The following is a 62,195-nucleotide window of genomic DNA, read 5'->3' as shown; positions in this document are numbered from 1 at the left end:
TCAAAATGTAAGAGGGTTAAGGTCTAAAACGTCTGCCGTCTTTAATAACTCCCAAAACCTTCATTCTGACTTCTTTGCCCTTACCGAAACCAACCTCACACGTGATATTCTTAGTATTGAACTAAGAACATCTTTCGAAAGGATGTCGTGAAATAAGCGAGTAGTACACACGGTCGTGGTTTGCTTTTAGCTATCACTAGTAATTTTGAAAGTTTATTACAACGTATTCCCACTTCAATCGAATTTGAAGGTGTGTCAGCTAAGGTTACACTCCCTAAGTTTTGTCTTTTTGTCCTTTGTTGTTATATTCGTCCTGTGTGATACCCGTGGCATGATGGTTAGTGCGTTGGACTGTCATGCTAGAGGTCTTGGGTTCGATCCCTGCCTATGCCATCTAAAGTCTTTTCACGGGTACTGCCTCTTGCGAGGAATTGACAAATTCTCCAAGAGTAACTATTGTCATGAAAAAGTGCTTTCTCAAAATTAGCCGTTCGGAGTCGGCATATAAACTGTAGGTCCCCTCCATTCCTGACAACATTACTCGCACACAGGAATGGTTGAGAGTTGTAAGTCACTAGGCCTTGGTTCTCAACGGACTGTCGCGCCACCCAATTTATTTATTTTATGTTATATTCGTCCAGCCTAACAAATTAAAACATACCAAGCTGCTGTTAATTCTATTGGTTATCTGCTTGAACTAGTACAACCTAATGATTTGATCTTCGTCTTCGAGACTTTAATCTTCCCCATCTCAATTGGTCCACCTCAGATGATCAGACATCCTTCTTTCCAAGTTCCAACTAACATCTCTTCTGAATCTAAATCGCTGTTTATTGATCGTCTGTCTGATTGTGGTTTTTTTTCAACTAAATGGAGTAGCAAACTTTATGGGGAGACATCTCGATCTCATATTCTCATCTGATTGCGATAACTGTGTTGTCTCCGCGCGCCCTCACCTTCTCTCAACCTTGGACCGCTATCATCCTATCCTTAATCTCTTCTTCCCCATTGAATTCGAAAACAACTTTTTAAAATGGAGAATTACTGTTATGATTTTCGTAGGGCTGATTTCCCCAAACTTAAGAATCTTCTTAGCTCAGCTGACTTCGAATTAAGTTCCCCCCACTCAACAGTAGAGTACCTTGCAAATTGATTCTCTCATACCGTATTGAAGAATCAGTACCGTTCTCTCGTAAAAAAAATTCAATTCTGCCTCTTGGTACAACAGAGAGCTCCGTAGCCTGTAACATGCTTTGGAAGATCTTTTTACAGTCCAAATCTGATACTGATCACAACAACTATCTTCACGCCTATAATTCTTTCTCTGAATTAAGGGAATCCTTTATAACCAAAACCTTAACCAAATGGAAAATAACCTTGTTTCTGATGCAAGGACATTTTTCAAGTTTATAAATGTCAAACGAAAATCTGATGGGTTTCCACCTTCAATGAGTTTCTCCAACATAATTTCCTCTAATACAACAACCTTATCAAAACTATTTGCTAATTACTTTACATCTGCATGATCCTGATCCACTCTATTTAAGTTATTTAGATGGTTGCACCCAAACTTCTCTTTTATCGTTTACAATAACTGAACAAATGGTACTGGCCAAAATCGTAAGCCTCAAAGAAGTTGTTCTGAAAAAATGTATGCATTCTCTGTCAAAGCCTTTAACAGTACTCTTTGAACACCTTCTTTCCCAAGGTGTGTTTCCTCATATATGGAAAGATTCATTTATATTTCCCATTCATTAACAAGGTAATAAAACTGAAATTAACAATTATAGACCTAATGCTAAACTTTCATGCATTCCAAAACCTTTTGAAAGCTTAGTTTATGATTCCGTTTATTTCTATTGCAAGCCTTTATTCGCCCCTGATCAACATGGTTTTCTTAAAGGTAGATCCACTACGATCAATGAATTTATATCCAAAGTTTTGTCAGCCCTTGAGAATGGCAAAGAAGTTGATGTTGTATACACTGATTACAGCAAAGCCTTTGATAAAATATCCCATAAGATAATTTATCTTAAACTAAGGGCCCTAGGCTTTCCATCTATATTTATAAACTGGATAAGCTCCTATCCTGCGAATAGAGTCCTTTTCCGTAACTCAGTCTCCAGTCCTATACATGCAACTTCTGGAGTCCCACAAGGTAGTCACCTTGCCCCCCTTCTCTTCGTCTTATCTATTAACGATGTCTGTCTTAAATTAAAAAACTCAAATATATTAATGTTTGCGGATGATAAGAAAATGTTTAAGATTATCTTTACTACATCTGATTCCTTACTTTTAAAGAATGATGTTAATATCTTTTTTGTTTGGTGCAGGCATAATTTTCTAGAGTTAAATGTAGGTAGATGTAAACAAATGACCTTTTCACGCAAACAAATCCCATCTCATAGAGTATACTACTTCTTTAATGACGCCGTCAACGAAGTCGATTCTAAATATTAGAGATTATGGTATTATGTGTGACAAACACCTGAATTTCCATTCCCATTTTGACCAAATTATTAATAAAGCTAATAGACCTCTCGGTTTTATTAAGAGATGGTCAAAGAAATTTCCAACCCCTATGTAACTAAAGCGCTTTACATTTCCCTAGTCCGTCCTCATCTTGAATATGCATGCCAAGTATGGTCTCCCTTTTATGAAAACCATTCACTAAGAATTGAAAATGTTCAAAGACGTTTCGTTCGATTTGCCTTACGTGGCCGCCCCTGGGATGATACTTCCAACTGGCCTCCTAATATCGATCGACTAAAACTGATAGGTTTGCAGCCCTTATACATATATTAGACGCAAAAACGCTGATAAATTATTTGCTCACCAATTGTATCACTTCTGAGTGATATTCATCTTAACACCAACCCTCGAAATCTGCGATCTGACTCCCTTTTCTATAGCCCTCATCACCGCACTAATTATGGACACTTTTAACCAATGTCCAGAATTCTTCGTCAAGTTAAGTTATAGCTTGTATTAAGCTGAATAAATAAATAAAACTCCTTGTCTAAAGCCTTTTTTGACATCAAAAGGTTCTGTTAAGTTGTTTCTAACCTTTAGGAGCAGCGAGAATTCTCCATGGTCATTCAGCAAAAAGGGACGAGTTTGGCAGCGATGTCAAAACTAGATATGGCTTTATACAGCTCACCGCTGTAGATGCTGTTTTATGCGGCTTTGGAATCCATGAAGAGATGGTGGGTGTCAATTTGATGTTATTGGGCTTTCTCCATGATCTGCCGTAATGTGAATATTTGATCGACTGTGGACTTTCCTGGTCTAATATGGCAATCTTTACTTCTTCTAAGTCAACTAAACGAGATTGTTGGCTTTTGTCGATATATGTTGAAGTGATCATCCTGCCTGACAGCGGAATTCGGTTCGTCGTCGCCGTGCTCCTTCCATATCCTCAGCATTGATTTCGGTTCCACTATGATGTTTTCACTTTCTTCCTTGCAGTCATCGGTTCGAGGTTTATGAACTTGTGAATATCGTTTCACCTGCTCATAAAACTTTCGAACTTCATTTCTGCTTTTGAACTTCTAAAATCTTCGAAAGCACGCTTCTCAAGCTCTATCTTTTTCCTTCTAAGAACTCGGTGTTCCTCTCTTCTCTTCTGCTCATAGAGTTTGTAAACAGTTTTTTTCCTTCTTAAATATCAGGGTATTTCCAATAAGTCACGGGAAATGATTTGTACGTAATATTTCTCTGTGCATGATACCAAAACCTTCCCTGTTCATCTCTTGGTATACAAATTTCTCTAAATAATTTTCGCAATGGGTTTTCAAAAAGTACTTAATGCCCTGATTTGAAGATTGATTTAAATTGCTGAATGTCTCCATACTTGTCCTAAATAAACAACTCTATTTTGTTTCTATAACTTAATACATGCATGTATGTGGAATATAAACCACCCAAGTTATGAGGCTTTGAAACTCTGACATGCATTTTCCTAATACTTATGCTTTGAGATTTTTTGGTGCAATCAAAGTGAAAAAAGGCCAGATACAAGAGTTAGCTAGGTACATATTATCGTTAAACCGAGACCGAGACCGAACGACCCACTTTCCATATTCACTTTCGCCTACAAAGTGTTGTTGTACCGAAGGTCAAGATTAAGCTGAATTCTCTTTTGCTTCTCAATGTGGGGTAGGGGTAGGAGTAGGGGTGGTTGGCACGTTGGATTTTATATCTCAAAATAAAAACATGTCCCACTTAAAAGAAGAAAATAAAAAACAAACTCATCTAAAAAAGCCTACCCCAAAAGATTGTAGGCACAGTGACAGTATAGTTCTCTCCCTACCTTACGCATTATATTATCCTTTGTCCTCGTTCCACGCACTATTGTTTTTAACCAACAAGATATATGTATATATATGTTTTCACAGACCTGCGGAAGTTCACATCCATAAGACACAATACAAACTGTGTGCGCTGTGCGTTGGTTTTGGTGTTTCTCTCGGGCGCCAGCTGAGCCGCAATATCGATTTGTTGTCGAGGTATTTTCCATTGAAAATATGACAATTTTCCAGCTCACTCACATTTCCCATACAATCAAACACTCATCTCTATTCGTATATCAAATTTGAATGAGTAGTTGTGCATAGACGAGATGGCAAAGAATTTTCTTTTCTCAGTTGAGTTTCAAGTTTTGCATAAGTCGCACGTATATTCCGAAAAAAAGAAAAACCTATAAGAAAAATTATTTTATACCTAATTGCTTCAAAAATCAGAGGAGTCTTTCAAAAAGGAGCTAAAAACAATAAACTGCATTTCAGTCGCACAACACCTTGAGGTTTTTGAAAATTTCTATATAACTTGGAAAATTTTGCAATATCAAAAGAAAAAAGTCAGCAGAAAAGAAAACCAAGAATCGCTTCGAGTTATCTCGTTGCTGATAGTCTCGGCATTTGCAAAGACTCAAATTAAACGCTTTATTTAAAACAAAACTGTGCCAAAATTAATCAAAATAACTTTTTTTTTAAACATATGTGAAATCCTTAAAAACCATAAAGAAATTTTGATACATCACGAAAAAGGCGTTTTATAATAAAGCAAACTTCGCATTGAAGGAAAAATTCGGTCTCGAATTGATTTTTTAACTCACCAGGCACTGCGCAAAGTCATAGCATATAATTCACATCATCATCAGGAGCAAAGTTTTGAGATTTTTCATATATATAAGAGAAAACACAGCAATCCTTTTTGCCATATTTAGTGTGCATTCTGCAACCAAAACGAGGAAGCACCATTACCACCATAAGAAACAACTCCATAGTGTCGGAATCGGAAAAGGATAATCTTTCCTTTCGTCTCTCTTCAGTTCCATGTACTAAATTATTTTCAATTTCATGAAAGAGATTTTGTATTAAAATAAAAACACAAAAATTAAAGACTGACTCACAAGCTTGAAAATATTCAAAAAATATATCTAACAAACTAGGAGACGGTGTCACGGTCATTGCGGTCAAACTGCACACATGAATCAGCTGTAGCTGTTAAGGAACTTTTGAAAGCTGCTGCTGTTGCAATCGGAAACGACAATAAGAAAAAATAACTAAAAGTTTAGAAAAGAACAAACGCTTAATAACAAATAAAATACTCGGATAAATTAATCTTTTGTTTTGTTTTTTTTGTTTATACAAACAAAAATATTAGATTTAAAAAGAGAGACAAAAGAAAAATAATATAACAAGGGAAAATTGTTAGATAGATTTTTACGGTGTTTTTGTTTGTTATATCGAACAGGGTGGTGCGTTGTGGTGGCAGTTGTTGTAATTTTAAATAATTTTAAAGTGTCACTATTTAAGATAAAAACTAAACAAAGAGTTAAACCAATGCATTTAGGTTTTAAACGACAAAAAATACGAAAATTCTCGCACAGTAAAAAATGTCTTTACCCCGAGAATGGAATCTACAGGTAAGTTTTATAATAATTTTTGTTTGTCTTTTAAAATAATACAAATATAAATTTTTAAAACTCATGGGTTAGATGACTTTGATTCTAAATGTTGAAAACGTCAGCTAAATTCAAAATTAATCATCTTTATATTTTGTATTTCATTCTTTCACGCCTTAATTTATTTTGTGAAATGAGTAAGGCTCTCATCAGGGCCGGATTTAGAGGTCCAGAGGTCTCGGCTATTTGTTACCATCAAAACCAAATACAATAAAATATCTCAATGCAATTTCGAGGTTTGGGATTCGGTAGTAAAATAGTTCCTGCGATTTGTCTGTTCCATAGTCCTTTTCCTTTTTGTATGAGTTCACCAATGCCTCTGCTGCAGCGTGCAACATTTTCAGCATCCATCTTCTCGATGTGATTCAGGAGTCCAAATCTCGGACGTACAGCTTCATTTCATAGGCATTCAATCTTTCAGTAAGATAAACGGATAGCTGGTCAATCACTGGAATGAAGGCGGATACTTTCAATTTTTTCTTCTGTGACAGATTTGCGTCTTGTGCGGGCAAGGAAGTAATCGAGCGGATTCAACCTCAAATTTCTCGTTCTTTTGCGGGTGCCTAATTGTACATATTCATCAGTATCGGATATTTTTTTGGCTACTTCCCTGTTTTTATCAAAATCATTTCGTTGGTATTCCACGAATGATTTCAATGATTCCAGTGCACGCATTGCCGATTCAAGAATCATTTTCGGGCCTTGCAACATCTTGTTTGTAGCGTTGATTCGCTCCAAGATATCGTTCCAAAACGTTGCAAACAAAACCGTTTCGAGACCACTCATCTTTCGTAGAAGGTGCATTGCTTCATTCCTCACGATGTCTTATTTGCTCTTAATTGGAAGATATGCTCGATTCAGATTCAGCTCGACAAAACTAACGGATAGCGCTGACCTTTTTCAAGACTAAAAACTGGCCGCTTTTCTTCTCTGAAAATTTTTCAATCAGAATTCGATGCCGCTCTGTAGTGGCTGTGAATAACGTGCACAAATTCTGCAAGAAATCAAAGAATTAAACAGGCGATAGACAAATTACCAATTAGTCAATAATAATTGATTTTTCCCAGCATTGAAGAAAGCCCCATTGCTTTGGCCCCGGTTGTCCCCCCCTAAATGCGGCTCTGGCCCTCATATACTCTTCGTATGACATGAATAGGGACAAGCTTTTTTCGTTATTTATTTGCCGATACTTCTTAAAACCTTAAGTTTTTTGGAAGGTTGATAAATACAAGTTTCATGATGGTTTTACTTAAGAAGGTCATAAAAAGTACCTGTTTTTGTGTGTCACATGATTAGGGTCAAGATCTAAATTTACCTGTAAGTCCCTTTAAAGTAAAGAAATTAACAAAAATCGTATGGTTTACGTAAATACTGGTTTTAAGGAATGGGTTAAAATCAGTTTTAGTAGTGTGTACTGCCTCTTGATTTCTGATTTACTTTAAGTAACCTGTGTTATATGGATTCATAGAGCGCTGTCAGATAGTTGAGCCAAAAGTGGACTTAGAACCGTTTTATGGCTTCAATAATTTCTTCGGTTTTTTGGTATTGTAGAACTCCTTCGTAACTTGTTACTAATTAATTTTGGGCTTCAGATCTTGTTATTTTGATCGCAGCAGTCGAATTGAAATTCATATTTTAAAAAAATCAGCATAGATACATAAATACAAACAAATTTCAAATAATTTTTGTATTGCAAAGGAAAATGACGCAATAACGACAGCGGTGTTAGAAATTTCTAAAGGTTTCGAGTTTGATAGTTTGCCTTGTACTAGTTCCACGGTGATCAATGCTGCAGAAAAAAATCAGTTAAGAGCAAGAACCACGAATCATATTTGAATTTTGGATTTGCTGAGATTTCAATGCATAATTTGCTACAAAGTGTTGCCGAACAGTGCAATGTTTCCAGCTGAAATGAAACGTCATTTTGCAGGGATTCATCCACATTTCCTCAAAAGAAAGTATGCTGAACTTACTAAATCTCAAACCATTATTACTTATCACTCAAAGACAGTAAACGGAAATGGTAAGTTTCCGAACCCATGCAATTGCTGAAAACATAATAAAACTATGTTTTAAAGACATACTTGAATGTTTTTGGGTGGAAAGGCAAAACATTTAGCTGACACCATTCTTTTGTCAAATAACACAATATCAAGACGAATCGGAGACTTAGCGGAGAATGTAAAAGCTACTTTAGTTACTTTTACGAATAAAAGTCTAATAATTTGCGTAGCAAATGGATGCATAATCAGATGTTACAGGGTTGGCTATTTTAATAGTACCTATTTGTGCGCTACCAATATCTAAAGTCCTTTCAAAAAGATCACCTCTTCTCTTTTCGGCTGTAGTGCCCTCTTAAAACCTTAAAATCTTAGTTTCGAGATTGTTAAGCTTCCTCGCTAAGTTGACCAATAGGAAGTAAACAGTTGGTGGCAGTATGATGGCCGTGTATTAAAATTGTATTGGCTGTAGTGCTCATATAATACCAAGGGTATAATGATACAAAATATCTTGCAGTTTCCTCACAAAATGGTTGAAATTTGTATGGGCTGATCCCAAAACCACTTGACAAACATTGTAAAAGATATAAAACTTTACAATCCAAGCTTCATTGATAATTGTTATCGAAGCAGGTACGCTGCTATTTTCAAAAAAAAAAAAAACAAATTCTCCATTTCAAATTCAAATTTTGTTTCGGAAATTATTTTCAAAGGACGACAAAAACGCGCTGGCGAAGGACAAGGATTTTTCCAAATAACTTTTTTATCAGCCTGTGCAATTAGTTAATTGCAAAGGAACGAGACATTTTAAAACCACCCATTTATCGGTTGCAACATGGCTTTTCAAAAATGTTTGATGGTATTGGCTGTGCCTCGAATTGCCATCAAAACTTCACTTTGATATGAGGGTGAATTCCTTTTTTGCTGAGCTTATGGATTCGAGTACATTTGCTTGATAATTGAATATTTTTTCACTCGTGAGATCAAGAAGTTTTTGCAAAAGAAACTCTGCAAAAGTTTCTTGGACTTGAACATTTTGTGGATAACAATTCTTTTTTTCTTTTTGAATTTCTTTGTATGATGGAAATACATTTTTTTCATAGCTTCTAATAACGTTGTAGTACCCGTGGCATGATAGTAAGTGCGTTGGACTGTCATGCCAGAGGTCTTGGGTTCAATTCCTGCCTGTGCCACCTTAATTTAATTAATTTTCGCGGGTACTGCCTCTTGCGAGGAATTGACAAATCCTTCAAGAACAATTCTTATCATGAAAAAGTGCTTTCTCAAACTAGCCGTTCGGATTCGGCCGCAGGAATGGTTGAGAGTTGTAAGTCACTAGGCCCTGGTTCACAACGGACTGTTGCGCCACCCGATTTGATTTTTTCTAATAACGTTGTACTGACGCCGTGATAATTTTGCTTCCATCATCATTGATAATGCATTACGGAATGAAATCATTTGATTACTGTATTTGTCAAGTTTTGGAGAAAATTTGGCGAAGATCCAAAAGCTTTCATTAAATCAGCTCCCAGTGGCTCACCTGCAAATCAAGCTGACCAGTAGAGACTGTGCTTTTAAGGCTTGCAGTACGTTACCGTTTTGTTTGCTCATTCCTTTCTTCGAAATTAGGTAAAGGACGTCGGTTGCTAAAAACTTTGAACTGGTGTTTAAAATCTTTAAGCTTTAGTTTTAAGTGGCTAGTTTGTTCATAGCATAAATTCTAGTTTTTAAGAAATTTTCGACGACCTCAAATTTGTCTTCGAATCTTTTTTTCTTACTATCAAAATACAGTTCAACAAGTTTTCGTCTCAAACACTGAAATACTTGACCACCTATAAATTTCCATATTTGAATTAACACGATTTATTGATTTTTATATTGAAAAACTGTTTTTTTCTTTAACATCTGATGTCAAGGATTTGAGTTACCATAAAAATCTGTATTTTCAACTTAGAAAATTTGCCAACAATATTTTCGGCATTTTTAAGAGGTTTCCGTTTTTGATTTAAATTTAACAAATGTCTGTTTATCTGGCCACATTTACACATCTGCTTGGAAAGTGCCGAAACAGAAGATATTGCCCTGTTATTGATATAAAACATGAAAAAAAGTATTTCTTTTTTCATTTGCCATTAAACATCAAAAACAATTTTTCAATTTTCTTCTTTTGTATCACCCGAGCAAAAGTCGATCTACTAGTAGTTACCAGCTTCTGCCTTGAATTTACTAATGGAAATCCTTGAATTTGAAGCAGCTCTAACTATTGCCCGATTTAACTGAAATGATGTGGCTTTCTTGACTCTTCCTTAATGATTTTTTTTATACCTCTCATGGCCCATGGTATACAACATTTGAACTGGCTATGAAACGGATCATTTTACCGAGATCTCGGAAAGATTGAATTTGGCCTATTTCTTCCTTGGTTAGACCTTTACCATTACCCATACTTCTTGATTCTACCATATTAATAATCATACTTAGCTTCCAAACATTCAGAGTATCCTTTTATCTCATTTGAAACATGCTAAAAGCTAAAATTCAGATCTTGTTCCTATCCATGTGACTCAAAATAATCGGAACTTTGTATGAACTAACTAAATTCAAAACTTTTGTTTGAAATATAAACTTAATATAAACCTCTTTCATTCCGCATTTCTGTTTTTTCAAAAAACCTAACCGGCAAGGTTTTCTTATTCTCATGAAAATTGCACTTTTCCAATGGGTTTTGGTCACTTTTAATCAAGCCTGACTTCAAAATGAATGCATCACGTCAGATTTTTGAGATATCATTTCTTATAATCCGAAAAACATACATTTGTAGGCATAATGCTTTTTGAGGTTATTTCAACGTATGAAGTTAATTGTTAGTGTTAGATTTGACCTCTATTACAAAAATCTCAAAGAAACTGCTGCACTTTGAATGGTTTTCAACAGAAAAGGTAAAACGGTTTGAAAGTAAGTTTTGTTCTTCTAACGAATCTTTTGCCTTACGATTCTATTATATCAAGTTTTTGAAATATATTAAAAAATATAAAAACAATGTTGAAAGCGGGGTTCAAAATCAGCACTATAAATTAAGTCCAAAACGTATTTTCCAAAACTATGAAAGTATCAAATTCAAGTTTTTCTAGGAACTTCATATAGATTCAAAAATATTTTTTAAAATCTGATGTGAAAGAAAAATGTTAGAGGCGAGATTCAAATTAAGGACATCTTAATCTTTTAAATAAAATATTGATTTGTTTGTGGAAAGAATAAAAAAACGTAAATTTGTTGATTAGTATAATTTGTTCGTGAGATTTCCCTCATATAAAGGACATGACCTTATAACACTGCTTCGCACGCGATGTCTAGGAAATATCTTAGAACTGTTTAAATCTTCTACAATCAATCTCATAGTTATACTTCTTCAGTTTTGCCAACCCACTCGATCAAACCACTTGGTCAACCCACTCTCTTAATCTTCTGCGTGGGAATTTTATTGCATCGTCTAGCTTTTTATTTATAATGATTGAAGCTATGACGAATGCAAAAACACTTCCTCACCCATTCCCACATATTTACATAAATACTTATTATACAAAGTTCATTATTAGAGTCAGACATTTCTTAAAATTTCTTTTGAAATTTCCCGAGTTCTATTTGCAAGCGTTTTGAGGTGTAAAATTAATCTAAAATACAAACTTCAAAAGTATGCACAGCCTTTGTTGTATCTTTCCACATTGAAATGTAATTAAAACTTCATTTTTTTTTTAACTTTTAAAAAAAAGTAAAGTCAATTAATAAAAGGATGTCTAATAAATAATTGTACGCAAATATGTGTTCATCCGCAGTTCAAAGTTGAATTTTTAGATATGGATACCAAAAAACCGTGCATATAGGCTTTTAATCAGGGAGGGGTCACAAAATTGTTATAAAGACGAGTTTTTGAAAACCGCTTAAAAATTTTCTTTAATGTCCTGTAGAGAAAGCTGTCAAAACTTGTATCTTAACCTTACATTTAAATATTTCAAGGGCTAAAGTGACAACTTTAATTATTTGATTCCTTTTTAGAACATTGTAGTGCAGCAAGATATGGTCTAATTATTTAATTTGGACCACTCGCTCCCTACATATGAAAGCCTTAAAAGATTCCAGCATTTTTCTAAACATGCCATATTTTTTAAGAGCTACATTACAATAGTTTAGAAGGTTTTTGGTGCATTTAACGCAACATTGTTAGAAATTTTCTTGAAACGTAGCTTTTTTCCAAAAATAATAAATTCTGTTCTCGTTAGCATTTCTAAAGATGCGAAGACCGCTATAAAAATGTACAAGGTTATCCAATTTATGGTTTCTTAAGTAAACGTAAATAAAATAATTTGTTTCATGATATTTCCTTTTAATTATAAAGTTTGAACGTTGACATTATGTCTGAAATACTACATCATTTAAATTAACCCCACGCGAATTGTTTCAAGCATCGACTCTTTTGAGGTAATTCGTTCATATCCATCGTCGTTTTCGAAGAAGTATGGTGTAATCACATCTCCGGACCAAAGAGCGCACCAAACATTGACTTTTTGTGGATGCAATGGCCTCTCGTTAATAATTTGGTGATTCTCAGAACCCCAAATTCGACAATTTAGATTAAGAGGTCCAGAACCCAATATAGGAGCGGGGGCTCCCTCGGCACAAATTATTTTCAAAACAAAGTAAACCATTTTTTTCACTCGAGTTTTTCAATAAATATTTTATTGTTTGGTTGACGACGAATGCCGGCAAGCTCACGCAGCGAAACAAGAGGCATACAAAACGGCGCTGCACAAAAGGACTAGAGCTGCTCGCGAGCTCTACGAGCAGAAGAGGAGAGAGGAACACCGGCTTCTTAGACGGAAAAAAAAGAGCATGAGAAGCGCGCGATCGAGGAGATAGAGGGATGTCACAACAGGAATGAGGTTGGTAAATTTTACCAAAAGGTAAAAAAAACCTCCCAAGGGTACCAGCCACGAACCGAAGCCTGTAAAGACGATCAAGGGAACATCGTAGTAGAACCACAGTCGATGCTGAGAATATGGAAAGATCACTTCTCCAAATTATATAACGGCGATGAAGAACGGAATTTCGCTGTAAGGGATATAGAACCACTCAACCTCGGCGACGCAGATCAACAATTCCGCCTACCCGACCTTGACGAAGTGAAGATAGCTATATCTAAACTTAAGTCAAACAAAGCTGCTGGAGCTGACGGCATCACCGCCGAACTATTCAAAGCAGCAGGCGATGACTTGGTAGGGAGCATGCACCAACTCATCTGCAAAATATGGTCGGAAGAAAGCATGCCCGATGAGTGGAATCTCAGCAACTGCGCCAACTACAGAGGCATCAGTCTCCTTAACATTGCGTATAAGATCAGCATTTATTTAATGTAAGAGCTCTACCGAGCAATATCTAGTTTTGGCATCCCTGTCAAACTTATCCGTTTGTGCAGAATGACGATGGAGAATGCACGCTGCTCTATCAAGGTCGGAAAAGATCTTACCGATGCATTTGATGTCAAAAAAGGTTTTAGACAAGGCGATGCACTGTCATGCGACTTCTTCAACATCGTTCTGGAAAGAATTTTGCAAAACTCAACCGTCAACACTAGAGGCACAATCTTCCAAAAATCCATCCAATTACTCGGATACGCAGATGATATTGACATAATTGGAAGATCAAAGCGTGATGTCAGTGGAGCGTTATTGAGCATTGCGACGGAAGCGAAGAGGATGGGTTTAGTGGTCAATGAGGGCAAGACCAAGTATACGCTATCATCAAAAAAGGACACTGAACAATGACGTCTTGGACAAAACGTCACCATGGACAGCTATAACTTTAAGGTAATTAAGGACTTTGTCCACCTAGGCACCGCTATTAATGCAGACAACGACATCAGCGCTGAAATCAAACGAAGAATAACTCTTGCAAATCGCTGCTTCTTTGGACTTAGAAGGCAATTGAGAAGTCAAGTCCTCTCTCGAGCATGTAAAATCACCATCTATAAGACACTCATCATCCCGGTTCCTATTTATGGCGCTGAGGCCTGGCCCCTGTCAAAGAAAGATGAGAGCGTCTCAGGGTGCTTCGAGAGAAAAATTCTTCGGGCGATTTTTGGTCCCGTACGCATAGATAGAGAATGGAGGAGAAGATATAATGACGAACTGTACGGGCTGTACAGCGACACTGACCTAGTTAGCAGAATTAAAGTCCAACGGCTTAGATGGCTAGGTCATGTAGAGCGGATGGACATAAACGCTCCAGCCCGGAAGGTCTCTGAATCCAATCCCGAGGGACGGCGCAGTATTAGAGGAAGACCGCGACTCAGGTGGCGCACCCACGTGGAAGAGGACCTCAACCAACTTGGCGTGCGAAACTGGAGACAGCTAGCTAGGGACCGAGCTGGCTGGAGACGCTTGTTGGTTGAGGGCCAGGTCCGCCCCGGACTGTAGCGCCACCTTAAGTAAAGTAAGTAAGTATTTTATTGTAAAACCAAGTAGATTCCATTAGTATTGAACAAACACATATAAATATAAACGTTAAAAAGAATTATCTGAAATTAAATTTTAGGCTTAACGAACGGACCATTTTCGAGCTTTTTTCGCCGAAAAATCGTTGATGAAAAATCAGCTTTTTATTGCCATCAAAACCAAATACATTCTAAATGCAATTTCGAGGTTTGGGATTGTAGCGCTGAAATTTTGATTTTCGAGAGTTCGGTAGTAAAATAGTTCCTTCATCTCTTACAATTAAACTTTATTTAAATAATACAAATGATATATCACGGAACGCTGATTTACGATATTAAATTCAGCTTAAAGAAATACTTTTATTATAGAAGAAAAGCTTTAAACATATGTTACGTTCAAAACATACACTATTTTATGTATACAATTATCACTCAATGATAGATCGAATGATATTTAAACTGTTTTCATGTACAGAACTTATAATCTATCGTTTCTTTGTTTTAAGAAAGCTTTATTTTCCAATTATGCTGTTTTTAAATAAAATTAAACATTACATTTGTAGCGTTGAATCGCTCCAAGATATCGTTCCCCCCCGATTGCCCTCCCCTCAATCCGGCCGTGTGTAGGTGTCGAAAGACAGTCTTATGTAAACCCTAATATCCTCTTAAAGCACGATATGTGGCTGTTGCAGAATCACCATTTTTAAAGTAGGTTTCAACAATTTGTATGCTTTGTGCAATAGTTAAGGGATCATTTTTCGTAAATGTCAGACTTTCAACTGAAACGAAAAACAACAACAAACAAACAACATATGTCAATGTTGAATTCCAGCAGTATACTTTTGAAATAGTAAAATGAGTAAACCGTTAAATGCAAAAACAAAGAACATTAGAAAATTTGGTTTAATGTGATCTTTTGTCGTAGGAAAATAAAAAAGATATATGAAGAATTTCCTGGAGATTTTTGAAATATTTTTTTTTCGGACTCAAAAACATATCGTCATCCTCGGTTTCAAGGCTCGTCCATAATATGCCACTCCCTATGTAAGCTCGATTAATAAAGCCAATTTGCAGTTTTCTCTTAATTCGACTTAATTCCAACTTTTTGATGCTATCAGTTTTTTTTTCGAGATTTTAGGTTAACTTCATATTAGATTTTAAAAGTATTCCAAGGTATTTGTATTCTGTCACAATTTAAATGGCCTCACTAAAGAACCACTTTTCATTCGATTTAAGTTTTGATTGTGTATTTCTTACTAGGTATCATTACTTTAGATTTTTCTAGATTAACCGTTAATTTCCAGACTCTACAAAAATCAACTAACTTATTTATTATATATACATAAGTTATAAACTTTGGGTTGATTCTGCTAAAAGCACAATGTCACCTGCATACATGAGTACTTTATGGCTGAATCACAACACGCTTCAGCTTCGGCTTCGTCTGCGTTACGGTGGCCTTGCTTCGAGGTTGCTTTGAATGACATTTCTATTATTTCACCCCTTAAAAGACCAAATATTTTGTTTGTTGAATTTTTTTTTACGGCTAGAGAACTAGAGCTTCCGTTTGGAGTCACCTTTTTGTTAGGAGTTGACATTTTTTTGTTGTTTCTTATATTGGTGGTAGCTTTTATACATTTACAAAGAGTGTCTAATCTTGAAATTGTATCGGAAAATATAGAAGTATCAGTTAGTTTCTGAAGTTCAATCAAAATTTGTATTTGGTTGTTCTCTTTTTGACTTTATTTCTAAATAATTTTGGTTGATTTCTGTGTAATTTGAGTTTGTGGTATTGTTTAGTGTAAATTGTACAACCAAGGGCATGTGATCAGAAAGAATCTGTGAGTCAACGTTAAAAGATAAAGCACAATTCCTCCATTCCACCGATGCAACACAAAAGTCAATCACTGATTTTCCCGCTGTTAGTTGTTTTATCTTGAGAGAACCGAGTTTCACGAAACTCAGGGGGTTTTGAATTCGGGTAGATATTTGCTGGAATAATTTGGTTTGTTCCAAATTTCGCTTTAACGTTTACAAAACATTTTGGGCAAGCAATTTAAAACATCATCTAATGCAACAAAACTTGAAAATATTCCGCATATCTGGGCAGGTACCCCAAAATCAAGCTTAGATCTCTGGGATAAAATTCAAAAAAGGGCTATGAAAATGATAGGCGATAGAACTATAACCGAACCCTTTCGCTGTTTTATCGATATACAGTTGCATCCCCTCCAAAAACTATTCAGGAAAACTCATCAGTTTACCTTGATATAAATTTCGGTATACTAACACGTACAGAGATTTTTTCTTCAACTGCACATAGAGAATGTGGAATGCTTTGTCCAATGTTTTTCCCCTTCTATTTCGATGTTTTAAACTTATTGTACTGACTTGGATTTTAAGAAATTAAAATTATAAATCAAACAATCAATAAATTAAATCAGAACTTTAAGAGCAATGTGCATAGGTATCTTTTCTTAAATCCTTCCTTATTTTCCTAACGCTCGCACTGTGTTTAAATATAAACATGTAAAGGGTACATTTTACCCCTTGAGTTCTTGTAAATTATAAAACGACTCACTGCATTCGTTTATTTTAAAAACGAGTGCGTTATGAGTGATCATTGGCAACAGGGACCCTATTATGTAAGTCGATTCTACAAGGAAATTGCTCGAATTCGAAAAATTGATACTATGTATCTATTTGATGTGATTTTTTAAAAGCTATAGGAAAGTTTTTCAAAAAAAAAATACAATTCAGAAAAATGCATGAAATCTTAATTTGAATCGATAGTACAGACCATATAATTTAATGTTTGAAGATTATTTCATGCAAATGTTTGCCTTGATTGCGCCTAAAATGGCCCATCCGCTTAGTCCGATTTTGGCATATTCTTTCCAACATTTCTGCCGGTATCTTACGAACAAATGCTTTAATGTTGTCTTCCAATGCGTCAATTGAAGCGGGTTTGTCTGTTTAGACATAAGCTTTAACATAGCCCCACAACAATAGTCTAAAGGCGTTAAATCGTCCCAAACGTAAAATAAAATTTTTACCGAACTCGCCTCTCAATAAGTCTACTGTTGCTCGTCTTGTGTGGCATATGTAGCTCCGACCGTCGCGTCTTCTTGAAACCACATGTCGTGTAAATCAAGCTCTTGTATTTTGGGCAAAAAAAAAAGTTGGATATCATCTCACGGTAGCTCTCGCGATTCATAGTTACGTTACGATTCGCATCATCTTTAAAGAAGTATACGGTCCAATAATGCCACCAGCCCATAAACCGCACCAAACTGTGACTTTTTCTGGATGTATTGGTAGCTCTTGCAATGCTTATGGCTGATATTCACTCCAAAATCGATAATTCTGTTTATTTACGTAACCATTGAACCAAAAATGAGCTTCGTCACTGAACAAAATTTTTCGGTAGTAAAGTGGATCTTCGGCCAACTTTCCAAAAACCCATTCCGTCCGGCTTCAATTCTTGCACAAGCAGTATTTTGAAAGGCATTGAGATGTTGAGTAACAGAGACCCAATTGCTGCGAAAGGCGACGAATTGATAATTGATGGTCAACTCATCATTTTCTTCAGTTTGCACTCTACGTAAGCGTTTTGGTAGTTTAGTGTCCAATAATAAAATTCATAATTTGTTCGTTTGTTAGACGATTCATGGTTAAATCACAGACCAAACTGAAGATGTTTGACAGTACCCGTGTTTTGTTGGAAAATCTATCTATAGTATAGTAGTATTTTACACGAATAACAAAAACAATATCCAGAAATTTTGGTACCATTGATATTGCATTTGAATCTCGATGGCTGCGTTCGTTGATAAGTTGTGCATTTGGAATTATGTATGTGTTTTCCAACGGGGAAAAAAATCAATCTGTCACTTTTGATATTATTTAGTTTTGTTAATGAAAATGGACTAACTGAGTTTATTTTGCAAGGGAAAACAATAGAAAAGATAATTAAGTTTTGCTATGTTTCCACCAAAGGTTTATCTCAGATTAAATAAATCTTTTTGGTGTTCTTCTTGATTTTAAAATAAGTAAGCAAGTGAGATACCTAGTTTGATTCGTGTTATAAAATGAAGAACTGATTAGTTCAGCACCATATAAAGCTCGCTTCAACATCACATGTTAATGTAGTAGTCTTTGAACAAACCTCCTCCTTGAAGCAATTTTTAAATATAAACGGTGATTTTTTAAGAGCTTGAGAACTTTTTAAAAAAAAAAAACGCATACAATTTGCAAAATCTCATCGATTCATTATTTGAAACGTTAGATTGGTCCATGACATTTATTTTTTGAAGATAATTTCATTTAAATGTTGACCGCGGCTGCGTCTTAGGTGCCCGAATTTCTTCGGAAATGTTGTCTTCCAAAGCTGGAATAGTTGCTGGCTTATTTGTGTAGACTTTAGACTTGACGTAGCCCCACAAAAAATAGTCTAAAGGCGTCAAATCGCATGATCTTGGTGGCCAACTTACCGGTCCATTCCTTGAGATGAATTGTTCTCCGAAGTTTTCCCTCAAAATAGCTATAGAATCGCGAGCTGTGTGGCATGTAGCGCCATCTTGTTGAAACCACATGTTAACCAAGTTCAGTTCTTCCATTTTTGGCAACAAAAAGTTTGTTAGCATTGAACGATAGCGATCGCCATTCACCGCAACGTTGCGTCCAACAGCATCTTTGAAAAAATACGGTCCAATGATTCCACCAGCGTACAAACCACACCAAACAGTGCATTTTTCGGGATGCATGGGCAGTTCTTGAACGGCTTCTGGTTGCTCTTCACTCCAAATACGGCAATTTTGCTTATTTACGTAGCCATTCAACCAGAAATGAGCCTCATCGCTGAACAAAATTTGTCGATAAAAAACCGGATTTTCTGCCAACTTTTCTATGGCCCATTCACTGAAAATTCGACGTTGTGGCAGATCGTTCGGCTTCAGTTCTTGCACGAGCTGTATTTTATACGGTTTTACACCAAGATCTTTGCGTAAAATCTTCCATGTGGTCGCATAACACAAACCCAATTGCTGCGAATGGCGACGAATCGACATTTCACGGTCTTCAGCAACACTCTCAGAAACAGACGCAATATTCTCTTCTGTAAGCACTGTACGCATTCGTGTGGTTGGTTTAATGTCCAATAAAGTAAACTGAGTGCGAAACTTGGTCACAATCGCATTAATTGTTTGCTCACTTGGTCGATTATGTAGACCATAAATCGGACGTACAGCGCGAAACACATTTCGAACCGAACACTGATTTTGGTAATAAAATTCAATGATTTGCAAGCGTTGCTCGTTAGTAAGTCTATTCATGATGAAATGTCAAAGCATACTGAGCATCTTTCTCTTTGACACCATGTCTGAAATCCCGCGTTATCTGTCAAATACTAATGCATGAAAATCCTAACTTCAAAAAAATCACCCTTTACTTTTTTTCATAGAATCTCAATTTCCAGATGTTTTCTTACCATTTCTTCTTGAACATTGTCCATTTTATTAGTTTTAGTTAGTTTTCTTTGCTAAGTTAATTTTAACATTTGATTTTCACAAAACTTTAGTTTTCTTTGCTAAGTTAATTTTAACATTTGATTTTCACAAAACTTTCTTCTATTTGTGTGTTTTTGTTTATTACTATTCTGACAGATCAGATTTTAAAACTGTCAAACAACTCGATACTCGTTCAAAAGTACAACATTTTTTGAAAAACAGTTGGTATAACCGGCATCCGATTCTACTTTCATGCGTAGTATCATTTGAAAGTAGAATTGGAAATGAGTTTCGAATAGAATCAAAAGTAAAATCGCGTTACATAGTAGGACCGCAGAACAAAAGCTTTTCCCTCAATTTAAATTTAATACTCTAATGGCATTTATATGTATAATATCAAATAGAATGTAATTTGTTTAATCGATTCAAATCATATATCATGATTTAAGTAGATTACAAAACAAAAATCATGGGAACCAAGGTCGATTCAAGAAAGTTGTCCTTTTTATTGAACTATGATGTAGGTAGTCAAGATTGACTGAATGATGACTTTTGTCACGAAACTGTGAAATCGATTGGTAAACTCATTTATGTCTTTTATTAAAAGTCTACAATACAATTTATATTTATGTATAAAGTTATTTATACAAAAATAAATTTGCATAAGTACATAAACTCTTCGTGAAACCTTAACAGGATAATCAACTTATTGTTTCCAATTATTACTCATTTATTGATTTATTAACAACAACACAAATTTTGATGAGTTGGATATTAAAGTTTTATGTTTTATTGGTATTAATTTGAGTTTTTATGATATTTACATTATATAGTATAATTTTCATTAAGCTTCTAAGAAATTGCACAAAATAGACAAGCATCTGGGTTTTTAAAAAATTCATTTAAAACAATTGCATGTCGTATGTATCATAAATTGGGAATACATTTTACTTTAATTCAACATTTCACTTCAGAATGATATGGATATCGTCGAAAATTTGTAGAGACGTAAAAATGAAAGCCCACTAAATTGCTTTGAAGCATAAATAGTTGTTTGGGTTTTTGTCGAAACTTTAAAAATTATTATAATAATGTTTATTTAAATTGCAATGATTGGCTAAGCGATTTCGATGAACTATTGAAATTTATGACAATGTGTTAATCGTCGGCGATTTAAATGCTAGGATTGGTGAATATCAAAATTCTTCCTCTAATATTTTACGTGCACTGGCCGAGAGTAGATGTTCTAGAGATAAAATTTATAACCGCAACGGGCGGAGTTTAACAGATTTTTTTGTAGTTTTCGGTCTATTCGTTTTAAATGGGTCTTCTGATAGTGATGCATGTGGCGAATTCACTTTTGTTAGCGGGCAGGGACAATCCGTGACTGACTTTGCTGCGATTTCAGGGGACTGGCTGAACATTATCGATGACTTTAAAGTTGCACGTGTCAACTATTTGGTTCATTGTCTAATTGTTATTAAAATTCAGCTAACGGAGCCAACCCAGCTAGCTACACCTTCTAGTTTTAATAAGCAAAAGTGGTCACAGAACAATGCAACACTCCATAGAAGCCTCCTCTCTCGGTACTTACTATCTCTACCCCAACAATCCGCAGTCTCGTCTGAAGTGGTGTGTGAAAGTATAGAACAGGTTATAAAGACTGCATCCCCTTTTGCGTTGAAGAGTACACACACTTTTGTAGCTAAAAATGTATGGTTTGATAAGGATTGCAGAAATCTCCGTAAACTTTCGTTTGTTTACTTAAAACTGTTTAGAACGACCAATTCTCAATTTTTCAAAACATCTATCTTCGCGTTAATCAAATTTAATGGGGTGGCGCAACAGTCCGTTGTGAACCAGGGCCTAGTGACTTACAACTCTCAACCATTCCTGTGTGCGAGTACTGTTGTCAGGAATGGAAGGGACCTACGATTTAAGGCCGAATCCGAACGGCTAATTTGAGAAAGCACTTTTTCATGACAAGAATTACTCTTGAAGGAATTGTCAATTCCTCGCAAGAGGCAGTACCCGCGAAAATTAATTTTTTAAATTAAGGTAGCACAAGCAGGGATTGAACCCAAGACCCCTTGCATGACAGTCCAACGCACTAACCATCATGCCACGGGTACTACAGTACCCGTTAATAATGATTTTAAAAAAATGTGCTCAGTTAAGAAAATCATCTATTTAAAAAACGTGGCTAAGAAATTGGAAAACTGCACAAACTCAAAGATATTTTGGGAGACAGTGCGCGAACTTGGTGGGCGCAATCAGGGTATGAGGTTCTCTTAAGAAGCTGACGTTAGCAGCTTATTTTAAAACTCTACTCTCAGCTGATGAAGACCTTCATACCTTTGATTACGCGTTACCTGATACTAGAGTCAACGATTTAGAATTCTTATTGCCCGAATTGGAAGTAACGCTCCAAAAAATGAAAAATAGCAAGGCTCCTGGCCTAGACGGCATACCAGTCGAGTTTTATAAAAACAGCAATATTGATTTCAAAAACTACCTAGTGTCCTTTTATAAAAAGTTGTACAATGATGGATGTGTACCTACAGGTGATTCTAACGCTGCGGAAAATTATAAAGGGATTTAAACTTTAAATTCAATAAGAAGAACTTTTACTGTAATCCTATATGAAAGGCTTACAAAATGAATTAAGGATAACAGTCTTTTGAGCATCTTTCAAGCTGGTTTTCGTCCCAGGTTTTTCAATCATAGATCTTATTTTTGACATTTCAAGCATTGCTTAACAATTTATAGATAGGACAAAAAAACTATACACTTGCTTTGTTGATTTTAAAGCTGCGTTTGATAAAGTCAATTTACAAACTCTCTTGTATTGGTTTGTCACAAAAGTTTCTCCAAGTGTATGCAAGTTTTATTTCATCAACAAATGCAAGGGTATGGGACGGTATAACATTTTCAAATCGATTTGAAAAAACTTCAGGTGTTTTCCAAGGTTGTATCCTTAGCCCATTATTATCTGCCCTGTTCATAGATCATGTCTGCGATCTTCTTCCGAGTGGAGTTAATTTTGCTAACATTTTAGTCAAAGTCCTGTTGATCTAGTTATGCTTGCTGGTAATCCTTTCACGCTACAAATGCAAATAAACCGTCTAAGTTATTTTGCGAGTCTTGGGGCTTGCAAATTAATACCCAAAAAACTAAGATTGTTTTGTATTTGAAAAGAGACAACCAAGAAGAAGAGCGGAAGATAAATGGTCTCTAAATAATACACATATTGAGGTTGTACAGGAGTTTAAATATTTGGGTGTCCTCTTGACCTACAATTTAAGCTATCTAAACCACTCTAAAGAAAAAAGCAACGAAGCTAAATTGGCACTTAACATAATGTGGCAACAGTTTTTTTCGAATTAAAATGTTGATTTAACGTCCAAGTACAAAGTTTTCAACGCGACAGTAAATGCATGCATGGCATATGGCGTTCAAGTCTTCTAAACTGTACAAAGGAACTTTTTTAAGAGGATATTTCGTTTGCCTAACTCAACATCCAGCTACGCCATATATGTAGAGTCAGGAATAGTCCCTATACATACACAAACTTTGAAGGCAAGTGCAAACTTCATTACTAGAGTGATGAAAAGAAGTAAAACTTGTCTTCACAAAATCATTTAAAAAAAAGAGGCTGGGATGCGACCCACACTGATAACTTCCCTTGGTCTTGCCTAAAAGTTTGTCTATATGTACTCGTATCAATTTTTACCAAATTTGCGTACAATTTTTTTGTAGATTTTTTTTAATGAAAAAACGGACTGTTGGATTTTTATATAAAAATTTGAATATCGAAAACAATATTTTCTGTGAAATAAAATAAGTTTGAAGCCAATATTTTTAATTTTTGAAAAGCTATTTAAATTGAAAGTAAATTTTTACCAAATATTAGAATTGTTTTTTTTTTAGAGTTTTATTTCTTATAAGATAAAATTAGTTTGAAGCCAATATTTCAAATTTTTGAAAAGATATTTGAGTCAAAAATCAATTTTTACCAACTTTTGGTAAATTTTTTTTAGGTTTTTAATTTTTTGTACAAAAACTGTCCATTTGTTTTTTTTTCAAAATTTTACTGAATGTTGACAACAATTTTGTTGAAAGATAAAAGTTGTTAAAAGCCAATATCAACAATTTTTGGAAAGATATTTGAGTCGAAAATCAATTTTTACCAACTTTTATTCAATTTTTCTTAGGTTTTTATTTTTTGTAAAAAAAACTGTCAATTCGATTTTTCTCAAAATTTTTCGAAATGTTTAAAACAATATTCCTTATAAGATAAAATAAGTTTGAAGCGTAAATTTCAAGTTTTTGAAAGGATATTTGAATCGATATTAAATTTTTACCAACTTTGAGTAATGTTTTTTTTAGATTTTTATTTTTTATAAAAAAACTGTCAATTCGATTTTTCTCAAAATTTTATCAGATATCAAAAACATTATTTTTCGTTGCACAAAATTGTTTTGGAGAAGAAATCATATTTCAGTCGTAAAATTTTGAAGGTGACAAATTTTTTTTTCAGTTTTATTGATTTATAAAAAAAACCGTTATATTGATTTTTTTCAAAAAATATACCTGTTTAGTATCACGTTACATTATATTATATAAAATTTAATTCAAGTCTCTAGCGTTTTTGGTTCGTAAGATATTTAGGGTTACCCAAAATTTGTACCTTTTTTTCAAAGTGATATGGTAAAAAAACCACCCACGCAATTTACTTGAGAGCCCTTTCTGCAACTTTCTGCCTAATAATCTGCATAACAAAATTTATTTGAAGTCGATATCTCTTCTGGTTCTTGAGCTATGGACAACGAAAAAAACGTCGCTAACGTACGGACGTACGAACGTACGTACACACGCACGCACAGACATCTTTGTAAAAATCTTTTATTTCGACTCTAGGGACCTTGAAACGTCGAGAAATGTCAAAATTTTCAATTTGACAAATCGGACCCATTACAATAACTTCCTATGGGAAGTTAAAAATTGTTTTGAGTGAATGCTTCCCCGTTTAAAGACTGGAACGAACTAGCTTACTCTTACGAATTAAGTTTAAACTTATCAGTAACTATAATGTGACCGATTGGCAGGCTTAGTTTGTTGTTTAATTCGCACAGCTCCCAGTGGTTTGGACAGTACTGACACTTAACAAAATTCTTGTCCACGTAATCCTTTTCAAAATAAAATTTGGTGTCAATATGCTTGGATTGGTTGCTTAATTTTTCTTGACATAAAAGCTTGAGACAGCTCTGATTATCTTTGTAGATTAAAGTTGGTTGTTGTTGGGGAATGTCGAGATCGCTTAAGAGCATTCTTAGCCAAACTGCTTCTTTACATGTTTCCGATAAAGCTATAAACTCTGCTTCAGTTGTGGATAAGGATACGCAAGTTTGTTGTCTACAACACTAGGATATAACTCCTCCGTTTATGAAGAATATGTATCCTGAGTTTGATTTTCGGTTTTCTCTATCTGCTGCCCAATTCGCATCAGAATATCCGATTAAATTATTTTTAGTTGTCCTTACTGAGATTTAATTGCAAATAAGAATACTTAAGAACCCGTTTAAGTTCGATCTAATCAGCTTGATGTTTTTTTGCCAAAATTGATACAATTGCTGCTATTTTTAATAAATATGATTTAAAATCATGAAAAATGAATTTAAAATAAACCAACATGGTGTTCAAAATATGCGTTTCGCCCCGATGCAATGGTTGGGGTCATCAGAAGATGACCATTGCACCTTGTCTTGACGCATATTTTCTCGAATAAATCGAGAATCCATATAATATGAGGTACATAGAGCTACTGTGAATTATATGGTTGCTACAAGTCTTCAGAGAAAATATGCATCAAGACAAGGTGCAATGGTCAATATAAATTCCATCTAGTTTGACAGATGTAGCCTTATCAATAGGCCCGCAATCACTTGTCAAAGTTTGAAAATCCTTATTGAAAAATCTTTTCTTGCGTCAAAGATAAGTTTATTGGAAACGGAAATAAGATAGACTTTGCACAATCAGACAATTGCAATAATCTAATCTAAAATTATCCATTACTTCAAGTAGATATGGTGCAAGTTTATTTGAACTGACATGACATCTGAAAACGGAAATAAGATTATATTATTATTTATGGTGTCAGCTGTCAGGGAGCAAAAAGAGTGTATATAAGTTCCTCTATATCGACTGAAGTTTATTGTGGCGCTTACATCATCAGTTGTTTCATCAACTGTTTAATCAATAAAATATCTAAGCCAAAAAAAAACATCTCAGCTGTGTAGGCGATATGTATCTTATGTATCTACCCCTGGTTACATAAATAATAATATCAACTTTTATTGCCACAATAATTTTTGTTTTCCAATTTATTATTGTTCTTATGTAACAAATTAATTGAATTACCGAAATAATAAACAAAATTATGGTTTCCAAGACATAATTGTTACCGAATATTGGTTAAATGTTCACATCCACATTTTGTTTATTCTTAAAGGAATTTTCAAAAACAAAATCAGATGTTTTTCTCTTCATATAAAGACGTACATAAGAGCTATAAACTACGCATGTTCATCCCCACACGTGCATCTTCTATGTTTTGAGGAAAATTCTATGTTATGAGAAACATAGACCAATGATGGTGTTAAAGAGATTTCTTTAAAATCCAGAAATTATTCATGAAAGGTTATGATTTAATGTCAGAGCGAATTTTATCTATCTATACGTAGTACCTGTATTTCATCTTAATTTTCAAGTTGGACATCTTCCCATACCTTGATTGGTTTAGTCTTTCAGTTGAAAAAAAGTCTTTGGTCTAAGGATAAAATATGAAACAAAATTATAATATTCTTTTAATAACACGTGAAGATTCAAAACCAAAATAAATGTGTACATAACATTTAACATTTTGCCATGGCCATATTCTCTTTCTAAGGGCAATGTGAATTATGAAAGATTCCTTTAAAAAAGTCGTGTTTTATTCGTCAAATAAGTCAAATAATAATTGATTTATGTCAACTTTTTTAGCCGATCGGATTCGGCTTAAAACTGTTAAGCATCTTGCACATGAGCTACGTACGGCGAACTGTGGTTGTGCGCATATTTTGACTTTTCTTTCACATGAGCTTTATTTCTATTAGCAGACAGCGTCAAATTTTTAATTTGTAATCACCCTTTTCAACAAACAAAACAAGAGGTTAAGTGATTTATTCGTTGCAGTGTGGATGGTATGTGGAACGCGAATAGAGTTTGACAGTTCGCAGCAACCACACTGCAATTCGTTACTACCAAATTGTTTTTACAAAATTTTCTTGTTTTAGATAATAAAATGCAAACTGTATTATCCTAACATAAGTTTTAATTGGTTTCTAATAATTTAAATGTGTTTTGAAATTGACGATTTGAAATGTGTAAAATCACGTTTGTTCGTCCATTCCAAACTGTATTATCCTAACATAAGTTTTAATTGGTTTCTAATAATTTAAATGTGTTTTGAAATTGACGATTTGAAATGTGTAAAATCACGTTTGTTCGTCCATTCGCTCTCATGTGCAAGGCCCTTAAGTCCATTCCATCCCTGACAAAATTAAGCAGTATTCACATGAGCGCGACCAACGAACGACGCATGAATTACAAAATGTGAGTTTATATACGTTTGAAGACATATTTCTACACAAATTCTTAATATAGTTTCTATTTGATTAAGATGCATACTTTTACATTTCAATATCATATATTAACAAATTTAAAAAAACAAATTTATTCGTCGGAAAAAAATTGTATTCGATACGAACTGTCAAATTTTATTCGCATTCCACATTATCCACACTCGCGTACTTAACAGAAAAAAAAATCATTCTTCTTTCGGTGTTGGATTGTGTTCGGCTATGTATGCATATGTAAAGAACTTTTCTGGATATTTTTCCAGCAGTCTTATTAAGGAAACATATTCTCCTTCAATTTTCCGATTTGCATTAAATGGATGTACATGAAATCTTTTTCTTGTTTTGTTTATTGACAAAGAAACCAATAACTTTGTTTAAACAAATATAGCTTTGACCGCATTGACAATTGTCAAATTCAAACTTCATTTGCGACGAATTAAAAACTCTCATGTGAAAGAAATGTCAAAATCGACGAATTTTCGTTCATTCGTTTGTCGTGCTCATGTGAACAGTGCTTTACTCGGACACAGGAATGGTTGGGAGTTGAAAGTCACAAGGCTTTAGTTCTCAACGGATTGTTGTGTCACCTAATTTATTTACATACGTCAACTTTGCTTTCCATTGGGCAATATGAAATGATTTTTTAGAAATGTTTGATTTCGAAAAGCGTGTTTAAAATATTTTTTTCGTTGCACAATTCCGATTAGTTTGATGATTGTGTGTATCGACGTCAATATATTCCAGTTGCGGTCGTTAAAAAAAAAACAACATTTTTACATTTACACTCGCTTTAATCTCATTTTGGAATAAGTGGGGTCAAATGTTTATGAAGACAGCCTAAAATAACACTAAACAGTGACAATTTTTAAGAATCATTCTTGGATTTGCCAAATCCTTGAATGCAATAATAACTCTGTTTATTAACGTAGCCTTTTTAAGAAAGCCCCAAATGTTAGATCCCGTCTCGCCAGCTTACTCGATCTCTAGCTTGCTGTCAGTCAGCGTGTGTCGGCCTTAACTTGATCACTCCGCCGGAGACGAGGTCTGCTTTTGCTTCTGGTTCCCTCAAGCTTAACTTTTAATAACCTTCGGGCTGAAGTTTTTATGTTCATTCGCTCTACCTGTTAATTCCGTTCGGAACCCCTTAAGGGGCATAGGGCCTCTACTACGCCTACGCGTCATCCTAAGGATTTTCTTGTATACGTTTTCTGGAGATGTGTTTCAGCTCCCACCAACTCGTGCCTAGTGACGCTGATTCCACCTCGACTGTCCTGCGCCATGTGCTTCTCGGTCGTCCAGCTCTTTTTCCTTCTTGTGTCAGCGGATTCCACTGCATTGCTTGGCCTGCAATGCAGTCCTTACCTTTTTGAAGCGTATGCCCAATCCATTGCCACTTACTTCTTTGTATTATATATTCTATAGGTTCCTGACCTGTCCTTTTATGAAGGACCTCATTTAATATGCGGTTTGGCCAGAAAATCACGAATGTTTGCAGCTTTCTTGTTATGGCTGAAGTAACCTTCCAAGTGCTGCACTCATAAAGAAGCATAGATTCGAAATTTGTGTGAAACAGTCGTAGCTTTGTTCTAAAGCTGATAGAGTCATTCCTCCAAATTTTTGACAGCATACCGAACACCGCTTTTGCTTTACCGATGCGGCAGATGACGTCTTGTTCGGTTCTGCTTTCGATGGAAACAATGCTTCCAAGGTATTGAAAGCTCTCCACTTTTTCCAACGGCTGCGAGAAAATATTTATTTGAGAGGATGGTCGGGTTCCGAGGCTGATCATTTTTGTTTTGCCGGAATTAATTTTCAGCCCCACAACTTCTGTTTCTCTCTCCACACTTGTTGTCATTTGATGGAGATCCATGATCCTATGAGAGGGTAAGCAAATATCGTCCGCGTAATCCAAGTGCTTTAAATAGGATGTAAAAGTTCATTGGATCCCTCCGCTACCTGAGAGAGCCAAGCGCAGTGCATAGCTTATCACCAACAAAAACAATATTGGTGACAGAATACAGCCCTGTCTGACTCCGCTTCGGATTTCAAAATCATCTGACAACCTACCATGCATCGTCCAGAACGTGATACTTAAGTCCATTATATGCTGCTTTAATATTAGCAATTAGTTTTTCTGGGATGCCTCTCCTCCGCAAAGCTAACCAGAGATACTCCCTGTTAACGCTATCAAAGGCCTTCTCGAAGTAGATGCACAGCAGGTGTAGTGGTGATCGATATTCAACCCACTGTTCAAAAATGATCCGCAAGGGTGTTGATATGATCAATACAGGAGGATCCATGGAATCCTGCTTGTTCAGCATCGAGTGTGGCCTCCAGGTGTTCTGATGCGTTCCAGTATGACTTTTGCTACTATTTTCGCTAGATAGAACGAAATTCATCTCCAGTTTTCGCACTTTGAAAGATCTTCTTTTTGGAGCTTGACTATTATACGCTTCCACTCATGGAAGCTTTCTGTGATCCAGGCTTCTTTTATGAGCGGATGAAGCAGTTCGCTTGATGACGTTGGAGCTACTTGTAAAAGCTCTGCGGTAATTCTATCAAGTCCTACCGCTTTGTTGTTTTTAAGTGCTTTAATTGCGGCAACGATCTTATCTTTACTGGAAGGTGCGGTAAGGATTCGGGGATTAGTTTTTTTAGGCGCTTCAGAAGGTATCGGCTGTACGTTGTTTGCAAACACTCGGTTTAAAACTAAGGAATGGCATTCTTTCCACCTTCTGACTTGCTCATCCACCGAATTTATCACAGTACTGTCTACTTCTTTCACCAGGTGATGCTTTGAGCTGTACCAGTCAGCTCTTTAGTTATTCTATAAATTGTTGACGGGTCGTGGGGTGCTGTAGCCTGGCGATGTTGAATTTAGGGGCTCGTGTTATTCCGTTGGATCTTCAAATGTAGCCGTACGCAATCTTAGGGTAACTATCATTAAGTGGTGGTCATGGGCAAGTCCCATATAGGCGCTTCTTCTGTTTCGTATAAATCCAAGAGACTGCTCCTAAAGTGTCGACTAATCGCGAAGTGGTCAATTTGGTTGAAAGACGCTTGCTTGTCCGTTGATACCCAGCTAATTTTATGATAGATTTTTTGTTCAAATATAGGGCCACCAATCAAGGCTATTGGCGTTGCAGAAGTCAATGAACCTCTCACCATTATCATTGCAATTGCCGACATGCCTTAACCCGTTGTTGTTACTGCCAACATTTTCATTGAGATTTCCTATAACCAAAATAATATTTCTGCGGGGAGTGTTGTTGTACGCGGATCCCAGTTGCCTAGAAAAGCATTTTCTCTTCATCTGATGCAAGCTCCCTCGTCGGTGCGTAACACTGTATAATGGTGACGGGTCGTAGTCTACTCTGAAAACTAGCTTTGATAAACCTTTCCCCAAAGGGCTCCCACGAAATAAGGCTTTTGGTTGCCGTTTTTGTAAGTAATAACCCAACACCAGCTTCTAAAGCGTTTCCTGGCTCGTAAGCAGAGTAGAGCAGTACAGTGTTACGTATCGGTGGCTTGTATTTGCCTGATCCCAACCATACCGCATACATTTTCTCTCTGATTGGAGGAATCTGGCAAACTGCGGACTTTCACTTCCTCCGTCCAGAAGCGTCCTTACATTCCAGAAACCAATATTTGTCCAGGTAGAATAGCCAAAAGTCGTCAACGAGTTATCATTAATTATTCGAGGCGTAATTTCAATTTCTCTAGCGGTAGAAGAGTGCTTATCTCCGAAGCCTATCGTTAAGAGTCAGGAGACTTCGCCCTTGAAATTTGTACTAACTTATGTATATAGGCATACACAAATTATTGCCCGGGAGCCAAAACGAGGCGGTAAAGCAAGAACTTCGACATGGCAAGAAAGTTCCATTGCCGGCCTAAACCAAGTTTTAGGCAATCACCAACAAACCGATCTGCCAATCCGCAGGCACCCAAAATGCCCTAGCCAATGTCCACGATCTTCTGACCGAGTTTACGTCGACTCTATTAGATGACAGTAAATACTTCGTTTTGTCCTTGTTAATCACAAGACCCATTTTGTTCGCTTCAGACTGGATATCGGAAAAGGCACCCATAACTGGTCGTTTTTTTCTTAACTTAGTGTCAAAGTCATCTGCATATCCAAGTTTTTTGTGGATTTTTGAAAGATTGGTGCCATTCGTATTGACGTTGGTGTTTCGCACCACTCTCTAAAGAACAATATTGAAGAATCTACATGATAGTACATCGCCTCATCGAAGTCCTCTGATGGTTTGAAGGTTTTGGTTAAATCTCTACCAATGTTGACGCAGTAACGAGAATTCTCCAACGTCGTCCTGATAAGTCGTATCAGTTTGCCAAAGATACCAAAACCCGACATTGCACGTTATAGTTCGTTCCTGTTGACACTGTCATAGGATACTTTGAAATCGACAAAAGATGATGCTTATCGATTTTATATTCTAAGGTCTTCTTCAGGATCTGGCGTAGAGTCAACATTTTGTCAATTTTTGATTTTCCAGTTGATGGTTTAAGGCGTTCACATAATAGGCGATGTTTAAAAGGCTGATGCCTGTGTAGTTAACGCAGAGAAGGCGAACGCCTTTTTTATGGTTCATACAGATAGTGCTTAGATTCTACACGCCGGGAAAGTTTTCTTCCGATCAGATTTTGGTTATGAGTTGGTCCATGTCCTTATCAGATCAGCTTTCTCGTGCTTAAAAAGCTTCCGCCAGTAAACCGTCATCATTGGCAGCTTTGTTTAACTCCAGTCTGGTGATGGCAACTCTGATCTCATTCAGGTCGGGTGGGTGGAACACCATATCATCAACTAAATGGCTTTGTCGGGGCTTCTGGGTTGGCGGGATCGTGGGCTTCATCGCCATTAAGCAGCTGGCTAAAATGATCCTATAAAAACTATACACTTGTTTCCTACTAAAGAATCCTTGGATTTCATCGACTTCACGCTGCTAATGGGCCTTGTTCTTTCTTCTGAGCAAGAGGTTCTCATCCCTTCTTTTATCGACATAAAGCTAGACGGGAGATCGGTGTCGAAAACCAGGGCCTAGTGACTTACAGCTCTCAACCATTCCTGTGTGCTAGTAATGTTGTCAGAGATGGAAGGGACCTACAGTTTATATGCCGAATCCGAACGGCTAATTTGAGAAAGCACTTTTCATGACAAGAATTACTCTTGGAGGATTTGTCAATTCCTCGCAAGGGGCAGTACCCCTGAATAAAACTTTTAGGTGGCACAGACAGAGATTCAACCCAAGACCCCTTGCATGACAGCTCAACGCACTTACCATCACCATACGGGTTTTCGATTAAATCCGCATTAATTTGATGCATAACAATGCACAAAATCAGCGGAGACCTAAACTTAATGTTGACCGACCGTCTTAAGTTTTTGTGTTTGAATTTTGACCAACTCCAATTATAAACGATAAACCGATAAACCTAGGGTTTTGTCAGCACTTCGAGCTACAACGTGCAATATTCTCAGTAGTTCGACTAACTTGTCCGAAAAGTCCAAATTTTGTTCACCATTTTCACTTTTGCCGACGGAGAAGGAGCTCCACGAGTTCAAAAAGTGCTTTAGTTTCCCGAACTACAACTGCGAATTTTAATAAGTTCAATGCGTTCTAAAAGGGTGTATCTTTTTTTTAGTAGTAGTTTTTATTTGTCGAACATTCAAAGATGACAGTTGCCCAAATAGCGGCCTATTCAAAATGAAACTTCTTATTGGAAAACTCTTAACGTATAGGGAATCGAATTGATATTCTTTTATGAATGTGGCTTGGCTTATGATTTGATTTTAATCGGCTGTTTTTTGTTTGTTTCAGGATTCACGGGGATCACTATACTGCCCGAGTGAACCGGACCCAGCTAGTGGAGTCCAGTACCAGTCGGGAGGGTTCATTCGCACACCCACTTCAATACCGGAAGTGGCCAGCTCCCAACCTGCCGCCCCATCCATCCTCACCGAATGCCAACAATCGGGTTCACTTTTTTCCATTCATTCAGCACCACCGGTGCCCAACACTGAATTCACCACTCAAGCCGATAGTAGTTTCCAATCGTTCGCTTGCAATGGCATCTCCACCTTGTCTAATATCGAATGCGGTGGAACATCTGGCGAAGAATTTAGAAGTCAAAACAATAGCCAGGTCTTGCATGGATCCCAAGCCACATGCAATTCAGCAGCAGCAACACTCGAAACAACACCTCGCCGACCAGCAACACTTGCCATTGAGGCAACATGCTATCCTGCAAGAACCTTGCATTCCAGTTTGTTGGAACACCAGATCTCTGAAATTGAAGAGGACGACAACGAAAACTTGTTGACTGTTTCAAGCATCACAGCTAGGCCATTGATAGCTAAATCGCATGAGCTGCGATCAAATAGACTAACCGGGAAGAGGCAGAAGTATAATGGCAACAACCGGGCGACTAGTGGCAGTGGTAGTACCAGTAAAATTGTTCGAATAGCAACAACACAAAAGGACACCAAAGAAGCCACATCGTCTAGATCATCAATATCTGCCGATCCGCCAGATGGTGGCTATGGTTGGTTTATTGTTTTTGGAGCTTTTTCTGTTCAGTTTTGGGTAGCCGGATTGGTTAAATCGTATGGAGTGCTGTACGTTGAAATAATGGAAACTTTTCCCAGCACTACGGCAACAGTTGCTTCATGGATACCGGCTATCTTGTCCGCATTATGCTTAGCTTTGGCACCGCTCTCCAGTGCACTCTGTCAGAAATTCTCTTGCAGATCGGTTGTTTTCACTGGTGGAGTATTTTGTGCATTAGGTATGACACTCAGCTATTTTGCCACCAGTCTTGTACACTTGTTATTTACGTTTGGCATCCTAACAGGTTAGTATAAGAATAAAACGAGTAAATAACCAGCTTGAAAGTCACTCTCACATTTCGTCTTAATTTTTCAAGGTATCGGAGGAGGTCTCTCTACTACACCTGGCATAGTAATAGTTTCACAGTACTTTGACAAACACCGAGCATTAGCTAATGGAATATGTGTTTCGGGAACCGCAGCTGGAAGTTTCATACTTCCTGTGCTAATTAAACATTTGGCTGATAAATTTGGCTTCCATGGAACAATTCTTATTTTGGGTGGATGTATGCTGCACGTGTGTGTTTCGGCTACACTTTATAAACCTTTGGAGGAAAGTGCACATTTAGATCCGAAAAATATCGAGTGCTCACAGCCGTTAACAGATATTAATCCAAGTAATGCTGGCCTCCTCACTAATTCTACATATTTGGATTCATGCGATGAATCAGCATCAAATAAAAAATTTATCGAACATTTATTTTTGGAAGAATCTAAAAATCGTAGAAATGACTATTACAATACGGACAAATGTGGTAAGTAAAATTAATTAAAAGCGTATAAGTCTGTGTCAGGATAAGCTCAATAAATTCAAAATTTTATAAACCCATAAAAATCGAGAACCAAAAACAAGTAAAGTCTAAAAACCTCTGTAAAAAGTAAAATTCGGAAAAAAAACAAAATCTTAAGAAACTCACAATGTAAAACACTAAGAAAATTAAAGGATCAGAATCTCCAAAATCTCACAGACCCGAAATCCCTTAAACACAAAGTCACTACATATTTAAATCCCGATAGCCCCAAAGTCCTGAAAAACAAAAAAATTAAAATTAATTGAGGTCAAATAATTCAAAACAAGAATCTAAGAAACCTGTAACCCTTACAATTCAAAATCCACTACACCAACGGATTTGCTCAAACTCTCGAAAACATTTCATCTACAAAATCCAAAAATTTCAAAACAAGAGCTTTAAAACCAAAAAGACAAAAAGTCACACAATTTTAAACTATTTTGTAAAATGTTAAAGTCAGTTTTTAAGTTTAAAAGGTGATTTACCTAATTTTAATGATCTTAACATCTCACTAGAGTAATTTCGGGTAATATGGACCCCCCTTATTGTTTTCACAAATATCTTCGAAAATAAAGCTTTTATTGAAATGGTTAAACTTTTGAATCATTCTTTGGAATGTTGGCAACAAGTTTCACTGAAATGTTTAAGTTTCCGAATGTTGAAAAACCACCCCTTTGAAAAAGTGTCGTGTAATGTGGACCCATCAGAGTGGGTAATATGAAAATAGCACTCCGTTTCGGGATACATTTTTCGTGAGACCAAATTATGTCACATTGGAGACATTGAGTCCATTTTTCCCCAGTAAAGTCATGACCCCATAACACGTCACAGCAATTTCATTTTGTATCTTTTGAGGTCGGATATTCATCTTCAGAATCAGCAAATAGCATCTTATGCGGGGCAAGGCTATTATCTGATGATGAAGATTGCCTACGTTTTGAGGTAGATGGTTTGCTAAGCTGACTCTTTATTAAAGACGACTTCGGCTGCTTTTCCTTCTTATTTTTGCTGCATCCATAAATTTTGGTTGGTTTCTGGTTTTTATTTTAACAGGCTTGCGGGTATTATTAAGACTATCTTCTAACTGACTCTTGTAAGGTGATATTGTCAAAACTGCGGCTTCAGTTTTTCTGCCCCAGTTACTTGACGCAACCATTTTTAGTTTCGGAGGTGGAGAAATATCCCACGGAGTAAAATGTACTTCAGTATGGTTCAAAATCGAAGTGGACTCGGTTTGACTATCAATTTCTGCTACAGTATTCTGCATTTCATTAGCTTCAAGAACCAAGTTCGATTTGTTAAAATTTGTACCTGCAGCTTTTGGTAACGGTTGAGGTTCAGGCACAGGTTCAGGCTCAGGCTCAGTATCACATGCTAAAAAATCAGCTTTGGAAAAAATATGTCTATTGAATGATAAAATTCCGCTGCATCTAAATCCACTGACTGCCACTTGTCATGTTTGTACCTTAAGATATGCGTTTTTAAACAACTGGGCTATATCACCCAAGGTGGCTTTTCGTCCAGCTTCTCTCATAAAACGTCTTATTTCTTCATTGTAGTACTTTTTGAGAGGACCCATAAATGTCTTATCCAACGGCTGCATCTTATGCGTGAAGTGTGGTGGTAAGGAAACAATTATCACGAAGTTTTTTCTAGCCAAGTCAATAACTTCTAAGCTCCTAGTGTGGCTATAGTTACCATCTAAGATTAATAGAACTGGCTGTTGTTCAGAGGGTTTGGAAAACTCTAAAAAATGGCGGAACCACTCTGTAAAAATTGTCAATTGAATCCACCCAGAAATATGGAAAGTCGCCTTGGAATCCGCAGGAGCGTTGTTCAAGATCAGCGGGTTGCTTCTTTTCCACGGAATATGAAATAAGGTGGAATGGAACTGCCACCAGCGCTCATGCAATTTACCACTGCTACTAATGAACCACGCTCCGCAGAGGTCAATTCTCCAATTTGACGTTTTCCTTTTTTGGCTAAAACCTGTGTCTGCCTGTTTTGCACAATGGTTAATCCAGTCTCATCCACATTCCAGATTCTGGACGGCGCGCGTGAAGTTATGTTTTTTGTATAATTCTTCCAAAATGTCAAAAAATGAATTACATTTTGCTAATTCAAGCCCTCAGCTCTGTCGATGGAAGTTCCCGTTGGTAGCCGAAAGCTTAATTCACTTTTATGTCTTTTTAAAAAGCCATACAACGAATCTTTACCAGGTGTCTTATGGAGTAACGAAAACTTTGTTCGGAATGTTATTTTGTTGGGCCATTTGGAAAGCTAAACTTCGTACATCACTTCTGGTGAATACCCAAAAACGGTTTTCCATCTCGGGTAAATAATCTACAAGCTCTTCTTCCAAATGTTTATTAAAAGTTGGTTTGTGACCCAAAGGAGTGGATAAAGGATCATGAATGCTCCTACCACTTCGTGCCATACGTTGCAGCGTTGTTTTTGGTACGTTATATGTTTTTGCCGCCAGCTTAACACCAATTTCTCCTTTCTGGATTGCAAGTAGAGCTTTTTCCATACTAACGAAGTCTTATTTCCATACAAGTATCCCTTTTTTTGGCATTTTCTGATGAATCTATAAATTAACGTAAGAACAGTTAAATTCACCTTATAAATCAAAAAACACAAAATAAGAATACCAAAAAAGAAACACTCACTAACAAAGACCTCACTCCAAAACAATAAACACTGCACTGCGCAGAATTTAAGGCTCATACGCACATGGTAATAAAAGATATGGCTCTCTACTTAAGAGAACTAACATCTAACAAGAAAAACAGTTCTCTTACTCTCTCACTAAAAGGAGACATGCAGTACTCCACATTACCCTCCTACTCCACATTACCCGAACTTACTCTACCTGTTAACAATTTGCTAAAGTTCAAATCAAGGAATGGCTACTGTAACTTTTAGGAATTTGCTAAATTTGCTGAATTCATATGACATCTGTACAGTTATTCTTATGAGGGCAGTGGGCGGAATGGTCCAGTCAAAAGTTGGGAATTCTAATTATTTTAACGAACTGTCACTTTTAGACATGGTGGGAATTCCAATTAAAAGCCTACTTACTTTGTTTATTTTCTGAACTGTCACTTTAAGACTTGTTGGGAATTTCAATTAAAATGTCCGTTTAAGATTATTTGCTTTGTTTATTTTCACGAAAAGCTATTTTCTTTGTTTATTTCCACGAACTGTCACTTTAAGACATGTTGGGAATTTCAATTGAAAGGTCCGTTTAAGATCATTTGCTTTGTTTATTTTCGCGAACTGTCACTTTTTAGTTATGTTTGGATGCTGGTTTTTAAAAAAGGCGATTAACAAAGGTCCAGTCAACAGTTGGGAATTCTAATTATTTTAACTAACATGTCACTTTTAGGCATAGTGGGAATTCCAATTAAAAGCCTACTTACTTTGTTTATTTTCTGAACTGTCACCTTAAGACTTGTTGGGAATTTCAATTAAAAGGTCCGTTTAAGATTATTTGCTTTGTTTATTTTCACAAAAAGCCTATTTTCTTTGTTTATTTTCACGAACTGTCACTTTAAGACATATTGGGAATTTCATTCATCATTTGCTTTGTTTATTTTCGCGAACTGTCACTTTTTAGACATGTTTGGATGCTCGTTTTTAAAAAAGGCAATTGCAATTCATTAGTTAAAAGTTTAAAATGTTGGACTTTTTCAGAAAACTGCTAAATATTTAGCAAATTGTTAAACCCTTAACAAAAGGTTGTTTTAAATTTTGCGGCAAAGTCTGTAGGATTTTAGATTTTGACACTTATGATGTAAAGAAGGCTAAAAAGTCCAAACAATAATAACTGCCTTTTAATTCCAGTTAATAATAATGACAAAAGCCACAACGACAGTGACGATGAATACAAAGATACAATTGGTGAAACAACCTTCATGAAACCAATGAAAAGCGTACGTAGCTCTGGAATTCTGCATTCTGTTGAAGATCTGAGCACCGACTCGACTTGGGTGTACCGAAAACATTCTGGTAGCGATTCGAATCGTGGAAGTCGGCGTCGACGCAATGTATTTGCAAATGATGAGATTATATCAAAAATTCAAGCACATTTAGAAAAACCCATCTCACCACCGACATCAGCTAATCGTGGTCTCAGCAAAAGTATGGAAATACCAACACCTGTAAGTAATTTAGCAGATCTTAAAAATCAAAAGATCGAAGAGGAAGACGACTATGAAGATGATCCACCACGCACTTGTTGTGATCGTATTCAAACTTATTTGGACATAAGTCTGCTCAGGGATCCCACATTTATTTTGATGTGCCTGTCTGTAACGTTGATGTCAGTGGGATGTCCTTACATGTTATATTACTTGCCAGCTCATGTCATCTCGATTGGTATAAGAAATTTTTATAAATTTACTGGGGTTGTCCATTGGCAAATTAAATCAATTAATTTGACAGAAAAGAAAGAAAGAAAATCAGTTTTTTTTTAATTGAAATCAAAATTTGCCAATGGAAAATCTCACAAGTATAAGAGTCTACAAAATATTCTAATATATGCATCTGTCAAATAGGTTATAGTAAAAGTGAGGCTGGGTATTTGGTGGCTGTGAGTGCAGCACTAGATCTGATCGGCCGTTTAGGCCTAGGCTGGTTATCAGATCTGCAGTTATTTGATCGTAAGAAAACCTACATTGTGTGGTGAGTATTTTGTTTATTGTTTATTTATTACAAAATGAAATAACTCACAGATAAAAATATGAACTTATATTATTTCAGTATTCTGGGTGCAGGCATAGCCGTTCTAACTATTCCGTCGGTCCATTCATTCTATCTTCTTGGATCATCGGCTGCTGTTTATGGTTTGTGTCTCGGATGTTGGTATCTCTTAATGCCGGTGCTGTTGGCAGATATTTTTGGCACAGATCGTATAAGTTCTAGTTATGGATTGGTAAGAATGTTTCAGAGCATCGGAGCTATTTCGGTTCCTCCATTGGCTGGATTTTTGCGTGATTTGTCAGGAAGTTATGATATATGTTTTTATTGCATGGGTTCATGCATGATAATGGGATGTATTCCATTATTAGTTTGGGCTGTACTCGATTGTCAGCAGAGCAAAAGATTATTTTCAATTAAAAATGATGATAGTGAAGATAATTTTACGGTGTCTTAAAAAGATAAACCAATGAAACACGAAATTTAAATGTAATTTTTAATGTTTTCAAATAGTTTGTTGTGTACCTTCATACTTACTTAAAACAAAACTCAAAAACAAAAAAAATCAAACCATAACCGAGTTATTTTTTTTTAATTTTATTTACAACTTTCCTGAATATAATTATTTTTTTTTTGAAATTGATTTATGAGTCAATCTTGCCAGCTAAAATGATGTTCATTGTTCAAAAGATGCCTTGGTTTTTAGCTCAATTTTCCCAGTTCAATTTTGTTTAAGAATGCCCAAAAAGTTTACACAAAAGTCAGAAGTCTAGTATTATTGAACAAGACCTTATATGTTTAAAGTATTTACATATGTTCACTTTCGAAAAAATAAGGTTATTTAAAAAGTACTTACTCCAATGAATGAAGGTTTTAGAGAAAAGGAACACAGTTTTGATTCGAACCTGAGTTTTACTGGCTGAAACACAAACACGCTTCAGCTTCGGCTTCACCTGACGTTTACGAGTTCAGCCATAGGAACTCAATGCATGCTATCACAATGGAACTTCGACCTCACGTTTCGTTTGACAATCCTAAGGAAGAGAACGTAATGTAACGTAATGTGACTCCAAACGGAAGCTCTAGTTCAATTATTTGAACATTTGCTTTGTCTGACAGCTCATCAGCTGTAAAAAAATGTCAATAAACAAAATATTTGCTCTTTGGAGGGATGAAATAATAGAAATGTCATTCAAAGCAACCTCGAAGCAGGCCTAACGTAACGCAGACGAAGCTGAAGCGTGTTTGTGATTCTGCCATTAGGGTCATTCTAAAGAGAACTTTTCAGTCTATAGGAAGATATTCGGGATATAAGGAATTGAAGTCCGTGGAGATAATATGGTCTAATAATAGAAACTCCTGTTGAGTGAGACGAACTCAGTGATGCTTGTAAGTAAACTCGTCTTCTGATGTGATCCACTTAATATATGGGAGGTTAAAGTCACCTAAAAGAACAATATTGCTATCCAAACCAGCGATGTCCACGATATGATCAAGACCAAGAGAGTTCAACAAAAGCTTAGGCTGGGCTTTTCGGAGGAATGAAACAAATAAATCTTTTGACTGCAGCGTTATTTGAACACAAATAATAATAATAATTTCAATTGTCAGTTTAAAAGGGAATGTTATGGAAGTCGTTCTAAAAGCTATTAAGACTCCACGTGACGATCTTTCTGAAAAATTAAAAGCTCTTGATCAAAAAGTTGCATGCCTAAAATAGTACAAGAGGGAGAACTGACAAAGTTTCTTGAATTTGTGTTGTTATTAATTCCGTTTACCGGATTCTGCCTAGAAGGACCGTAAATTCTTTAACCACAGTGTTAGGGGGGCAGTTGCTATTGCCAATTGACTGGAATAAGCTTACTTATTTATTAATACATTAATACAAATTAGATATGAAGTCGTTGGGCTTTTTTGCCCTTCTGGATAAGTCTACGTCGTTGCACAGCCCGTACAGCTCAATGTTCCATCTTCTCCTCCACTCACCTTCTTAGATCACGCAAAGAACTTTTCTGTCGAATTGACCCAAAGTGCTATTATCCACTTTTGTCATCTTTCCATCTTCTCCTCCACCTACGTTCTATTCATACGGGACCGTGGATCAAACTAAGAACTTTCCTCTCGAAAAGACCAAAGGTGCTTTTGTCAAAGTCCATGCTTCTGCAAATTAAATTAGTTTTTAAAATTAAATTTAATGTATACCTTTTTCATTTCTCGTGGCTTGATGTTTAGTTCGTAAGACTGTCATGCCAGAGGCCTGGGTTCCAATCCCTGCCTTTGCGCTCTTAAGCCTCTTGCGAAGAATCGAAAAACCCTACAAGAGTAATTCTTGTGACAAAAAGTCAAAATCAAATCAAAAGTTCGGATTCGGCTTTAAACTGTAGGTCCCCTCTTTCCCTGACAACAATACTCGAACATAGGAATGGTTGAGAGTTGTAGGTCTTAAAGCCCTAGTTCTCAACAGACTGTTGCGCCATCCTAAAATCTCTCGGAAAATTAATATATTTATTCAAAAGAAATGTTGCTCATTTAACTTTCATACCCGAAACAATAATTATTTAAGTTCTGAAACAAATTATTCAATTAATCGATAAATATTTGTATTCCAAAAAATAAAAAAATCCGCAAAACATTTAATTATTAAATACTATATGTTATTCGGTAATACCAACCACCGACCGATCGTTAACAAAAAACGTTACAATTAGTTTATCAAACAAATTAAAAGAACTTACAAATTAAAACAAAAATTTAAACAAAGTAAGCAAAGGTCATATCCGAAAATTAAATTTGTTTAATAAAATCCAATATGACTGAATAAAATTAAAATTAAAAATAGATTATTGTAAAACAAACCATCTATACTTTACATATAGATACAAAACAAAATCATTTTTAGACACAATAAAATACTCATTAAATATATTTAAAAAATATGCATTCAGTAACTGTTTGTGTTCTTAAAGAATTTATTTTCAAAAAAAAAGTTAGCCTTTGTTAATGGTTCGTAGAAAAACAACAACAAAATTAAACAAATAAATTTCAAAAATTTAGATTTGATTAAGCTTGACTTATAAGAAGAAAATAGCAAACAACAAATAAAACAATTACTACAACACCATCATTCATCATAACTTTTGCCATTGCAGAAAGAACTGAGTTTAAAAAAAAAATAAAACAAAATTAATAATAATATATATATAGTGTATATATGTAAAAATATATACATACACAACTAATAAAATAAAAACAAAAATAAAAGAAACTTCTGTATTATTAAGGAAATAACTCAAACTAATATTGTTAAGTATCTTGCAATTGCAATTTATTTGTTGATACCTATTGAATAATATTAAATATAAGCTTCAACTAATTTTAAGTTATAAACAAAAAAAAAAACAAAACTTTAAAACAAAATATTAATAAACCTATGAATAAATAATATAGAAATACTATGACGTTTACTGTATTTTTATTTATTGTTTTTTACTACCCATAGAAAATTATTATGTTATTGGTGGTGGGGTTGTAGGAAACCTAAAATAATAATAATAATAATAATATCATAATATAAAAAAACATAATACTAATAATACATAATAATAAAATACCATAATCCATAAGAATATAATAACAATATAATATTGCTAATAATAATAATAAGAAGAAGAATAACTATAATAATATTAATAATAATAATATACTAATAAGCATAATTTCACAAATAATAATGATACCTACCTATAAAAATAATACCACCTAATAATAAATAGTACCTAATAGTAATAATAATAATAATAACAATAATAGTAATAATAATAATAATAATAATAATAATAATAATAATAATAATAATAATAATAATAATAATAATAATAATAATAATAATAATAATAATAATAATAATAATAATAATAATAATAATAATAATAATAATAATAATAATAATAATAATAATAATTGTTGAATCTCAAATAAAAAAGAAATTAAATAAAACACTAACTCGAAATTTAATTTAACTTTTCCTTTATTTAACTCCGAACGATAGGTAAGATTCGTGTCTTTCTTTCTTCGTGGTTCGATCTCAACAGAGTCAAACAAAATTAGTGGACTGTAGTTTTTTTTGTTTTTTTTTTAAAAGCAATTGGATAAAGAGTATTTTAAATTGTATATAAAATAAGAGTAAATGAGTAAAATGAGATTGAACATCCCGCCCCCTCTGAAAGGATCACGGATTCTTTAAGTACTGCATTCGAATTTAAGTGGTGCCACCTTGTGTACAGCTCTTGTTATAATACCAGATTTAGTTTTGATTGAGATTACTCGAACATGGCCATCTTTGCCTCGGATGGTATCAACAATGCGTCCTAGTAACCATTTTAACGGAGGCAAGTTGTCGTCGGAAACAAGAACCATTGTGCCAGGTTGAATATCAGCTGATGTCGAATTCCACTTGTGACGGTACTGGAGCTGTGAGATATACTCGCGGGACCATCGCTTCCAAAAATGTTGCCGAATGGAAGTTAATTGTTGCCATCTGTTAAGACGAGATATGTTGGTGATGTTGGGTTCCTCAAACGATGTCAATGGACTACCAATAATTAAGTGTCCCGGAGTCAGAACCTGCTCGTCACTTGGATCTGAAGTAAGTGGTGTCAATGGCCGAGAGTTTAAAATGGCTTCAATCTCTGCTGCGACAGTGGTCAGTTCTTCGAAAGTTAGCGAAAATGGGTTGCAGGATCTGATTAGAAGGCTCTTCGCTGACTTGACAGCCGATTCCCATAACCCACCGAAATGGGGTGAACGGGGCGGAATATGGTGGAACTCGATGTTGTCTTCTGCACAAGCACTTAGAATCGACGATTGAGTACCTTGGTTGTAGAACTGTTTCTTCAAATCTGCTAGCTCGTTCCGGGCCCCCACAAAATTTGTCGCATTGTCGCAGTAGAGATAACGACAAATACCACGACGCGCGATGAACCTTCCCAGAGCTGCCATAAATCCACTTGTTGTCAAATCAGAAACAATCTCCAAATGGACTGCCTTTGTAGAAAAGCATACAAATACAGCCAAGTACGATTTTGTGGTCCGACAACCTCTTGTTTTTACCGTCGTTGGAAAAGGGCCACAAAAGTCGACGCCAGAAACAAGAAATGGCCTGGTACTGCATACTCGTGACGAGGGAAGATCACTCATAATTTGCTCTCGTAACTTTGGCCGCATTCGAAAACATCTCAGGCAATTGTGTACCACTTTCGTTGCCAGGCTTCGAGCATCGATGATCCAAAACTGTTGCCGAGCAATCGATACCAATGCTTGGGCTCCTGCGTGGCGATGTTTGAAATGAAGGAAGTTCATGAAGCATTCAACAAATGGATGAGATTTCGGCAACAAAATTGGATGTTTAGCATCGTACGGCAGCTCTGATTGTTCCAGTCGTCCACCCACACGAACAAGTGGAAATAAGGAGTCGAATTGCATGTATGGATTCAACTTCCTGATACGACTCTTTGGACCGACGCACATGTTACCTGATTGCAATTTTACGATGTCATCTTTGAACGTACTCTGCTGAACGACGAATATTATTCTCAACAAAGCAAAGTCATATTCCTCAGATCTTATTTCATCCAACACAGGTTCCTGCCCTTTAAGGTCTCGTTTGATGTTCTCGATAAACCGATGGCAGTAAGCAAAGATTCTTACTAATTTTTTGTAGTTGTTGACATATTTGTGGTTTTCGATGATGTCTTCGAATCTTCCATCAAAAACTGGATTATTTAGTGCTCCCAACAAAACTGTACTTGGTTTTCACCTTTCCAAACTATTCTTTGTCGTGCGTTTCGTTGTTGCAGGCCAGTGACTTGGATGGTGGTATAAGAAATGAGGACCGGTAAACCAGAACGAATCCATCAAATCTGCGACGAGCGAGCCACGAGAAACTATGTCGGCTGGATTAAATTTCGTGTTGACATGTCTCCAAGTTCCCTTTACTGTAAGCTTCTAAATCAAGGCCACCCGATTGGCAACGAATGTATTCCAAGAAGAGGGATGTTCTGCAAGCCAGTCCAAAACGATTTCCGAATCCGTCCACAGGAAGATTTGGTCAAACCTTATGTCAAAGGATTCAAGAACACGCTGAAGAAGTTTGGACAAAAGTAGAGCAGCACACAGTTCAAGTCTTGGCAAACTTTGAGTCGAAAACAGGTGCCACTTTGGATTTTGCACTCAACAAATGAACTGATGTTCTTCCAAGACAATCTTCGACACGAACGTAAATGCAACATCCAAAGGCCTTGAGAGATGCGTCCGAAAATCCATGCAGCTCACAACGGACAAGATCTTGTGAAAACACGTACCTCGGAACTCGTATCTTTGAAAGTTCGCCAAGCTGGGATCGATACTTAACCCACTCTTCTTTCAGATCATCAGCGATTTCTTCATCCCATTCAACCTTTGCGATCCAAAAGCGCTGCAGGAACATCTTGCCGATAACGATGACTGGATTCTTCCAGATTGTCGGCTCCAGAAATTAGATCGTCGATGTAGAAATCGTTTTTGATTACTGCTGCACCAAGTGGAAACTCGTTCTGATGTTTTTCGGCTAAATGCAATAAGCAACGAGTGGCATGGTAGGGTGCGGACGAGGTACCATATGTAACAGTTGTCAGTCGATAAGTGCGGATTTGTTGAGACGAATTTTCCCGCCACAAAATGCCTTGGAAATTGGAATCCGAAGGCCGAACGAAAAATTGCCTATACATTTTGGGAATGTCTGCAGTCAAAGCTATTTTGTGTGAGCGAAATCGAAGCGAGATGGTAAACAAATCCTTTTGTACAGTCGTACCTACCATCAATATTTCGTTCAATGAAACGTTTGACGATGTTCGACATGATGCATCGAAGACAACCCTTAATTTTGTGGACGAACTGTCAGGGCGCAACACGAAATGATGAGGCATGTAATATCGAACATCTGAGACCTCATCCATTGGGACAACTTCCATGTGTCCCATCGACTCATATTCTTTCATGAACGATGCATACTGATTCTTAATCTCAGGAGATTTTTCAAGTTGCCTTTCGAGACTTAAAAAACGTTTCTCAGCTATTCTTCTCGAATCACCTAAGATGTTGGGATCATCTTTGAATGGCAGTTGAACTACCAATCTACCATCAGGCCTCTGCTGGATGCTCTTAACAAACGCGTCCTCACAAGCAATTTGTTCCTCAGTCCAATTTGGGGCATTCGAAGTGACGTCTTCGATTTCTAGGAATCTTTCCAATATCTCATTGAGTGAAGCATCTGCGGCTGGGTTGAAGTTGGTCGTACTCAACGCATAAGGGTTTGAGTTTTTGTTAGATATAACCTTCGCTTTATATTTTCCGACGACAATCCAGCCTTGCAAAGTGTTCTTTAAAAGCGGCAGTTCTTCTCCAAGTTTGATTTGGCCATCTGCTAACAGATCGAAAAAGATATCAGCTCCGATGAGCATATCGATTCGTTGAGGCCAATTAAAGTTAGGATCCGCGAGTTGAATGTCCGATGGTATATGCCAATCACTCACTTCAATGCATACTTCGGGTTGGTGCGATGTAATGGACGACAAAATCCAAAAGTCTAGGTTGAATTCAAATTTACCAACCTTCGAGCTTATAGATGCGGAGGTCTTTTGGCGAGCTGGTATATTAATGTTGCCGATTGTACTTAATTCCCCGTGGAAATTCGTACGCTTCAAACACAGCCTTTGAGCTAGACGCTCCGAGATCAAATTAAGCTGTGAGCCAGAATCCAAGAGAATACGAGTTGGGATAAATTCGCCATCAACTCCCTTTACGTTAACGACAGCAGTTGCCAAGAAAACGTAACTGCTTGTGGAATGTTGTACACGTCCAGAATGTAGAGCAGATGATGTTATTGGTGCATATGGATCAGCATTACAAGCATTGTCAGTTGTAGGCTTTGAGCCGAGAGGTGCACTCTGAAAGCGGTGAAGTAATGTATGATGAGGTTCTTTACATACCTTGCATTTTGATGATGTGCAATCCTTAACTGAATGTCCATGGTTGAGACAATTTATGCATAACCCAATACGCTTGGCATTTCGAAACCGATGATACACTGGAAGTTCAGCGAAGTTGCTACAATTTGCTATCTTGTGTGTGGTGACATTGCAGAATACACAACGTTTGTTCGGAAACTGCCAAAGCTGTGATAGATCGATGCTTATACTTCACCTCGTTGCCCTTCAATGACGGTGTTGTTGTCTTGCTTTGGTGTTCCCTTATGTCGAGATGTTGACTTCGTCTATTGATGAATGTAGAACATGCCGTCCAGGATGGCAATGTTTTCAAATCAAACGATTCTTCCCACTTCGTATAACTTTCACTGTCCAGTTTGATCGAGGCGATATGAATCAACAAGGCATTAACAATATCAGTATCGGAACCTAGCGATCGCAGGGCAGCCAGATGCCCATCCACATCGTCAACGAAGCGACGAAGATGAACGCCAGAGTTCTTTGACACAGCCGGAATGTTGTAGAGTTCTCGAATATGTGTTTGAAAAACAATACACTTGTTGTCATAGCGCTCTTGGAGAATCTGCAGGGCTTTGACATAATTTGCTTCTGTCACATCCAACGACTGGAGGGAAAGTTTGGCATTTCCTTTAAGACACTCGTCTACCAACAGCTGGAACTTTCTTATTGTTGGAATGGGCTTCGAATCAATTGTCGCATTAAACTGTTGTATAAATGTATTATATTGAGTGTACTCACCAGAAAATGTTGGAGGCTTTGTTTTGGGGAGGTCGTCAGATTGATGTGTGGATGGAACATATGGAAGAAGTTTTGATGATTTAGGAATCATTTCTTCTGTGAGGGTAAGTATTTTAGATTTGATTTCGCAATACAAATCCTCAACAGTCTCCCTGTAATCGTCTTGTTCCGTGTTGTCGTCGCCCTTCACATCACCTTCAGTTGTTAGACTGTCTATCGAATCTTGGATATTTAGATATTCCTCAAAATATTTTTCCAGCATTTTCACCCGACATGCTAGTTCGTTGGCTGTCTGTTTTTCTTTATTTATTTTGGAACTGATTCTTGTTATGCTGGCTTTCTTTACAGCTCGCGCACGTTTGAGTTCACAAAGAGTTTCTACAGGCATTTTATTTTCTCAAATGTTCACAAAATAAATAAAACAAATGACAAGTCGAGTAAGGGACAACGATAACACTATATTTTGCTTTTCTGATGGTCGATCATCAAGAGAAGGAGACAAATGTCACGAGTAAAATGTTAAACAGAAAAGGTCAAACAGATAATGCTCTTTCGGAAGGAGAACACAAATGTTACTTGGTAACACAACTTGGCCGATAGAGAACACGATAGTCTCTTGCGCAATGTTTTAATCGACGATAGCGATATATGGATAAGATATCGAATTATTTGACCGATAGAGAACACGATAGTCTCTTGCAAATATATGTCGGGTTATTTAACCCAAGAGAACACGATAGTCTCTTTTCGTTAATTCTTTTACGGAACGGACGCGAACAAGCACTGAACATATGCAAGTAGATTTGTGGATTGCATCTACTGTCTGTTCTGTGAGCACTTTTCGTCTAAACATACATACATATATGTATTTTCACGGCGAATATTAAAATTGATTTTTATCTTTGGATCTTTGGTTTTAATTGTTCACGATTAAAAGCAATCACAATTTGTCAAATGTATTTAAATAAAACACGAATTCGGCTTTAAGGACCAATGTTGAATCTCAAATAAAAAAGAAATTAAATAAAACACTAACTCGAAATTTAATTTAACTTTTCCTTTATTTAACTCCGAACGATAGGTAAGATTCGTGTCTTTCTTTCTTCGTGGTTCGATCTCAACAGAGTCAAACAAAATTAGTGGACTGTAGTTTTTTTTGTATATATAAAAAAGTACTAGACAATAGTATTAAAAGCAATTGGATAAAGAGTATTTTAAATTGTATATAAAATAAGAGTAAATGAGTAAAATGAGATTGAACAATAATAATAATAATAATAATAATAATAATAATAATAATAATAATAATAATAATAATAATAATAATAATAATAATAATAATAATAATAATAATAATAATAATAATAATAATAATAATAATAATAATAATAATAATAATAATAATAATAATAATAATAATAATAATAATAATAATAATAATAATAATAATAATAATAATAATAATAATAATAATAATAATAATAATAATAATAATAATAATAATAATAATAATAATAATAATAATAATAATAATAATAATAATAATAATAATAATAATAATAATAATAATAATAATAATAATAATAATAATAATAATAATAATAATAATAATAATAATAATAATAATAATAATAATAATAATAATAATAATAATAATAATAATAATAATAATAATAATAATAATAATAATAATAATAATAATAATAATAATAATAATAATAATAATAATAATAATAATAATAATAATAATAATAATAATAATAATAATAATAATAATAATAATAATAATAATAATAATAATAATAATAATAATAATAATAATAATAATAATAATAATAATAATAATAATAATAATAATAATAATAATAATAATAATAATAATAATAATAATAATAATAATAATAATAATAATAATAATAATAATAATAATAATAATAATAATAATAATAATAATAATAATAATAATAATAATAATAATAATAATAATAATAATAATAATAATAATAATAATAATAATAATAATAATAATAATAATAATAATAATAATAATAATAATAATAATAATAATAATAATAATAATAATAATAATAATAATAATAACACATGGGTCCAATTCTCCGCTCAAGACTGTGATCACCCAATTATTAACTTAACAACACGATTACAAAACAATAAAAATACTAAATAACACCTCATCCATCAGGCCATGGGATGCACCGTTCTTTAATCATACCACTGCCTAGACCTCCGCTAGAGTACAGCGAACCTGACAGGACCGTTGGGCAAAAAAAGCTGTTAGCGGAAAATATGCAAAAAAAGTGCTGGAAAAGAGGCGGAGCATCACCATGGCTATGGGAAATAATCATAATTTGGTAATAAGGAAGTTGAGTTGAAATTGGCAGTGATACCAGAGAGAAAAAACTAAATGAGAGAGCCAAATTTCCTCGTCTCCGTCCCTTTGGAACCTCTTACTCTCATTTTTTATAGCGTGTTGAATTCGTATCGGTGTATACATGTTTTCACCTCGAAGAGCAGAGAGAATCGAGACATTTGATATTTCTTTCTCTCTCTGGTTTTCACAAATTAATCCTAGCAAACAATTTTCGTTTGTCAATGAATTACGGTAAACGTTAAAACGGAAGATTGTGGTGAATTTGTTTTTCTTTTCTCTTTCTTTGAGTTACAGATAGATGGCATTAACAACCAAAACCAGAAAAGATGTGTTCAGAAAGAGTGTATAACAAGTTTAAGGTTTTTTAGACTAGACTTTATTTGTTATGAACAAGTACATGTTTTTTATAAATGTATGTTATGTTTATTTCAATAGTAATACCTTAACATAACTTAACTGCTGTTTTATCTACAATATACTGCATTGAATTATTTAAAATCGAATTAATTATAATAGGTGGAAATAATAAAGGTCTACAGTTTACCGGGAATATTAATATAAAATATTCATATCTTCTGTAATTGCGGTATCAATCGATATTTTGTGGAACTTAGTGTTAACGTAACATTTATTTGTCATGAATTAGTCTTTCAGCTGTTTTATACACCAACAAAATTTATTATGAAATTTGGCTGCGATAATAATTACTTGAACACAGCATTTTCTATGTTTATAGTTATTCGGGTTTAGCCCTTAACTTAGATTTGCATTTATTTATGAATAGCCTAAAAAGTTTAGCAAACATCTATGAATAACCCACAATGCACTTTCAGAAAAACTGTAGTTAGAACTTTCCCTCACAGATTTTTCCTTGACGCTATAACTGAAAGATAAGATATAAATAAATAGTAGAACTGGGAAACTTATAAAAATGATGCATAAGATTTAAATTTTGGTTGAAGAACAAATTTGTATATTCTCTTCACAAAACCACTGACCTAGCGAGAATACAAATACTTTTACTTTTGTACAAAAGTACTTTTCGGCTTACATATGTAGTTAAGCCTTTAAAAACAGCACACTAGCTTAGTGGAAAGCATAGCTTATCGCCAATTCACAAATCTTATGCGATGAAAATTGGCAACAGAAGTTTACGGTTTTTATTTAGTCTCTACTTAAATCACTTATTTTCAGTATTTTGGAAATGTCGGTAACATAAAGAAAATAAACAATGAGTACACACAAATACAATAGGAATGTAAAAAAGAGATGAGTATATAAAAATGTTTTCAATGTTTCTGCGTTGTTTTATTTTAATGATCCATGTTTACATTCTTTAACTCTCGTTGTCAATGTTCCAGCAACTCGCAGCCAAAATTAAGTCGATGAACTCTGAAAATTGAACTAAATCAGAGTTTTTTTTGCATTTTTCAACGGTCTAAGCGAAAATTAAACGCATAAACGCAGCTAATAATAAAACAAATAATAGCTGTAGTGCTTTCAGAGTTTTATGTTATGACTGCATCCGCCATTTTTCAAAGGTGGACGCCATTTTTCAAAGATGGACGCCAATTTTTGCAATGTGGGGAGTATGCACATCTTCTTGCATAAGTATTCGTTCCCCACATTTTTTTTATATGGAGTTAATACATATGCAAGTTTATGTGCAAATCGCAGCTTGTAGGCAAAAAGAGAGCAACCGTCGAAGTTGGTTCTCTCGTTTAGTTTTTTTCTCTCTGGTGATACGGGCGAGGCGCAAGAACTTTACCTACGCGAGTCGATCGGTAAAAAGAAAAAAAAGTATAAGTAACAAACTAAATAAAAAGTGAAGTGGATGTTGTGTTAATCAAAGAAAAAAAAAAAAGAAAATACAAGGAAAAAATTGAATTTTGAAACCCTCCAAAAATCCCAAAAAAAAAAGAAAAAAAAAAACAGAAATTACCTAAAACTAAAAGTATTACCCCTTCCCTTAATAAAACTATCGACGAGCATCCTAAAATAAAAAAAAATTATATACATATATATAAAAATACTTACCCTTGCCCTGTGCAGTGTTCAGCCTGAAAGAAAAATATATATATAAAAAAAATACTTACCCTTGCCCTGTGCAGTGTTGAAATAAAAATATATCTATACATACATATATTACTTACCTGTGCCCTGTGTGTTTTATTATTTCTTTAGTTCTCTTTTATTTAACAATAGGATTACTTATCTAGCTTAAGTTATATATCAGACTGCCATGTCATCGCCGTGCTCATCCTCTTTTTTCTTCATGTGGTGAATATGAATATGACACATATAACTTGAACTTAAATAGATAAAAAAGGTATTGCCAGATGACAGGAGAGACTGTACAATAAGTCTTACATTCTAATGTACAATATTAATCTTACATGCATTTTTTTTTTTTTTTTTTTTTTTTTTTTTTTAAGATGACGCAAAAATAATATATAAGATTTTTAAGTTACTTTTAATAAAAAACACCTAATAGCCATAACGCTCCGGTGCTTTTACAACTCTTCCTGATCTTGTTACAATATTGCTTGGCCGATCGGTTACGTCTATTCCGACATCGACAACATTATCACTGGAGGGACCTCCTTCCATGTCTTTATTTTCGGAAGAACCCATTTCAATAGTTTCATTACAGTGATCATCGCCGTTGCCGGTATAGATATCATCATTTAATAAGTTTGAAGGCGCTCTATTAAGTGAACATCTAATATGGCGTCTATTTCTTCTAAACTTATTATCTTCACTATCATTAACTATATATGACCTATCATTTACTTTTTTAGAAATAGTTCCATACAACCAATCTTTTTCATCTTTTTTAAACATAATTTTATCATTCTCATTCAAATTGGATAGGGGTTTTGAATTTCTATTGTAATACTCAGCTTGTAGATCCTTTTTTCTTTCTATGCGCTCCGAAACATCTTTCGAGTTTATATTATGTGGTTTTAAGTTGTTTGTAGTTGTAGGAATTTTGGTTTTTATTTCTCTGCCCATGAAAAGTTGTGCAGGTGACAGCAACATATTTGCCAACGGCGTAGCATTATATTCTAGTATTCGATACAGAAAATCTTTTTCCATACCCTCCTCGAAGCATTTTTTTAAAATTCGTTTAGCAATCGCCACTCCTTTCTCTGCTAAGCCATTGCTCTGAGGATAACGTGGACTAGAAAACACAAGTCTAACATTGAATTCTTCCGCAAAATCCCTGAACTTACGGCTGTTAAACGGATTGTTATCCGATCGGATTTCAAGTGGAACCCCAAACTTCGCAAATAATTGAGATTTTATTCTATTTATAATGTGATCAATTGATTTATCTTGAAGCTTTTCAACGCACAACCAATTAGAGTACGCATCGAATACGCACAAATATGATCTCCCTCCATGCTCGAATATATCCATTGAGATTTTTTCCCAAGCAAACTCTGGTGAATCATGCTGTTTAAGTGGCTCTTTTGGATTATTATACCTGAATTTTTCACAAATTCGACACCTTTGAATATTTTCTTCAATGTCTTTCGACATGCCTGGCCAGTAGAACAGTCTTCGCGCACGCATTCGTGTTTTTTCTATGCCTAAATGAGACTCATGCAACATCTTAATGACCTGATCTCTAAGGCTGAACGGCACAACCAATTTATCCCCAAAGAATAAAAGTTCATCATTAACACTTAACTCAAATTTTATCTTGTGAAATTTCTTACAATCTAAGCTAAGTTTTTTGTAATCTGGCCACTCATTTGCTTGATATTCAAGGATCTTACTAAGGCATCCATCTTCCCTGGTAGCTACCTGATACTTGAGTTTGTTTTTGTCAGACATACATACTTCACTAACAATGCTATGTACAACATAGTTTAATTTAACTTGCTCTGCCTCTGCTGCTTTTAAATACGCTCGTGAAAGGCAATCTGCCAGCATTAATTGAGTTCCTGGAACATATTTTATTTTAAGACCTGGATATTTTAACAAAAACATAAACATGCGTTGTAATCTAACTGTAACTTTATCTAGTTGCCTCTTCACAAGAGTCTCAAGTGGTTTATGATCCGAATGAACCTCAACCTCACGGCCATAAACATAAAAATGAAACTTCTCACAAGCTACAACAATGGCCAGGAGTTCTTTTTCAATTTGGGCCCATTTTTGCTCACTTGTCGACAAACTTCGTGATGCAAAAGCTATTGGCTGCCCACTCTGTAACAACACACACCCTACCCCATCTTTGGAAGCATCAGCTTGAATGACGAGAGGTTCCTTTGGATCAAACATACGCAAAACTGGTGCCTGGGTAAATCTATTTTTTAAATTATTAAACTCATTTTGATGTTCTTCGGTCCATTGCCATTTTGAACCTAATTTGGTAAGATCTCTTAATTTGGATGTTACGATTGAAAGATTGGGTATGTATTTGGCAAGATATTTACAAACTCCTAATAATCTCATAACGCCTTTTTTATCTTCAGGTATTGGTAGTTCTCTCATGGCCACTAAATACTTATCGTTTGGCTTTATACTGCCTTTAGATATAGACTGACCCATAAATTTAACTTCAATCTGCCTATACTGTATTTTATTTATGTTAAATTTAACATTATTTGCCCTTGCCCTTTCAATAACCTTATTTAGTGTTTGATCATGTTCGACATAATTTCTACCAGAAATAAACAAATCATCAAAATAAATTTCAACTCCAGGAATATCACCAAATAACTGCACCATTTTTTTCATAAACAATTCAGGAGCACTGCTTATCCCAAATGGTAATCTGTGCCACCTATAACGACCAAAAGGTGTTATAAACGTAGTCAAATTGGAACTCTCATCGTCCAATTCCAGCTGCCAGAATCCATTTTTTAAATCCATAACAGTAAACACTGATTAATCTGACAGTCGACTAGTAATAGACTCTGCAGTTGGAATTGAAAAATGTGGACGGCGAATGCATGCATTCAATGGCCGCGGATCTAAGCACAAGCGTAGAGAGCCATCTGACTTCTCCACAATTTGCAGGTTGTTTACCCAATCGGTTGGGTATTCCACTTGACTAATTACTTTATCGCTTACCAATAAATCTAACTGAGTCTTAAGTCGATCATGAAGACTGAAAGGTATTTTCTTCTTATAGTTGACTACCGGTTCCGATCCTTCCTTTAACTGAATACAACATTTGCCTGGAATACATCCAAGACCCTCAAAAATATCACTGAAACTATTAATAAAACAATCCTTAGAGGAGGGTAGCTCAACAGCTTGGCTACTCTGTACTGTTTGAATTCTTTGAATTAAATTCAATGCTTCGCATTCAGCACGACCCAGAATGGGCTGAAATTTGCTGCTAACTACTTCAAAATCTATAGGTCTAATACATCTAGTAACATTTTCTACGCAAGGCAAAGTTATCTTTCCAAGAGAGTTGATTTTATTATCATTATAAGCAAACAATTTCGTATTTGAGTTTTTAATTAAATTCAGGTAATTCATTTCTTCAATGTATTTAATTGGCAAGCAACTGACATCAGCACCCGTATCCAATTTGAAATTGACTTTAACATTGTTAAATAACATTTCTTCATACCAACCGATCGGCCTTATACGTCTACAGTTATAAATTTGAACAAAAGGAGAATTTTTAATTAATTTTAAACTTCTAGCACAAATATTTTTTTTTTAAATTTAGTTTACCTGCGTCATCATAATATTGCCTATTAATATTTACAGAGTGTATGCCCCGTTGTTGATCTGCTGCACGTTGTTGATCTACTGACTGAGTTGATTTTACTGCTGCACCTGTTTGTTCTCTTTCCTCTCCTCCAACTGCTTGTACATAATTGCTACTATTTGATCTTCTGCCACTATATTTTTTCCTGCACATAACTGCAAAGTGCCCAGGCTTGTGACATATTCTGCATGTTCTCCCTTCCACTACTGCTGGACAGAATTTATCATGTTGTAGTGATGACGTCATTCCACATCGCTCACATGTTTGAGTGTTCCTCTGTCGATTTACATACGGCTGCTTAGTTTTATTTACTGTAAAACTTTTTATGGCTTCAACTTTAATGACGTCTTCCTCGGTGTTGAGTATTTTTTTATTTGTTTCGGATAACTCAGCAATTTTACACTTTTCTATTATTTGCTCGAGTGTATCTTGACTTGACTCCAAGAGCTTCGACCGCAATTTTTTATTTTCCAATCCAAGAATAATTTTATCTTTTATCATTCGGTCAATATACGATTGATTACAACCTTCAGCTGAGCACGTGAATTCGCAAAATTTAGCTTGATTTCGTACTTCTGTTTCAAATTCCACGAATGATTGATCCTGTTTCTGAGTTATCGAGCCAAATTTGAAGGTCTCCATCACTGTGTTACGCCTTTGAATGCAATAATTTTCAAAGCGCGTCATCACTATTGCTAATGTTCTTTGCTCTTCAGGGAGTCCAAGTGCATTAAATATTTCAATACCTCTTTCTTCTATATGGTGAAGAAAAAGGGCTATTTTTAAAGGTTCTACTTCTCCATTTTTATTTGCCGCAGTCAGAAATATTTCAAATTTTTGTTTCCACATGGGCCAGTTTTTGGCTGGCTCATCAAAATTCATTTCACTGGGGCCTCGAATAGATTGTTCGGCCATTTTATCTTTTTAATTAAATATTTTTTTTTCTTCTTTTTTTTTCAAAGTTAGTTTTAACAGAATGTTTAATACTTTAAATTTCTTGGTGGGTATTTAAGCATCTGACACCATGTTTTATTATTTCTTTAGTTCTCTTTTATTTAACAATAGGATTACTTATCTAGCTTAAGTTATCTATCAGACTGCCATGTCATCGCCGTGCTCATCCTCTTTTTTCTTCATGTGGTGAATATGAATATGACACATATAACTTGAACTTAAATAGATAAAAAAGGTATTGCCAGATGACAGGACAGACTGTACAATGAGTCTTACATTCTAATGTACAATATTAATCTTACACTGTGCCTCCAATAAGAAAAAAAATTTATATATATATCTATATATACAAATACAAGAAATGAAATGAGTTACGCGAAAAAGGTTTTTAAAAAATCAAAAGTTCTTTATTCGACCAAGTCTCGCTATAGACTGACTGCTTCTTTATTATTTAATACAATCAAAGTTCCTTATTCTAATTAAACTGCATTCTCAGCAGATTTAATTTACAAATTATTATATTAAAACTATTTCGTTTATATTTTTATGTGGGTTCGGGTTACAATAAAAGATAAATGAATTGCAAGGCATAAAAAATGCGCGTGCATTGGGAGCTAGCTTTCCGTGGGAAAAATAGTGATATTTGATATTAACAAATTTTAATGGAATTTAGCTCTATGGGAAGTGGATTGAGTTTAAAGGAGAAAATATAGAATGGGTATGGGATGAACGAATAGGATATGTAACCTACATACCTTACTTACCTGTGCCCTGTGCAGTGTTCAACCTGAAAAAAAAACTATATATATATATACATACTCTACCTGAATGTGACCCGTGCCTATAAAAAAAGAAAATATATATATGTATATACCCTGTGCACGACATACGATCTGCATACACCCCCATGATCATCATCAGCAACAACAGCAGAAGTAGCAGCAGCAGCAGCGCCGTAGCATAAGCAGTAGAAGCAGCAGTAGCAGTACCCCCAAAATTGTTCCCGGTGAAAGTAAAAAGTGTCCCAGTGTACCTTCCCTCAACCTACTCCATATACATATGCACATAACTATACCTACATACTTCCTAACCTACCCTCCCCTCTGAATTTTATGTGTGTGTAATCCCAAGTGTGTGATTTCGTGTCGCTTTTAAAATTTGTGTTTAATTATAAGTTTTTATAAAGAAAAAAAAAAGAAATAGTCAAATATTTAAAGGCTACAAAAATGAAAGTGAAGAAATAAAATGGGAATAATTAATAATAATAGATAAATTAAACCAAAAACAAAACAAATAAATACTATAAAGGTCGTTCCCTTTGACGCGAAGAAAAAAAAACAAAAAAAAAAGGAAACAATTAATTTTTTTTGCAGGTGGAGGAGAAACCCGAAGTAGTGCACTACAGTGGGGCTGCCCACACATTTTATAAAACAAAAAACAAAAAAAAAAAAACCTGAAGTCAAAGTAAGTTTATTTATTTTCTCTTGTTTTTTTATTTATTAGTGGAATTTGGTTTGAATTTTTTTTAATGTTTGGTGGTATAAGATACCAGATGATTTTTTTTCCTTTTTTATTCCCTTATTTTATTTCTTATTTCTTATTTCTTTTACTTTTAATTTTTATTTAATTCTTTTTTTTTGTATATTTAATTTGTATTTAATTATTTAATTTTCATTTAACTTTTATTTAATTCATATTAAATTTTAATTTTGGCTTTAAGGATATTTTTTTTTTATATATTTCTAATTAAGTTTTAATAAAAGTTATAACGTTTTAAAAGAAAAGAAAAATAATATGGTCTTTCCTTGAACATAATTTCCGGTTGTTTTTACTTTGGGAAGGCGGTTTTCTCTTTCTTTTAATTTCTAGCTAGGATGGCCGGCTAGATACCCTAGGACTGGGGTGAAGGTGACGCACATGGAGTAAGGTGCATTTGGCGGAGCAAAAGGGTGAGTTAGGGGCTACTACATAAATAGGAGGTTGTAGTAGCCAAGGTGGTATCCGTGGGATACAAAGGGTGGGCAAATCCTCCGAGGGTCATCACCAACAACGACCCTCCCCCTCTATAGTGCTGCGGTAGCAAGAACCCCCCCGTCGGCGAGCTAGTTCGTGCAAAAGCAAGCATGCCAAGCTACCGTGGCCTGGACACCCTCTCCTTTCTGCTGCCAGGATCAGCCCCGGGAGCCTGTAGCCCGAGGTTGTAATGGTAGTAAGGAAGGGAGAGGTTTACACCCAAGCGGGTTCGTTACAGGGCGTTGTAGGATCTGGGGGCTTATGCTGCAACTTTTCCTACACACCAAGTGTTTACTTTACCTCCTCGTGGTAACCACCGGATACTGGTTATATCCTAAAATATAACTTGCGAAACTTGTAAGCGCGGGTGCAAAATCGGGAAAAAAGCACCTTATCATCGGCCCAACAAATTTGGAGGTAAGTACGAGGGGCTAACAACCCCTCCACAGTAAAAAACTTGGAAGTATGAGAGAGATACCAGCCTCGGATAATGAACCCCCTCTGATTGTAATCAGACCCGGAACGACAACGGACTACGCATTGAGAGTTTGTACCAGGTGCAACTCAGAAACTTGAATCTGTCCTCTTGCAGTATAAAGCAGATATTACTGCGAACCAGGAAATGCGATGGATAGGATCAGGGATAATAAAGAGAAAAAATTGCGACATTTATTATAGCTGTCATCAAATATTGCATATATTTGGATGCGGATTCGTCGTGGGAAATCGGCTTAGATCGAAAGTCATGGATTTCAAACCAATAAGTGATCGCCTGGCTGTGATCCGCATCAAGGCCACATTACAGAACATCAGATGCTGAGGAATCTAGCAAGGAGAATTTCTACGACCTCCTGGATAGAGCCTACGGAGCCTGTCCAGAGTACGACGTCAAAATCGTACTCGGAGACTTCAATGCAAAAATCGGGAAGGAAGACATTTTTGGCGGATTAGTTGGAAAGCACAGCCTTCACGAAGAAACAACAGATAACGGCTTCCGACTAATGGACTTTGCTGCAGCTCGTAATACGGTGATAAGTAGCACTAGGTTACCAAGACGGAAGATCTACACAGCAACCTGGCGATCTCCGGATGGTCGAACCACCAACCAAATCGACCATGTGCTAATCGGCGCAAGGCATGCATCCAACATCCTGAACGTGCACACTTTCCGAGAAGCAAATGTCGACTCTGACCGACAAAAAAACACGTGCGGCCCAAAGAAAGAAGTTCAACATCGGTTGCCTTAGCACAAATACTACAGATGTCAACACATTGTGCAACCAATATCGCGAAATAATAAAAAAAAAAATGTAGCCGAGACCACCATAGGTTACCAGCCACCCCCGAAAATGAACCCTTGGTATGAAGATGAGTGCGTGATATTGAAAAGAGAGACTGAAATGCACGTGTGCAGATGCTGTAACGGAAAACAAAAGTAGCAAGGGAAGAAATGAGAAAAAGACCCTGCGAAGGAAGAAAAGAACATCCGTAGTTTCTCAGCTTACAGATCTAAAGGAGTCTCGAGCCAAGAACAACACCCGACGTTTCTTTAAAAGGTCGAAGCAATTAGCTTCTGGTTTCAGAACCGGGACACAAGCTCTTCGAAACAGTGAAGGAAACCTAGTGAACGAAGTACAGGGAATTGTAGATGTTTTCAAGCAGCACTTCCAACAGTTGCTGAGTGCGCAAAATATCGAGCAAGATAATGACGAAAGAGAAGCAAGACTAGTCAATGAAGACCCAGTCCCAGCCTCCAGCAGAGAAGAGGTAGAAAGAGCCATCCAAGAGCTAAAAAATAGCAAATCCGAAGGATCGGATGGCATGCCCGCGGAACTATTTAAACATGAAGGTTGCATGCACCAGTTCATCACCAAAGGGTGGGAGGAAGAATACATACCCACTGACTGGTCGATAAGCTCCATATGCCCCATCTACAAAAAAGGCGACCCGATGTTATTCAAAAACTACCTTGGCATATCCTTGCTTAATGTTGCATAGAAAACCCTATCCAACGTACTGTGTCAAATATCAGCACGTACCAGTGTGGCTTTAGGCCAGGCAGAACAACGATAGACCAAATATTCACACTGAGGCAAATCCTGGAAAAGACCAACGAATTTCAAGTCGAAAACCACCATCTTTTCATCGACTTTAAAGCTGCTTATGATAGCATCCACCGCCAAGAGCTTATGATGGCGATGTCTGAATTCGGGATCTCAAACAAACTGATCCAGCTGTGCCGCATGACGCTAAAAAATACGCAGTGCAGTGTGCAAATGGGTAACAGCTCATCCGAGTTATTCCAAACTTGCGCAGGGTTTAGACAAGGAGATGCGTTGTCATGTAACTTCTTCAACTTAGTCCTGGAGCAGATAGGGCGTAAGGCAGGTGTGAACAAGTAGGCACTAATGCCTTCACAGCGATTGAATAACAGGCGAAACTAGTTGGTCTTGAAGTGAATGAGGACAAAACAAAGTATATGTTATGAACAAACAAAGCAACATCTGTCCACCGCCTAGGACAGAACGTTACGTAGTTAAGGAGTTCACCAACCT

General features: G+C 35.6%; 3 protein-coding genes across 3 annotated transcripts; 1 reads left to right on the top strand and 2 right to left on the bottom strand.

The window, feature by feature from the left end:
• Positions 1-4,643: 4,643 nt before the first annotated feature.
• On the top strand, positions 4,644-42,747 carry LOC129940519 (uncharacterized). Its single transcript, XM_056048884.1, has 6 exons — positions 4,644-5,929; positions 33,479-34,511; positions 34,584-35,021; positions 38,904-39,437; positions 39,617-39,743; positions 39,822-42,747. Exons 1-6 carry the CDS (start codon positions 5,900-5,902, stop codon positions 40,213-40,215), a joined length of 2,556 nt encoding a protein of 851 aa, XP_055904859.1. The 5' UTR covers positions 4,644-5,899; the 3' UTR covers positions 40,216-42,747.
• Positions 42,748-43,997: 1,250 nt separating this feature from the next.
• Positions 43,998-45,284, bottom strand: LOC129950618 (uncharacterized). The gene has a single exon (XM_056062548.1). It carries the CDS (start codon positions 45,282-45,284, stop codon positions 43,998-44,000), a length of 1,287 nt encoding a protein of 428 aa, XP_055918523.1.
• Positions 45,285-53,417: 8,133 nt separating this feature from the next.
• LOC129950615 (uncharacterized protein K02A2.6-like) lies at positions 53,418-55,817 on the bottom strand. Its single transcript, XM_056062544.1, has 2 exons — positions 55,052-55,817; positions 53,418-54,907 (listed from the first exon to the last, which is right to left on the bottom strand). The coding sequence occupies exons 1-2, from the start codon at positions 55,815-55,817 to the stop codon at positions 53,418-53,420; spliced, it is 2,256 nt and encodes a 751-aa protein (XP_055918519.1).
• Positions 55,818-62,195: the final 6,378 nt, after the last annotated feature.

This window comes from Eupeodes corollae, chromosome 1, assembly GCF_945859685.1.
Source record: "Eupeodes corollae chromosome 1, idEupCoro1.1, whole genome shotgun sequence".
Taxonomy (NCBI): Eukaryota; Metazoa; Arthropoda; class Insecta; order Diptera; family Syrphidae; genus Eupeodes; species Eupeodes corollae.
Note: the sequence above shows the minus strand (reverse complement) of the source record. Positions and strands in the feature narration are given on the sequence as shown.

What these genes read in the sequence shown, in the direction of transcription:
- LOC129940519 (XM_056048884.1), top strand. Translation starts at nt 5,900, where the DNA reads ATGTCTTTACCCCGAGAATGGAATCTACAG. An exon ending in TTACAATACGGACAAATGTG is followed by an intron (nt 35,022 to 38,903) that starts GTAAGTAAAATT and finishes TTTTAATTCCAG; the next exon opens with TTAATAATAATGACAAAAGC. An exon ending in AAGAAAACCTACATTGTGTG is followed by an intron (nt 39,744 to 39,821) that starts GTGAGTATTTTG and finishes ATATTATTTCAG; the next exon opens with TATTCTGGGTGCAGGCATAG.
- LOC129950618 (XM_056062548.1), bottom strand. Translation starts at nt 45,284, where the DNA reads ATGTGCGTCGGTCCAAAGAGTCGTATCAGGAAGTTGAATCCATACATG.
- LOC129950615 (XM_056062544.1), bottom strand. Translation starts at nt 55,817, where the DNA reads ATGGATTTAAAAAATGGATTCTGGCAGCTGGAATTGGACGATGAGAGT. An exon ending in CCTGGCCATTGTTGTAGCTT is followed by an intron (nt 54,908 to 55,051) that starts GTGAGAAGTTTC and finishes TAAAATATCCAG; the next exon opens with GTCTTAAAATAAAATATGTT.